Below are 59,244 nucleotides of genomic sequence, written 5' to 3'. Positions count from 1 at the left end.
TCACTTCAATTCTCAATATTCTGCATTGTATTCCAGAAGATTATGCTGACTTTTTGCTTTTTGTTTTATATTAGAGGTACAGCTTTTTTCCCTTTCATCCTCAATCAGGGAGCTCAGATACACAAACAGAATTTTTCTGTGTTTCCATTTTCGGAGAAAGAAACAAGCCAGCTTACCAACAGCAGTGGTAATTCAAAAGATCAACTTTTCAGAACCGTTAAATAGAACTGGAAGGAGCTTTAGAACTTTGAAGATTCAAATACCATCAAACTCTAGAACTAGGTGGAACCTTTAAGATTCTATATGCCAACCCATCTAATTTTACAAGTGGATGGATTTCTATCTCTAGATGATCTGGGTATATTGACACTACAATTTCTTTTTAGAACCCATAGCCCTGGGGCTGATACGAAGAGTCCTAATCAACAATGAGGGTAGGGTAGGATGGTAATATTTCTAGCCCAAGAAATGGTAAAGTCAGAGAAATAAAGACGTGGCATATCACTCAGAAAGTTTGCCAACCTCTGTAACTGAATGAACAGACTCTGGGGGGGATGGGAGGGAGTAAGAGAAGGGGACCCTACTTTGTGGAAGTTATGCCTATGGGGGGACCACATAATATGGAACAAACTAAATTGCAGCTGCTTCTTGGCATGAGTTGCCCCTGATTTTCGGTTGATGCTCCCCAGCCCCGCCCCACCCCCAATTCCATCATAAACACATAGTTATACCGGCAACTGCCAAGAAAGCATGATTTAAAAAAAAAAAAAAAAACAACAAAACTCAGCCTATATTCACGTGGCAAGGAGTCAGCTTTCCATAACATTCTGAAGGGGGATGAATGTTGCAATCGCCTGAGCTGGGATGTTTTCTTCTTTCTCTAGGGCGATTTCTCTGACTTTCTAGGGGGTTTGTTGAGTCTTGGGTTGGGTCAACTTTCTCCTGCTGAAATGCATCTCTTTTCTCCCCCCCCCCATCCGTGCCCCCAAGAACTTACAGAGGGGGTGACCCGAGTCGGGGCAGGCTCTTTCTCCCCGTTCTGGTCACCCAGGATCATGATTTGATTTAAGTGACTGATTGCTCTAGATATTCTAGTTGTAGAACAAAATGAGGCCAGGTGACAGGGTCCTAGCTTTCATCTCTAGTCTCAGCCCTTTTCAGAGACCAGACAGATTAGGACTGAAGTAGGAGTTTATTGAACTGAATGATAACAATCTACTTATTCCCTCTCAAGCCTTCTTAGCACACACCAGAAAGCATTCACTAGGTGACCCCCCCCCCCCCAAAACAGGTGATTATAGGGTTAAAAAAGGCTGGCAGAGCCCAATCTTATATGATACAGTGCTAAATTAGGCATTAGGAGGCCTATGTTGCTAGTCATGTTCTGTTCAACATCTACTCTATGACCTTGCACAACTCGTTTACTTCTCTGGGCCTTAGTTTCTGTAAAACAATAGGTTGAACTAGATGACCTTAAGATCCCTTCCAACTGGAATAGCCTATGTCCTATGGTCTACTCTAGCTCTAACATTCTATGTTCTAAAAAGCCTTCCAACTCTAACATTTTATGCCCCATGGTCTAATATTCTATGTCCTAAGGTCACTCCCACCTCTCATGTTCAGTGATTCTGTAATTCTGTGACCCATTGCAAACAACTGGTTTTGTCTTTCCCTCCTACCCCACAGAGGGCAGCTCCCTCCATCTGGCAATAAATTACCCCCAGACAGCGTTAATAGGATCCACTTGTGAGACAAGCCACTGGCTCCCAAGTCTAAGGCAATCCTGCAATAAACACTCACTCAGCTGTGGCTGCGGATTTGGGTGTGCACATGTACTACATGGAGAGGCAGCTGCAGCCCCACTGACCAGCTGTGAACCAGAAAAAGGGAAAGGTGATAGTGGGAGGAGGGAAGGGATGTTGAGGATGATGAGGGGGAGGGAATCTCATGGTGATGAGAGAGGTTTTGAGGAGGGACTCCAGCACCCTGGCTAGTAACACTCTGGATTCCTAGGAATCCAGATTATTAGTATAATTTATAGTGATAATAATTATACTAACACTTTACATTGTACAGTATTTTACAGATGACATGTAGCTTTCTCATACATTAATTCACTGAATCCTCAGAATCTGAGGAGGTTTGTTACTAACTCACCGTATGTCAAAAGCAAGTTACCTCCCTCTTTAGGTCTCAGTTTCCTCTTCTGTAAAATGAAGGAAGGTGTCAACCTAGATGATCTCTAATGTCCTTTTGGGTTCTGATGTTCTCTTCCAGTTCTCCCACTCCTGGTTGTAATCTATGTTCTAGACATTTTTCTCATTCTAGAATTCTTCGACAGGCAGAAGGAACCTCAAGATTTAGCAGAAGATTGGATTTAGGGTTGGAGAGAAGGAAGTGTGAAGGATGAATGACTCCAAGGCTATAGACTTGGATAAGTGGAAGGATGGTGGTATCATCAACAGAAATGAGGACATTTGGAAGAGATTGGTTTAGGAGAAAACACAATGAATTTCAATTTGGTAGTGTTGAATTGTAGATGTCCAGGTGGAGATATCCAGGAGAAAGCTATTAATATTGAAGTGGATATCAGGAGAAAGATTAGTGGTGAGAGAAAGGGTCCTACCCTTCCCAGGAAATATTTTGGCAAGGGCCTTTTGGAGACAACATCTTAATCCTCCAAAATGAAGCCCATGTTCCCTCTTCTGACAATGCTGTTTTGAATGCTATTCTCAGCTAAGACCATTTGCATCATGGCAGTATCCTACACATTAAAAAAAAATTGGGCTGAATGTGGTGGCACACACCTGTAGTCCCTGACAACAATAATACCAACTAACATTTATATTGCACTTTAAAGCATGCAAGGCACTTTATATATATTCTCTCATTTGGCCTTCATACCAACCCTGGGAAGTAGGTACTATTATTTCCCCTATTCTACAGGTGAGAAAATTGACTTGCCCAAGATCAGACACTTAACAAATGTGTGATATTTGATTTGAACTTGGGTCTTCTTACTCTAAGTTCAGTGCTGTATATACTGTACTGCTACCAGGGAGGCTGAGAGAACTGGATCATTTGAGTATGGGAGTTTTGATCTGCAAGTAATTTAAAATCAATCAGATGTCCATATGATCTGGCACTAATATGGTGAGCCTGTGAGATCTGGCGACCACCGGATGACAGTGCAAGTCCAAGCTTTCTTGCTGATCAGCAGCAGGTCTACCATGAGAAACCACCACACAAAAGATGACTCAAATAAGGAAGGGGCTAGGGAGGACCTGACCAGGAATGAGCAGATTTAGAGGGTACACTAAGAGGCTGAGTTTGCTCTGGGCTCTAAATGAGGGGTGTAACAGGTATAGTTGAGATAAACAGCAGTATAATGGAAAAAAACTCTTCTTTGTCTATATTCTGCGTTCTAACATCTGATATTTTAATGTTATAAGGTCTCTTTCAGAGCTAACATTTCATAAAATCTTAAGATAGGAGGAGATAACAGGAGTCATTTAGTCTGACCCATTCTATGTTATTTGTTTTAACATTCTATATTCTAAGCTGTAACAATCAATGTTCTCTGTTCTAATAATCTATATTCTAAAATCCCTCCTTGTTCCTACATTTTATATATTAAGAAAATTCTTTCTAGCTCTAACATCCTATGGTTTAACATTCAGTGTTCTAGGGGAAGCTAGGTGGCACAGTGGATAGAGCACCAGCCTTGGAGTCAGGGGGACCTAAATTCAAATCTGGTCTCAGACACTTACTAGCTGTGTTACCCAGGGCAAGTCACTTAGCCCAAATTGCCTCAAAAAGAAAAGAAAAAAAACATTCAGTGTTCTAAGATGATGGGTGCTAACATTCTTCATTTCTATGGTTACAGTATTTCACACATGCATTGCATGCTTACAAACAGATCTCTTAGGACTGACTCGATAGAATGTCCTGTTGAACCATTCCTTCCTGGGACAGATAATATTTTCTGGAAAGAATGGGGAAGATTTTAGAGAATGAGGAGGAGGGTAGCTATCTTTTCTCAAATACCTAATGCCCTCATTCCCCAAACATATACTGATCCCTTTCTGTCAACCCTTTGGTCCTGTATCCAGTCTGAATCCCACTTCATGTCAGATCCAGGTAAGGATATTGATGGACAAGTGAGTATATAACATAGTATAGTAGTATGTATAGTAACAGAAAATTCCATAATTTTCCTGCTCCCATTTTCCCCTTCAGTCAGCCAGGCTCAGCTGAAGGCAGGTGAAAGAATAAACCAATCACATCTATTTGCAAAGACCTTTGGAGTTTTTTTGGGTATATCCTCTGAATCCTAGAGTATCACAGCTGGAAATTGGAATTTATGTGGCAAGAAGATTCACGTTAGGCCTTAGAACAAAGAATGTTAAAACTAGAAGGGGCCTTCCATATCTTGGTAGCTTTTTGACACTGTTTGACCCTTTTCCTGAATTTTTCCTCCTATCTTGGCTTCCCTGAAGCTCCTAGTTCTCCTGCCTATCTGATAATTCTTTTTTAGCCATCTCTGTTGGTTTTTCAATGCATTCCTCCCACTACCACCCTAACATCCCATAAGTGTAGGCATCTACCAAGGCTGTATCTGAGGCCACTTTTTCTTTCCTATATTATTGGTGACCTCATCAGCAGCCATGAGTACAATCATTTCTATGCAGATGACTTACAAGTCTAAATGTCCAGGTCTCATTTATTCCCTGAATTCTGGTCCCTTGTTACCAGCTTTGCCTGATGAACTATCTTAAGTTAAAGTTATATCTTAAGTTAAACATCCAAAGTTATGTATCTTAACATGTATTATATATTTATATATATTAAGTTATGTATCTATATCTACATATATCTTAAGTTAAACATTCAAAATGGAACTCATCGTCTTTCTCTCAAACTCAACCCCTTTCCCAAACCTCCCTTCTTATGGCCAAGGTAGCACCATTCTCCAGGTATACAGCTTAGAAACCATATCCTTCTGTGTTCTTCCTCGCCCCCCCCCCCCCCACTCAATCAGTTCACATCTCTTGATTTCGTCCTCTTCTAACCATTCACAAAGCCACCATCCTAGTTCAGGTCTTTATCATCTCTCTCCTAAAGAATCGCAATAGCCTACTCAATGACCTCCCCGAGATCAGTCTTTCCCCCTGTCCAATCTAACCCCTCAAATAGCAGTGAAAATACTTTTTTTTGAAAACCCAGACCTGATCACATCATCCCTCTGTTCAAAATCCTTTAGCAAATCTCTATTGTCTCTAGGACAAATTCCTCAACATAATATATCTCCATAATATATCTCCAAACTACCTTTCTAGACTTACTGTATATTACTCCCCCACATTCCAGCCAAACAGAACTAAGAACTGTTCTCTTAAGAAAGCCACACTGGATCATTGCATCCTCCAGCTCCATCATCCGCACGAGTACTCTCCATGCCTGGAATACATTCCCTCCTCTTCTTGGCTTCTGAGAATCCTCATCTTCTTTAATTCTCAACTCAGGTGCCAGCACTTCTGTGAAGCACTCCCTGAGATTTTCCCTTGGCCCCACTTCTGCCAGATGTTAGTTCTCTCTCCAACCTGTAATTATTTTGTACTTAATCTGTGTATGTGTTAGTCCCCCACCCTTACCACCAGGAGAGCTGTTCCATCTTTGCTAAAATATGCCAGTGCCTTATACATAGTAGGTGCTTCCTAAATGAATTATTAGAGCATAAGATGTTAGAACTGGAAAAGATTTTAGAACAGGCAATGTTAGAAAGACTTCTAGAAATCACCTAATCCAACCTCCTCATTTTTGCCAAGGAGGAAATTGAAGCCCTAAGGAGGGAAGTGACTTGTCCAAGGTCTCAAATTGAGTTTGTGGAAGAGTTGGGGCTAGAATCCAGTTCTTCCTCTGCCCAGTAAAGTGCCCTTTTCTCTACAGCAGAGCTCTGAGAAACAGCCTTCAGAAGTGCCTGTAAAAATCATAGGGGAAGGGGGCGGGTGGAGCAGAGAAAGGGTTAATCGTTTAGCTGCCAGTTTCTAGGAAACTGCTGAAAGTCCAACTTATAAAAAGAAGAACCTGCCTTTGGCTGCTTTTCAGGCTTTTCTCCACTCTGGAGTGGGGGAAGGAAAAAAGAGAAAAAGCGGGAACAGAGATTCTTGGGAAATTCACCATCTGCCTGCCGGGCCCCAGCTCCTGGTCAGGATCCAGAGTGGGGCCTCGGGCCAAGGCTTGAGAAGCAAAGTGGAGGGACTGGGCTGTGTCATCTGTCCCATCTCAGCAGGAACACAGAGAGCCTGAGTTACTCAAGTCTAACCAGCAGCAGAATTGCTGCCTCAGTGGCACATCTGTCTGGGACTTTCCAATTGTCAAAGTCTTTCCATATCTCATTTGCTGCTGAGGCAGATGTGGAGCAAGAAAAAAGGCCCAGGATATAAAATCCGAAGACCTCATTTTGAGACCCTTCTCCAACACTTACTGGCTTTAGGACCCTCCTTTCTGAGTCTCAGTTTCCTTCTCTAAATAAAATAGGAGGGAAATAATCCTACTCCCTTCACAGAGTTGTGGTGAGAAGGTTACTTATAAATCTTGTGGTACTATATGAATGCAAGGATAATAAAACTTGTGCTCCTTAGTTCACATAGTTGGAAGGAAAGGTAAACTTGAAGGTGCTATATATCTTTCTATCTGTGTATCTATCCCTATATATCTAATGTCCATATATAATATATGTATGTATAGACTCCTAGTATCCAATAGTAAAGTGGAGCTAATAGTATCAGCAATGGTATTCACATATATTTCTATTAAATGTTCACCTAAGTTTATATCATATGTTTATATATTCACATATGTATATGAATATATATAAATATGAATTAGTATTGTTCATGTTATTAGCCCTATTTTAGAGATAAGGAAATTGAGGTTCCGTGAGCAGCAGGACCAGGAGCCAGTGTCATTTCTTCCAACACCCTGTTTGGTGCTCTTACCACCATATCATACTACAAAATAGAAAGAATTTCATTCTAAAGAGTTTTTGCCCCCAGACAGAAATTCTCCGATAAGTCAACTCCTAGCCTGCTCTTCATGTCTGTGACCCTGCCCACAGAGCCTTACCCTCCTTGCTTGTCTCCCAGCCCTTTGAGCTTCAGGTGGGGTGCAGCAAAGGGACATGCAGCCTAAACTCCAGTCCTGTGTACATCTGGGAACACAGAGAGTAGGGGTGGCTTCGGTGCATAGCACATCTGCTTGGACCCACACCCACAGTTGGGCCAAGACATGCCTCTGTGAGACGTAGTGTTTATTTTTAGCAGCTCTCCTGACTGCTTCCCAATAACTGGCTCAGGGACTCCCTAGGCTTGGGCTGTGCCCTCGGGGCCCCTGGCTTCTCTGTCTGCCAAAACTCCAAGTGTGTCCGGTGCTGGAGCTGTGAGTGGCTGTGTAACTGATCAATATGGCGATTATGTCATGGTCACATGCTGCAATTTATGTCATCTCCACACAGCTGGAAGAGCACTTAGTCTCCCACACAGATCTGACCAAGAAAAGAAATTTAAACAAAAAAAAAGTGAAATAAAGGGAGTTTGTCAAGGGGGTAAAGGGTGAGGGAGAATTGGAACCAGGAATACAAGGCCATGTTTCTAATAATAATATTAAAAATAACAACTCAAAATTATTTTAGGGCACTATAGTTCACAAAACACCTTCCCTACAAAAGCCACTAAGCATATCATTGCCTGCATTTTGCAGATAAGGAAACTGAAGGTAAAAGAGATGCACTGACTGTCTCAAGGTCACACAAATAATAAGCAGTAACAGAGACAACATTTAAACCCAGCTCTTCTGATTCCCAGACCAGTGTCCTTTCCCTTTGAACTTTTTTCCTCAGTATCATTCTAGTAATAAAGAAGATGTGTTAAAGCAGCATACTTCACTATTAGAAACCTGTTTGTCAGAAGTATAGATGTAGGGGGAGAGGGATGTGGAGGAAGAGAGCAGGATTTTATCTTTTCAAGATGATTCTCCACCTAGTAACCCGGAGAAGGAATTAATCCTAATTCTGATGTGCACCTATGCAGCTAAGTATTGCAGTGAATGAAATGTTAATCCTTGGAATGTGGGGGATCTGAATTCAAATCTGGTCTCAGACACTTATTACCTGTGTAACCCTGGGCAAGTCATTTTAACTGTCTGCCTCAGTTTCTTCATCTGTAAAATTAGGATAATAGCACCTACCTCCTAGGGTTCTTGTGAAGATGAATGAAATATTTGTGATTTAATAAATACTTGTCCCTTCCTTCTTTTCTCAACTTACCAACTCTCTGTTTATCCTTAGACAAATTCATTTCATCTATGAAGCTGTCAACTCATCTGTAAAATGAAGGTACTAGAAGATCTCCCAAATCCTTTCCAGAGCTAACATTCCATGTTCTAAGGTTGCTTCTAGGACTAACATTCTACATCCTAAGTTCTGTTCAATTGCTAATATTTTAATATTCTGTGGGGCTGCTTTCAAATTCTCACAGGATCTGTGATTTCATTTATTTGAATATTCCCTCCAGTGATACAGCTCACAACCTATCTGCCCCTCCCATGAGACTCCTGACCATACTTCCCAGAGATTCATCACAGATGATCCACCCAGTGTGCTGGAGGCCTTCCTCTGTATTCCAGACATAGCAAGGATATCAGTGGAACCCTCAGGCTGTCTACCTGTTATCTTCTGCCCTTGACTGTAACTAGTCCATCTTCTCTATCATGCATCTCCCTGACAACATAATTCACTTGTGTTCTTTGAAGTTCCTCATGGGTCATGTATTGCAGCTTGCTCACATCCACTATGCACCTAGGCCTTATCTGCAAATGGGGACATCTGGAGGACCTCATCATCTGCCAGATTTCCTCTTCAACTTGATTTCTGCACTGTATCTTCTCCATCACGTTAATAATCACCTTTAGTCAGCATGCTTTCCCCCCATTTTATGCCTTATCTGATGTTTATGATCAAGGAGTTTTCTGTTGTTACACCTTTCAGTAAACCTTGAATGGTTCTGCAGTATATACACACAATGCATGGAGACACACAAGGTATAGAGTCTTCTTCTAATAATGTATAGAGGCTTCTTTCCCTCCCAGGTGATTGAGCCTTGAAAAGCCCTAGTAGTTACTCCTTCACCCAGCTTTGGGTTCTTACTTCAAGTCATTCTTCTGAGTCTCTGCAGGTTTATCTTTTGGGGAGAGAAGTGAAAGGAGAGAGAAAGGAAGGAATTGTTGATAAAGATATAGAAACCAGTTTTGGAATAGTACAGGGCAAGAGAGAGTAGAGAAGGGCCTAGAGAGAAAAAATAAGGTTTTTGCTACTAACTTGATGTTCAAGCTTGAGCAAGTCACTTTTACCTTTGGGGCCTCAGTATCCCTCTCTCTCTCTCTCTCTCTCTCTCTCTCTCTCTATCTATCTATATATATATATGGAGAAGAATAAAATTATTTCTAAGATCTCTTCTAGCTTTAGAGTTCTGTGATCTATTTTATGACATAACAGAAGATAGATAGATGGCTTATTACAGGAAGAAACATTTGTTTAGTGCAGGAAAGGTAGAAATGTGGTATAAGAGGTAGATTCCTGCCCATATTGTCTCAGCCAAGTACTATGTTCTTGCCTCCCCTTCAGGACAGGAGGATTTTGCCTTCCTGACTGGAACAGGGGCTGGGCATGCTCCCCTTCTCTAGATCGTCTTCAATTCCTCACCTTTACTTACCCAAATTCTCTCCTGCCCATTCTTCAAGATTCAGCACAAGTCCCAATTCCCAGTTAATCAGGAAAGGCACTACACAGGTCATGGCTTCATAGATTAATAGAATATTAGAGCTGAAAAGTACCTTAGAACATAGAATTTAAGAGCTAGAATAGGTATTAAGTATATAATTGTTTAAAAATAGAATATTAAAACTAAAAGGAATCTTATAGCATACAATTCTTAGAATATGAGAAACTAGAATGTGAAAGCAAGAAGAAACCATAGGGCATACCATGTTAATATATAGAACACAGTCTATTAGAGTTGGAAGGAATTTAGAGAGCAGAACACACAGACCGTGAGACACTTGGGACAAACACAGCTTCCCCCAGCCTGGCTCCAGAATACGGGGAACACTGCATAGCATGCTGGTGCTCATATGGAATGCATTGAGTGAGTAGTGGTTGCATTCCAAACATAAAGATGTTTCCTGGGCTGGGGTTCCTGGAAGAAGTGGGTGATGTGCAACCATAAGTCTTCAATCGGCGGACCTCACTGTGTTGGGTTTGATAAGAGAGCTGCTTCTGTTACAGAGGAGAGGAGCCAATGCAAACAAGGCCAGGGTAATGCCAAGAAAGAAAGCACTTAACATTGAAAAGGTGAAGAAACTGGATTTAACCATGTCACATTAACATAGACCAAAGATTAGAAAAGCTGGAAAAGAAGTCACAGTGGAGGAAGAGGGCTTTATTTATTCACATTTCAGTTACCCTAATACCCAAGTGGGCAGACAAGGTGACCAAAGTGACAGTGGCTTTGCTAACTGGCTGAATAAAAAGTTGCATATCAAACCACCAATGAGTTCCCATTGCCAATCAGATGAAGCATAAGCTCATTACCTTGGCATTCAAGGCCCTCTCTACAAAGTTGCCCCACATTACTTCTTCAACCTTTTTTCCATTGCTCTTCTCCAGCAATAGGCTACTGCCTACCCTTCAAACATGCACATTCCTGCTTCTACAACTTTGCTCATAGCAGTCCCTTTTCATGCTTTTCCATCTCTCCACATTCTATCCATCTTTCAAAGTCTAGATTGGATTTTTCCAGTCTCCTTCAGGAAGTCTTCCCAGTGGCTGTGCACAATAAATCTCTCTGGTCTCTGAAGTTTTATAACACACACCATTTTATAACACATACCATTCATTTACTGATTTGTGAAATCTCTTATATGGCTATTTAAGTTTGTATATGTGTGTCTTATCTCTTTAACTAGACTATAAATTCTTTCAGGGCAAAGACAGGGTTAATTTCACTGTAGTCGGCCATCAATAGGGAATTGTTGTCATCAAAATCATCATCATCATCATCGCTATTATTACTAGACAGCCATTGAGTCAATCCATACACACACACACACACACACACACACACGCACACACACACACACATACATCCCTTTTTTTTTTTAAACCTAGGCCTACGATTTCACTGGCACAGCAAACTTCCAGAAACTCCTTCCATTTGTGTAGACTAGCAATTCATCTATAATTTCTAATCCTAGTGAATTTTTGGTTGGTTGTTGTCTGTCTTTGACGAGGACCAAAATGACATCACCATCGTAAAGTAAAATTTCAGTGTGTCTGACTGTGGCTGATCAGACCAGTATGAACTCAGTATGCTCTGCCACAGGCTGGACACAGTTTGAATATTTGGGATGAATATCCCAAATTTGTGCATCCTGTGTTTACTTTGTACTGTCTCAATTCTGCTTTGTTGAAACAGCACAGCACCTTTTCTTACATGGGCATGCCATGCTGAGCGGTCCCGTGCCAATATCTCCCATGTTGCACAGTCAAATCCAAAATTCTTGAGAGAGACCTTGAGAGTATCCTTGTATCGTTTCTCTGCCACCATGTGATCACCTACCCCATGCAAGTTCTCCATAAAATAGTCTTTTTGGCAAGTGTACATTTTGCATTCAAACAACGTGGCCAGCCCATCGGAGTTGTGTTCTTTGAAGCATAGTTTGAATATTTGGCAGTTCAGTTCAAGCAAGGACTTCAGTGTCTGGTACCTTATCATGCCAGGTGATCCTCAGAATCTTCCTAAGACAGTTCAAATGGAAACGATTCAGTTTCCTGACATGGCGCTGGTAGGCTGTCCATGTTTCACAAGCATATAACAATGCCAAGAAGGCAGCATTTAATTCCATCAAAAGCAAAGTACAAGCAAAGCTTAGAGAGATGCAGGATTCCTGGCTCAGTAAGAAGGCAGATGAAATTCAGTTTTATGCTGATAGTAACAATCCAAAGCGCTTTTATGATTCCCTGAAAGCTATTTATGGACCAAAAACCTATGGTGCATCACAACTACTCAGTGCTGATGGAGCCACATTGATTAGTGATAAGGACATGATCTTAGAGAGATGGGCTGAACACTTCCATAGTGCTCTCAACAGACCATCATCAATCAATGCTGAGGCCATTGACCGTTTACCTCAGGTTGAAGTCAGTCCCTCCTTAGCTGAACTTCCAACTGAAGAAGAGGTTTTGAGGGCCAGTAGGTTCCTTTCATGTGGCAAAGCACCTGGTGCTGATTCTATTCCAGCTGAGATTTACAAGGTAGGGGGACCATTGCTCATATAAAAGCTGTCTGAAATATTCCAGGTTATATGGCAAGAGGAGGTTATCCCCCAGGATTTCAAGGATGCCTCCATTGTCCATCTCTATAAGGGGTAAAGGGAATAGCGAATTGTATGCAGTACTGAAACATCAAGTGACTTACCCTAGACATACAGGTAGTATATGTCAGGCATACAATTTGAACCTGGGTTTTCCTGAATCCAAGGTTGGTCCTCTATCCACTATGCCTCACATGGCCTTTCATCTATATATTTGTATGTGTAATATAGGGACTGGCCAATGAAGATTCAGTCTTCAAACATGTATTATCTGTTCTGTACACATAGATACCTGGGGATCCTGCTTCCAAGCATGTATCCCGGAGAGCCCTGCCCTCCACCTCAGAATATATGTCTGACTGTTTCCTACCCACTTACTTCGTGGTATAGAGAGGCATGAGGAAAACAAGCTACTGTAGCTGCCTCTCTCCCCACCTGGAATCTGAGAGCAGGCCTTGCCTCAATCACTGCCAGGAAAGAGGGTTAGATTTAACTTGCCTTTTTGCATGCACACTTAGTTCTGGCTCAACAGTAAATACTGGGACCTAAGTCACTCTATGGCAGTGGTGTGAAACTCAAACAAATAGAGGCCTCTAATCATACATAAGGAACCTTGTGGGTCACATATTGACTTAATTTGAACATATAATATTGTCTATGTTTTATTGTATTTTTATTTATTTTGTGAAGTATGTCCCAATTACATTTTAATCTGATCTGGGCAGTACTGTTGTAGGCTCCTGTGTGTTTGACACCTCTGGTCTAAGCAATACTTTAAATTTATGCCCAGAGCCGTTGCACGTGCAAAGAAAGCAAGCAACTCAGTATGGGGAATAGGACGCAGATGGGAGAGGCTGTTTTTGAAACTATTGTCCTTGCCATACTTTCTCAATAAATCTTTTTTCTAAAAATGAATAGAGTTCTACTTGTTATTTAATAATGTGCCCCAGGATAGGGGCACCAGTGCAGGAGTCAGGAGGACCTGAGTTCAAATCTCACCTCAGATACTTGATACCCACTAGCTGTGTGACCTTGGGCAAGTCATTTAACCCCAATTGCCTCATCCTGGGTCATCTCCAGTCATCCTGATGAATACCTGGTCACTGAATTCAGATGACTGGAGGAGAAGTGAGGCTGGTGACCTGCACAGCCCTCCCTCACTCAAAACAAAGTCAAGAGCAAGTCACATTTCTCTGATGCATGGTCTTCTTTGGCAACAAAGGACGAACACACACATTCTAGGCAGGAAAAAATATGAAAAGGTGAGAGAAACAGCAGAAGTAATCAGAGAGGCAGAAGAGAAGAAAGGAAAAAAACCTCACTGACTTTGGAGACCAAAGACCTGTGTTCAAAATCTGCCTCTGTTAATTATTTATTTGTGTGACCTTGTGCAAATCATTTCAACTCTTGAAGCCTCATTTTCCTTATCTGTAAGAAATAAGGAGTTTAGACCAAATGGCTTCTAAATCCCCTTTCAGCCCTTAATCTCTGAGTCTGTCAGTAACTTAGAAGGGTATTCAGATGTTCTGCTGCTTCAGTTATTTGTCACCCAGACAAATAAAAGGAGGATAAGAACAGTTTACAAAATGCTTTACATATGTTATCTCATGTGAACTGCACAACAACCTGCAAAGGTAGGTTCTTCAGACATCATCATCCCTATTTTACAGATGAATAAACAGATTCAGAAAAATTCATTGGTTTGCCAAACATCCCCTGTTCTAAGGCCCCTTCCATTTTATGTATTGACTCAGTGCCTTGAGGGGAGCCCTGGATGGAGTGGGGGAGGGAGCAGAGAACAGAGAAAGAAGAGGTGAAGGTCCATCTTTAATATCTCCTAATATCTCCTAGGTTCAGTCCCTCTTCTCATTTCTTTGAACTATCCATGGCAGGAGGTAGAAAACACACTTATTTCCAGTGTGAGAACGGAACCAGGGGAAGTAAAAAAGAGAGGCTTGGCCAGCACATTACTGGGCAAAAGTGGCCCTGTGCCCAGATGTGAATGGTTCTGACTAAATTCATAGATAACAACTTCCCAACTCCTGCCAAAGATCTGAGAATATGAACTGTGAAAGAAAAGGTTATGGTTATAGATTTAGAACTGAAAGAAACCTCTGAGGTCATGTAGTCCCATACCTTCATTTTATAGAAGAGGAAACTGAGGTTAAATGACTTGCCCAATGCCAGAGTAGGAAGTGAGGGTAGCTAGGTAGTGTGGTGGAAAGGAGGCTTGTTGTCAAGCAGACCTTAGTTCAAAACTGATCTCCCACACTTACTGTCTATGTGACCTTGGACAAGTCACTTAACACCTGTTTGCCTCAGTTTCCTTATCTGTAAAATGGAGATAATTGCAGCAACTATGTGTCTGGGTTGTTACGAAGATCAAATAAGATAATAATTGCAAAGTGTTTAGCATAACGCCTGGCTCATAGTAAGCTCTATATAAATATTCGCTATTATTATTATTACGTAGCAGAGCTGAGATGTGAACCTAGGTTCTCTACCTCCCAATTTAATGTTCTTTCTACCATACCATCAACAGCCAGGTAGCACATTGGATAGAGCACCAGGTCTGGGTCAGGAAGACCTGAGTTCAAATTCAGCCTCAGATATTTTCTAGCTATGTGACTCTGGGCAAGCTGTGTTCACTGTTTGCCTCAGTTTCCTCATCTGTAAAATGAGCTGGAGAAGGAAATGGCAAACCCTTCCAGTATCTCTGCAAATAAAACCCCAAACGGGGTTATGAAGAGTCAGATACAACTGAAGCAGCAATAACAAAAACCATAGCACACTGCCTTGGTTTTATCTGGGTGAAGAAATGTGGAATACAAATTGTCTTTGTGTAGCTGTGACTCACAAATCATTGAGTCTCAGAGCTGGAACTCCTACCAATGAAGGCATTTCCTTCAGTTCATGATGAAATCATGAGTCACTGAAAATTTGGTTAGAGAAATTTTTCAAAGATCTTTCTGGGAATAGAAAAAACTCAGAGGCATGATGTCTGTGGTTTGAGGAAGCCTCATTATTTCATGGTCCTATTGGGTTGGACCATTTGGTTGGAGCACCTGTTTGTGGTCCACTGTTTGCCTTTTAAAATTTCCCAAGAAACTAAAACAAAACCCCATAACGACCACAAGGCCAAGCTATGCAGAGATGAAAAGGTCAGTAGACCTGAGTTCAAATTTAGACTTTGTCATTAACTCCACCTTTGTAAGGTTTGGCAAATCTCATGGATTCTCTGGGTATCAGTTTCCTCGTTCAATAAAATGTAAGTTCTTTGGTGCCCTGGTGGCACACACCATTCCATTTTGTCTTTGTATCCCCTGGGCCTTCTACAGTGCTTAGCAGATAGTAGGTACTGAATAAACTCTGGATGACTGACTAGAATTAGAGGTGGAAAAGACCCCTGAGATCATAGTCCAACAACTTCATTTTACAAATAAGGAAACTGGAAAGCTAAAGTGATAGGGTTCTGTGGACAGTTCAGGGATCTGTACAAAGGGCTAAATCTGAATGATTCCCGTTCAGGTATTAGGGAGGAACCTTTACTCCTTATTTTTCTGCCTTCCCCTTCTCCCTCGCTAGCCCCATTCCCCATTACCAGAGCTCTAAAATAAAGGGGTTGAACTAGACTAGGGGTGGGAAACTTGCAACCTCAAGACCACATGTGGCCCTCTAGGTCCACAAGTGCAACTCTTTGACTGAATCCAAACATCATATTAATAAAAGGAATTGTTCTATAAAACTTGAACTCAGTCAAATGACTGCAGCCAAAAACCTAGAAGACCACACATGGCCTCGAGGCCTCAGGTTCCCTACCCCTGACCTAGACATATCTAGAGTCCGTTCCAACCCTGGAACCTGTCTCTGATCCTGCTTACTAGCTACATGACACTGTTAGATCACTTTCTCTCTCTAAATCTCAGTTTTGGGGAAAGCAAAGTGGCACTGTGGATAGAGCATCTGCCCTGGAGTCAGGAGGACCTGAGTTCAAATCTTGACCTCGAATGTTTAGTAGCTGCACGACCCTGGGCAAGTCGCTTAACCCACATTGCCTCCCAATAAACAATTAAATCTCAGATTTCTTAACTATGAAGTATGACAATAATACTTTATTGTCTAACAGGATGCTGTGAGATAATAACTTCCATTTATACACTGCTTCAAAGTTTACAAAGCCCTTGATTCCATTTGGTCCTTACAATCACCCCCTTAAACAAGTATCGCACATATTATTCACATTTTCCAAGTAAGAAAACCGAGGCTCAGACAGGTTATTTGACTTCCCCACAGCAACCTAACTAGATAGTGTCTGATTCCAGCCTCCAATTCAGACATGTCTTGGTTCTAAGACCATTTCTCCTCCTTTATACAGCTGAGATAAAGCTGTATAAAGCTGAGATAATGCATATGAAACATGTTGTAAATCTGAAAGCATCATACAAATGTAAGCTATTATTACATAATAATAGCTATACAAATTCAAGTTAATATTTTTACAGAGCTTTTTTTCAATGAATACTTATGTTAAGAGAGAATAAAAATTCATTAACCAGAAAGGCAAGAAAGACTGCCTACTTGTGCCTCCACATTTGATAATTAGCTTCAAAGAGACTTTTTTAAATAAATAAAATGAACATCCTTTCTTACTTTTCAGAGAGTTTTCACACACAATACCATTTCATTCTTACTACAAGATAGGCAGAGGGCAGGACTATGATTCTTAATTGGCAGATAAGGCAGCTGGGGCCCAGAAAGGTAAACTGACTTGTTGAGGAAGTAAGTCTGCACTGGTTTCATGGCAGGAAGTCCTCTAGTCAGGGCAAGAGCCCAGCCAGAATTCTTAGTCCAATGTCCTTTCCACCACACTAGGCTGTCTCTTAACATGTCTGTATTTTAACAAGGGGCCTTCTATGCCTTAAATTATAGAAATGAATGGTGGGAATTTCAGGCATATGAAAGAAGTGATCAAGAAGATATTATTGGAGGGAGTTCCTTGCAGGGCCCCTCACAAACCACAAAATGTATCTAAAATCTCAGAATGTTATGTCATGAAGATTGCTGGATAGATGCAGGTTAAAATAGAATGTTAGAGCTGGAAAAGACTTTAGAACCTAGGATGTTAGGAAATAAAACACAGGATGGTAGAATTAGAAGGATAAAGATAAAGGGGCAGAGCCTGTGGTCTCAAGGGCACATGTGGCCCACTAGGTCCTCAAGTATGGCCCTCTAACTGAATCCAAACTTCACAGAACAAATAAAAGGATTTGTTCTGTAAAACTTGGACTCAGTCAAAAAGCCCCACCTGAGGACCTGGAAGGCCACATGTGGCCTCAAGGGCACAGATTCACCACCCATGATGTAGGTTGTCTTATCCTTCAAAGTCAAACTCACAAGCCCCCCTCCTCTATGAAGCTTTCCCCGTCTACAGTGTTTCTCCTTTGTTTTGATCTTACTCTTACATACTACATATTGAACTGGCTCTTCCTCCCTCTTAGATCATAAGCTCCTTAAGACCATGGCCAGTGTCCTATTCTGGTCCACAGCACATAGCACAGGATCTTACAAGGAGTAAGTGCTAAATAAACATTTATTGAATTTCATTGAATTGGGAGGGCCCTCATAGAATATTTAGTCCAACCCTTTTATACTTACAGATGAGGATACTGAAGGTCATGGAAGGGATGTGGTTTGCCCAAGGTCATAGGAAGCTTTTGTTCAGAATACAGCCTCAGCCTGGTAAGAGGCCAACTCATGGATTCATACACCACATCGGCTGAGGGACTTACTTTCCATACTTTCCCACAGAAGCCACAGGTAAAGGTGTTTATATCCTAGTTGTGCTGAGGAAGGCCATATGCTCTTTAACGAGGCAATGCCTGGCCCTTGCAACCAAGGATTTTTTAAATGGTGTTAACAACCAGACTTTGTGGTAGGACTTTTAAACCTATCAACACCTCAGTGGTGACAAGGATAATAAAGTGATCCATAAATTTAGACCTATGAAATCTGAGCCAGTTTAGTGGTCACTTGCTTGCAGGAGAACATGAAATGCTTCAATTATACTATTTCATTTTGTATTTGTGATGCCTTTGTAAATCACTTCATGTTTCATATTTTCCTGCTTGACAACTTAACAGGTATTCTCTAAGCAAAATAATTTTCTGTGTAACAGACTGTATAAAGAGGAAAGAGAATTGATTTATGCAGCAATTGACTTTTTGGTGTCTTGGCCACCCAATTTCCTCTGCCATCCTTTAAATGTATAGCTCTTTATGTGAAAAGTTAAAAGGAAAAAAATGGTATCAAGACAGGGCACTTCATGCACCACATGCAGCCCACAATGGTAGGCTTAGCAATGTAAACTTCAGGCCAGTAACAAGAAGCAAATGTTGGCCAGTAATACTCTCACATCGTCAGCTTTGCTAGGTCTAAGGACACATGTTATTTTGGCAACACTGCTGTAAGTAGCAAAATATTATTACTCCTTTGGGAACCAGTTGTAACAATGTTATTTTTGTGTTACTGACAACGACGTGTTGTTTGATGTGGATGTATTCCTGAACAAGATGAAGAAGATTGGTTAGAGAATCGGTAGAGATGGTGTGGAAGAGTTGACTGGGGATCTTAGAACCCAGGACCTGGAGAATACAAGTTCCGTGAGGAAAAGGGCAATTTCTTTTTGCCTATAACCTCACATCATGCAGTATAACCTCACATATGTAGTAAGTGCTTAATAAACATCTTTTGAATTAAACTTTAATGTTAAAATATAATGGGGAATGCATTTTGTGTATGGGAGAGGTGGTTTGGGCATTTGTTGGTAAGTATCTTTTGCATCGAAACAAAATGAATCTACAAAAAAAAAAAAAAATGAAACATAGGATGTTGGGAACACACAATACTGCTAGAGGTGTAAGGGACCCTGGAACATAGAGGCGGAGGGATATAGTAGAAATAGTGCCAGATTTGGCATCAGAAAACTTGAGTTCATACCATGATGCTTATACTTTTAATTGTGTGATTATGGCTAAGTCACTTATTTCCATTCTTCTGAGACTCAGTTTCTTTCATCTGTCAATGGAAATAATAATAATAATAATTGTATTACCTCCTGGAGAGGAGGGTTGTGGGGAATGAAATTTGCAAACTTTAAAGTGTTATGGAAATGTAAATTATTTTAGAATGTTAGAGATGAAGTAGAATGCAACCTCCTCATTTTACAAATGGGGAAATTAAAACAAAGAGAAGTAATTTGGCCACACTCACCTGGCTAGAAGTACCCGAGCTATGATTTAAATCTAGTCTCTCATCTGTAGGTCAAGCACTCTTCATCACTATTTCAAAGTCCCCAACTTGCTACCTTAGGTTAGATGTGATTTGTGAGTCATGTCAGGTGGTAGAAAAGAAGGGAAAAATAAACTACAGTAGTCTTACTTCCACCAAAGTAGTATACTGGGATAGGGATGGAATCCCCTGAATCCCTTGGTATTCTACTTCCTAGCCTTTGGTTCATTAATTTGTTCAATAAACATTTGAACCCCATTTATGTACAGAATCTTCTCATACCCTTTTATGCTTTCCTCTCCTCAGTCCCCCTACTCTCCCTGTTCCCTTAATCCCCTTAATATCCAAATATTGTGGGGGTGCGTGTCATATTAGAAAGAGCACTAGACTTGGGACTGGACCACCTGGGTTCTAGTCCTAGCTCTTCTGCTTAGTGTATTAGAAGTCATTAGAGACAGAAGGTACCTTAGCAACTATTTAGCCCAACCCACTCATTTGAAAAGCGAGATGTTCAAGGTTTACAAGGTGCATTTCAGTGGCAGAACCAAGAGTAGAACCTGTCTCCCACCCCTACTTCAGTCCTTTTCCCACCCAAAGTATCTCTTATCCAAGTAGTTTCCCTTATCTGGGCCTTAGTTTCCATTTATAAAATGAGTGTATTAGGTTCTATGCTTTATCCCCCAAATCCTTTCAAATTCTGATATCCTATTCCTCTAAATCTCCCTATCCCATAATCCCTCTAGTTACCACCACTTCTCTTTCCTTCACCCATGTCACCCCCTCCCCTCATCTTTCCCACCCCCGCACCTGTAAGGAACAACACATCTTATACTACAGAAGCAGGATTTAGGGGTAGAGATTCTAGAGTGGGTAAGGAGTGTCCCTGCTTTGGAAAGACGCCTTAACTACCACTAGCTGGGAGGTGTGGTGGATCCTACGAATAGCAGGGTGAACTATTAGCCAGAAGGGTTGGATAGAGATGTCGGAGATTCAGTCACTGAGGCATGGTGATGGGAGGGACAGGTGGGGACCACAGAGTAGGGAGCGATGCCAGCCGTTTGCAGCTAAAGGTCCAAGTTTTGGAGTCGTTAGACCTACTTTCATGCCCATGACTAATCGTGTGACTTTGGACCAGTCCCTTGTCCTGTCTGAGAGCCTCTGACTCTTCTTTAACACGGAATAATATTCTTCTGCCGGGCTTTGATCCCCGAGCTCGAGTGAGGCTTATAGAGAAGGTGACCGGGAAGGGCTGTGCCAACCCGAGGAGCGCGTAGCGGTCGTGTCTCCCCCGGGGCTCCTCACGCTCCTAGCCCTGCCAAGAGAGGGCACACGTGGGTGGTTGCGCGCGTGGGAGATGAGTGGTCAGGAAGTCCCCGAGCGGTTCTCCACTCAGCCTGGGCACGTGTGTGTCCGTGTAGGAGGAAGGGTAAGGGGAGGGCAAAGAGCGGGCGCGGGGGAGGGACGCTGCCCCTTTAAGCGCAGCCCGGGGAGCCGGCTGGGGGGGTGGGGGCGCCGCCGGGTGGGCGGCCGGGAGGCGGCGTGGCTTGGACGGCCCCGGGGCCCCGGCCCCACTTCCTGGCCGACCGCCTCCAATGGTGAGCCGGAGGATGCCCGTGTTAATTACATAAGCAGAACGTAAATAATTCGCGGGAAAAAAAAGCGAAAAGATGGCGACCCGCATCCCTCCGTCCCCGGCTTGAGTCGGACTCCAGCTTCTTCCAGTGGGACCTGGCCGGGACTCCCTGCCCCTTGAGAGACCGACGGACAGACGGACGGGGGGCCAGATAGACGGACGGACCCGGAGGTGCTGCACCACTCCTCTCCCCCGCCCTACCCCCAGCCGCTCCCAAGCCGGAGCCTCTCTCCATCAGTCTGCAGCCCTCTTCTCCAATGCGCCTGGTGGCCAGACTCCTAGCGGGACCGCCGGACGGACGCGCAGCCTCGGGGTAAGGACGGCGCCCTGGCCCTGCCCCGCCCTTGCTCTGCCCCGCCTGGGTCCCCGGAGGGCGGTAGGTGTGGGGGGCTTCTTCTTTCCGCCAGGCGCCTCTCTCCTTGACCTCCATCCCCCCGCCTCTCTTTTCAGAAATTTCCAGAGTTGCGGAGTGGGTTTGGTTGGAGGGAGAAGGGTTTTTTGGGGCGCAGTTGCTTTTCGGATCTCCAAGCGCAATCCGGCCAAGGAAAGTAGGGAGCCGGGATTCGAGTCTTGGGGCGAAGTGGAAGCAGGAGAGAAAAGGGCGCAGTGGGAATGGGGACTCTTGTCAAACGCTCTCTGCGAGTCCCGGTCCCCCTCAGCGGCCTCACGGAAGACTAGCGGGCGCGGGTGGGCGAGCAGAGCCGGAGTGGGAATGGAGGGAGCGGAGGGGAAAGCGATTGTTATTTCGAGCACGTTGGCAGGGCTCGGGCAACGACTCGGGGCTTGCGGGGAAAGTTGGAGGGAGTTCGCCGGACGGGGTGGGGCGGGGGCGGTTGCCGACAGAGGTGCCTGGGACGGCAATTTGGTTGCATCTGGGAGAATTGGAGACGTAATTTTTTAAATAATTTTTTTTGTAAAAAAAATGAATAAAAATAAAAATTATGAAATGCATCGGGCTTTGGGGGCCTCTCTCTTTATGAATCATCCCGTCCCTCCCCTCCTTTTTCCTTCCCTCCCTCTTCTCCGGGGGCCCCAGACACCAGTTTGACTCAGATTTGAACTGGACAGAGTGTGTAACCCACAAAAATGCATTTTATTTTGAATGTGTTTGAATCAGCCAATCAGAGCCCTTGGGGGCCCGGCTCCGAAAAGTCGGAGGCTGCGGAGACGGAGGTGTTGGGGGCTGGGGACGCCAGGGTGTGATTTGGGAGGGGGAGCGCTCCTGTGTGCGCAGAATAGGAGGACTCCCCCAGCCCCCTGAGGCTGGAGACCTTGGGGCACGGCCCGCGCCTCCTCCCCTCCCCTCCCCCTTCCCAATAGTGTTCCCTCTGCTGCACTTGCCGGCGCCTAGAGGGAGGAGGGAGGCGGGAGCCGGGATCCTGGGCTAGGAAGTGTCAGTTTGTGAACCTGCAGCAGGAGCCGGGCGAGCGAGAGGCACCGGATCCGGACTGGGACCGAGCGGGAACCTAGCGTGCCCCACCCCTTTGCCTGGCTCGGGTGGACTCACGCTGCCGGATCCATCCGAAAGGTGGAGAGTTAGAAACGGAATTCAGACCCTCTCCCCTTCACCCGGGGGCCCCCATCCCTACCTCGGATTCTGGGCAGCCGGGAGCCAGAGATACACTTTCACCCCTGCTTTCTGTAGGAGGCATGGCTTCTCTGCTTCCATCCCCTCCTCCTTGTGGGGAGGAAGAGTCAGGTTGAGCAGCTGGAGCTCCATCCCCAGCCTCGGTTGTCTCACTCGAGTCTGTGAAAGGCTTGTGAAGGGCTCGCTGCACCTTGGGGGGTGGAAAGTGATGAATATTCCCGCAAAGCGTGTATCGTCCATTAGGAGCCAGGGACTGGAGGGGCAGGGGGCAGGAGCTGACTCCAGCCAACCCCACCCCAGCCGATCGGACTCCCCATGAGATTCCCTGAACTCTCTACAAGGGGGTCCGTCCCTTCAAGGCAATTCTCAGGATCCCCCTGGGGAAAGGGGAAGGGGAGAGAGAGGGAGGGAGTTGGACAGCTGTTCCTGACACCTGGTTTTTGGTCCTGGAGGTGAAAGGATTTCAAGTTCTTCAGTGATGTGTGACCACTTTCTACCTTTCTGGGTGAACTGAGAGAAATAGTGAACTGGAGAGAGTAAGAACTGGGAAATGTTTCCTTTCTCCTCTTGGAGACTTTTCATGACTCCTACTCCAAGTCATTGGCTTGCTCTCTGTCTAGAAGCTATTCCTTTATATATGGGTGCCTGTGGTGTCCCTCGTCTAAAACGTAAACTCCTTGAGGGCAGGGGCTATTTTTTTCTGTCTTTGTCCTCCCAGCACCTAGTATGGTGCTTTGTACGCTTGGAAGTGGTAGCGGGGTGAGGAGAGTCGATCTGGACTTGCTGGAGAAAAAGCACTCCACCTTTGCTGCGCTGCACCTGCTCTGCAATTTATGGTCTGAGAATTTCCAGGGCACCAAGGTCAAGTGATTGGCCTGAGGGGTCCCAGCCAGGTGGTTCGGGGAAATAGCACTTGAACCTAGCTCCCCCTAATTCTAAGGCCCTTGCCTCTGAAGTATTCTTATTGCCTCTCTATCTTGCACTTAATTAATGCTGAATTGAACTAACTTTGGGGGTTCTAAGGCAAGCATGAAAGTTGAAAAATGTCGATCAATCATCCTGGGAGTTGGGTGGGAATTGGGTTGGATGATTAGTCAACTTAAATAAAAATTATATATCTGTACTTGTTGGGATTATAAGGTACTTACCCCATAATAGCCCCAAGATAGAGGCTGTACAAATATTTTATTTACGATTTTTAAATGTGAAGAACTTGAAACAGAGAGATGAAGTGACTTATTTGCCCATCCTGAAGAATTCAGTATCTCCTTCCTCTTCTCCCCTAATCTGAATCCTTCTTTTCTCCCCCACAAGGAGAAGTTAAATTTCCAGGATGCTTCTATAATTCTATGCATACCTCCCATTTGGAAGGTAAATGAAATAAAGGGTCATATTCAATGGAAATTATTTTATGTTCCTGAGTCTTATTCCCTCTACATTCATAATAGCCTTTACCATATAGGTAGCTAGATGGCTCAGTGGATAGATAGACGACTGGGCCTAGAGTCAAGAAAATCTGAGTTCAAATCTAGCCTCATGAACTTAGAAGCCGTGTAAACTTCAATAAGTCATTTAACCTCTTTGCCTCAATTTCCTCAGTTGCAAAATGGGGGTAGTAAAAGCACCTGCCTCATAAGGTTGTTGATCACATGAGTTAATATTATTTGATCGTTGTTATTATGTACCTCATTGTAACTTTTCAGTGCACTTCTGGGTATCATAATTCTGTGTAAGTGTGTTTGAGTGAGTGAGTAGATGTGTGTCTTTCTAGCATGATGGATGTGGTATTGGAGTTACAGTTGGGGTGATCAGGTTTCAAATCTTTTTTTCTGACACCGTTGATTGCGGGCAAGTCATTTCTCTTCATCTGTAAAATGTGAATAATAGATGTAGTACTTCCCTCATGAGTTATAGTGAGGATCAAATAAGATAACATGTGCCAAGTGTCTTGCAGACATTAAAGCACTATTTTAATAACTACCATGAGGCTGGGGAGAAAGGGAAGGAAACACATTTATTAAGCTCCTGCTGTGTACCAGGCAGCTCTTCACAGATATTTATTCATATTTATATCCCTGTAAGGTAGGTGCTGTTATTATCCCCATTTTACAGACTAAGAAACAGAACTGTGCTGAGGGTAAGTGATTTGCCCAGGGCCACATAAGCAGATTTGACCTGAGGTCTTCTTGACTGCAGGTTCTGAACTCTATCGCCTGTGCCATCTACCTGCCCCAAGGGACTTTTTCGTAGCTAAAACCTTATATCTTTGCACAGTGCTCTGTATATAATAAATTTTATACATATGTATATATACACACACACATACATACATATATATGTATATGACATGCCCTCATCAGAGAAGTTGCTGTGCCATATGAGCAAAACAGAATTGAAACAGCTCAAAAGAAATGCAAGATGCACAAATTTAGAGAGTCAACCTTAAATGTTCACATGGAATATTTGTGCCCGACCTGTCATTCTGAACTCATATTGGTTTGACCAGCTGCAGTCAAATGCGTTGTAACTTGACTGTAATGTAAGTGATGTCATTTTGGTTCTCTTTGAGAGTGAAGGACAACAACCAACCAGCTATGAATTTATATGTGTGTGTGTGTGTGTGTGTGTGTGTGTTGTTGTTGTTGTTGAGTTGTATTGGACTCTTCTTGGCAAAGATACTGGAGTGGTTTGCCATTTCCTTCTCCAGCTCATTTTACAGATAGGGAAACAGAGGCAAATAGGTAAAAGTGATTTGCCCAAGGCCATACCTAGTAAGTGACTGAGGTCGGATTTGAATTCAGGAAGATGAGTCTTCTTTATTCCAGGCCAGTACTTTATCCTCTGTACTACCTAGCTGTATACACACACACTTTTTTTAACAAAGTCAAAGTTTGCAGAAAGTAGAACTGTGAGGCAGAATACAGTATCCTGGGATTGAATCCATTTCGATAAACATTTATTTTGTATGTTACACTAGGCATAGCCATGCAAAGATTAAAAATTACATAATTCTTGCTAATGATGATATATGTAGTCGATTAGTGAGTATATGACAAAAACCCCAATCAGCATGATACAAAGGTAGTGTGGAGGACGTAGCATGTGACAGAGGCAAAAGATAATGGTAACTCATGTTCTTATACACATTTAGAGAAACCTTGTAGTGTAGTGGTTAGAGAAACCTTGTGATATAGTGGATGGAGGGCTAGACTTGTGGTCAGAAAGACCTGAGTTCAAATTCTGCTCTCATATTTCTAGCTCTTATGACTATAAGCAAATAACCTTTCTGAACCTCAGGCAGCCCTCTATGAAGTCTCTATCAAGGGGTTTCTAATCTGCGAAGAATTCCTATCCCAGTGAAACTACAGGTCGTTGACACAATATTAGCCTTTAAAGTTGAAAGCACAGAAACCCTGTGAAGTGAGTTGTAAAATCTCCATTTTACAGATGAGGAAAGTGAGACTTGGAATGGTTAAGTGACATGCTCAAAATCATATGGTCTAAGTGTTGTAGGAAAAAGAAGAGAAAGAAATTACTTTCAATTGAGGAGGAAGAGGCAGCTCCTAAACTAAGTCTTAATTGTAGAGGATTTCAGCAGACAGCAGTAAAGAGGGAGTGCAATCCGGGCATGAGAATTAACTTTCACAAATGCCCGAAGCTTAGAGAGGACAGGACAAAATCATGAATTGGGACAGGCCCTATGAATTCATTAGTATAGGGAACACTCTCCTTTAATATAGGTTGGTGCTTTCTCTGCAATTTATAGTCTCAGAGAATTGCCCACTGAGAGGCAAAGTGATTTGCCCAGGGTTACATAGCCAGTATGTGTGAGAGGTAGGACCAAAACATAGGTTTTCCTGGTTTTAAGGCCAACTTTATATGGACTCTGTCATAATGCCTCTCTAAGATCAGAGAACCACTAAGAAATAGTACTGTTTGATTAGGAGGTAGGGTGTATTCCAAGGAGTAGTATGACATAAGGTTAGAAAGACAAGTTGTGTCCAGGTAAGATTTTCTTCCCCTTCCCTCTAACCCAGCATCCCAGATGAACCATGGTCATCTTTCACTTTTGAAAGACAGCTGATTCCCGCTAAAGGCATTTCTGCAGTACTGATTCTGAGAACAATTTAGTTGACTGTAAAACCCTTCCTCAGTATTGCTGGTGACATGGAAAACCCATATCTAATCTCCCTAGTGATGGCAATGAATCAATCTATCCACAAATATTTATTGAGATTCTTTAAAAAGGTGTTTGATGATAGGGGAAGTCAAGTTAACAAACAAATATAAAAGATGCTGTTGCTAGGCACTGTGGGAAATTCAGAGGTGATGACATAGTCCCTGCTACTGAGGAGTTTATAGTCTAGTTCATCAGGGGGTTCTTAAGCTATGAACTATTTTATTTAATATTTTAATAACTATTTTGTATAATTGGTTTCCTTTGTAATCGTATGTATTTTATTTTACTCATTTAAAAATGTTACCCTGCAAAGCAATCCATAAGTTTCATCAGATTGTCAAGAAGTCTGTGACACAAAAAAGTTAAGAAATGCTGGTGTATTAGGAAATAAATAATAGATGGTTCCTGGCACATAGTAGGCACTTATGCTAGTTGACTGACTATGGTGTGGACTAGAAATGCTATAAAAGCTCAGTGAAGAGCGAGATCAGTATAGCCTGGGGTGGGGGTGGGGAAATCAGTTTAGTCCCCTTTTTTCTCCTGACACTACCACCACTGTTTAGGTCTTCATTATCTCACACCTAGATTGTTGCAATTGATCTCTCTGACACAAGCCTCTCCCTACTCCAGCCTGTTGCCCAGTCAGCTATCAAAATGATCTTCCTAAAGCACAGAACTGATTGTGTTAGCCCCCTGTTCAGTAAACTCCAGGGGCTTCCTGGTAACTCCAGGATCAAATATAAAATCCTGTTTGGCTTTTAAAGCCCTTCATAACCTTGTCCCTTCTGCCTTTCAAATTTTCTTACACTTCACTCCACGTAACTATATGATCCCAGTATTCTAGCCTCCTTGCTAGTCATCACAGAAGACACTCCACGTCCAGATTCCAGTACATTTTTACTGGCTATTCTCCAGACCCAGAATTCTCCCCGTCTTGGCTTCCCTGGCTTTATTCAAGTTCCAGCTAAAATCTCACCTCCTATAAGAAAACTTCCCAGTGTTCCTCAATACTAATGCCTTGCCTCTGTGATTATTTTCAATTTATCCTGTATATGTCATGTTCTTTGTACTCCCAAGTGTTCAGTAAAGTGCATGGCACATAGTAGGTACTTAATAAATGCTTGTTGATTTAGCTTGACTAGAACACTGGATTAGAAGTCAGACCTGTATTTTAGATGGGGCTTTATTGATAATTTAGTATATGACTTTGGGAAAGTCACCCTGCCTTCTCTAAATGATAGAGAATTTTAAAGTTGGAAGGAATCTTTGAGATCCTCTAGTCCAAACTCCATATTTAATAGATGGGAAACTGAGGCATACCCAAAATGGAGAGGTGACTGGTCCAAGGTCACATGGAGATTTAGTGGAAGTTGCAACCTAATTTTCTTGACTTCTTAATCCAATTTTCTTTAGAGGCTACCATGTGACTTTCTGATCTTTCTCCAAGTCCCTTTGGCTTCTAACATTTTGGGAAAGTTCCATTGCAGAGATAAGATATGAGCTGAACTTTGAAGTATTGGTAGAATCTGGGCTAGTGAAGACTTCTGAACATTTATTTGTCCTTTGGTAACTTTATGACTAATAGCCAATTTAAATTGGGATAATAGCAGTAAGAGAAGTTTCAGAATCCCAGAGTTGGTTTTCATAAAATACTTTAAAATAAGGAAAAACGGACATTATAAAAATCTTACTTAATCAAGACTCTGATGGGTCATAAGTTACCCAGAAATTTTTTTCTCTTTGGGTGAATCTTGGAGGGAAGTCAAGGCCTCTGGCCAAAATTTCTGCTCTGAGGGTGAATGCAGGGAAAATTCTCCAACTCTTTTTTTCCCTGTAGAAAAGGCTAAGTGTATGTTCAACCCACCAGCCTACCCAGGGAAGTGGCTCTCTAGGGACTAAGAATCTTATGTTAAACATTATAGACTGAAAGTGTATCTTTGTCTTTTTAATCCTAGGGGTGGTCAAAACTGATGGAGAACCTCTCTCTGCAGCCTGAGATCCAAGATGACTGTGGGCCACCCAGGGCGGTGGGTGCTCCCACAAAGCCCAGGAACAACTTCAAAGACTTGATGGTCAAGCTGACTGAAGGCCAGTATGTGCTGTGCAGATGGACGGATGGACTGTATTATCTTGGAAAGATTAAAAGGGTAAAACTTGGCACAATAGGGCCTCCAAATCCCCAGACCAAGAGCCTAGTCCCCCAACATCAGATTCTGAGCTCCAAAATCACAAAGGGGAGAGGATTGCTGGGATATTAATTAATTAAAATTATTGACAGTTGCTTATTATCTTTCAGGGGACCCACATAGCTAGAAGTGGAACATGGTAAAACAAACCTAATAAGCCTGTTTATAAGTTTATAGAACTTAGAACTGGAAGGGACATTAGAAGTCATCTAGTCTAACCTTCTGAGAGGTGTGTGTGTGTGTGTGTGTGTGTGTGTGTGTGTGTGTGTGTGTGTGTGTGTGTAGCGGTGGTGCTGGTGGTAGTGGCTTTGTTTTTTAGTAGCTCAGGGAAGTGAAGTGACTTTTTCAAGGTCACACAGGTAATAAGTAAGTGTAGAGTTTGGGAACTAAGTCTAAGTAAATCTTGGTCTCTATACTGTATCAGGATATCTCCTTACAACTCACTGGAGTAGTCACTTTTTTGGCTGAGAAAGGAAAAGCCCCAGAGAAGGTCAAGGAAGGCTTGGATACCTGGGGGAGGGCTCCAGATCCATTATTCTTCAAAAAATCATTGTGAAAATAATCCTTCTACTCTGACAACTGTTTCCTTTAATAAAGGACAAAAATATGACTCAGTGGAGGGTGAGGATGTGAGAAAAAGATGAAGAGGGAAGTTGTATCATCTGAGGGTCATGTATCTGAGAGGTATTTTGTGTTTGCTTTGGGTTCTTGATGCATCTTTCTAAAGGAAAAGACACATAAGTGTGAAGAAGGTCCCCAGATTGGAATAATCCCAAAATCTACCCAGCAAATGCAGTATTTATGCAGAGCATAAATTGGGAGATCCTGGTTCTATGCCTAGCCTTTCCTGCTGTGTGCCCTCGGACAACCCACTCCCCCTCTACTGGCCTTATTTTCTTTGTCTATAAAATAAGGGGGTTGGGCAATATGATCTCTTTTAGCTCTGAAGTTTGAGAAATCTTTTGAGTCTAGCTTTGGTGAGTTTAGCAGCATAGACTTGGCAGGGTCACCCAGTAATCATCTCGATCATTCTTGCCATTCTTCTAAATCAGTTCAGATTTCTAGATGTCTGTTTCATCTGTAAATATTCCCATGGAAGGCACTTCCCCACACTCACTTATTTAGTAAATTCTCTATTGGGGAATACTTTTTGAGAGCTCACTTAAATCTCACTGACTCCTACAGGTAAGTCCTATTTCTCAGCCAGGCCCTTAAGGTAATCTGTTTAATCTGCACATTTAGCCTTACTAAGGATCAGTAGCAGAGACAGTCTAGCATACTGAAAAGTGCACAAAACGAAATCTGCCACTTACTCCTTATAATACTCTTGGCAAATATTTTCCCTTTCTGCCTTCAATTTCTTCATTGATGAAATAAAGAGGTTAGACGAAATTATTTATGAAGTCCCTTCCAGATCTAATCTATTAAGACTATCGTCTACAATGCCTTCACTACTTATTCTCCATCTGGATTGACACATTCAAAGCCAAGCCCACTAAGGTACAAATGTTCTCTGGTGGGTAATTTACTGAATCATTGTCAGCTAGTTGCCCCTCTGGATTAATGTTTCTCTGCTGAGTCCTAAGAATATAGGCCCGATATAGGCCTTGGCTGGATAAGATCAAAGAGACTGGAAAAATGGAAAAGATGACTGTCTAGGCCTGATCACTGAGGGAGGGCAGACTTGGATGAATCCAGAGCTAGGAGAGGACCTGAATCCTCCTGGGACTCTAGAACATCTCTGCCGCTTTCTAATTCTCTGACATTGGGTTAGCCAATGGGAGATCTTAGGGATCATTATAAGGAATTAAGCGAATGTAAGTTACTATTATTAGAGGGCTCAGAGCATAGTAGAAAGAGAGGTGCCTTTGTAATCAGGAAGATCTGAGTTCAAGAATTGCCACTGATTCATACTGGCTGTGTAGCCATGGGCCTCATTTAACCACTTAGTACACCAGGCAAAAGTCTCTAAGACTATAAATTAAAGAAGAGTTGTCCATCTGTATTAGTAGAGAAAGTTTTCATACATCGAGGTCCCTCTGCCAACGAAGTCACAGATCCGGACATCATCGTCATCATCATCATCATCATCAGACCAAAAGTGAAAATAGAAGATGACCTAAGACCACCTGGGTGTCCTTGGGGCTAAATCTGGTGGACTGAAGCCTTCACTTCTAGTCCCCTTTCTAATCACAGGTCAGCAGTTCCAAGCAAAGCTGCCTCGTGACCTTTGAAGATAACTCCAAGTACTGGGTCTTATGGAAGGATATCCAACATGGTGAGTAACCTGAAAACTTGGGTCACAATCCTTGGACTTTTTTTACGGATAGATCTCTAGGATTTTCACTAGGATTTTCACTAAAATTTCCCTTCTGCATTCCCTCCTCCATATGTTTTTTGCCTACCTTCCTTCCAACTTGATACCTTGTTTAATCCCTGGGCTCCCTGGGGTTTTAAAGTCATAAAACATAGAATAGTATAGCTAGAAAGTCTTAAATGACTCATTCATCACCACCCTTGTCTCATTTTCCAGATGAGGAAACTAAGGCCTAGTATAAGAATAATGAGAGTGAGAATCCTTTTTATTATCCTCAAAAAATTTGGAGCTAGAGGGATGAGAAGAAAAGATGGGTGCCTACATAGGAATTCTAAGACTGAGAGACTTTCTCGTTTAATAGGTATATATACCTGGGAGCTTCACAGGGGCAATAGTGTTGAAAAGGAAGCAGCCATAAGGTTTGCCTATTTTAGGCTAGAAGAACTGACCAACTTCACTGGGACACATACAGCCCATCCCTCATTCACTCATTCATTCATTTACTCATTCATTTATCAGGTACTTACCTCGTGCTGATAATTTAATTCAGTTCCACAAGGAGTATCCGCCCCACCCCATACAGCTTGAAGACTTAGTCTCCCATTGGGAAGCTAGGATGGTAGAAATGGAAAGAAAGAATGTAGCAAAGATCATTTAATTCAGATACCGTCTGCTATTGCCCAAGGTGCCGGGGGTGATGAATGGAATGTTGTTCCAATAAAGACAGTGTTAGGACAGGAAGGGATCTTCCAATCCTCTTAGGGGTGGTGTGGATAGAGTACTAGATAGGAAATTCAGAAGAGCTAGAATCCTAGTTCTACAGTTTACTACGTGTATGATCTTAAACAAGCCACTTCTCTCTTGATTGTCTCTTCTGAAATATAGGAGTTTGAATAAATTCTCGTTGAGATTCTTTCTAGGTCTAGATCCTATAATTCCTTTCATTTTAGACTGGTGGAAATTGAAACTTGAAAAGGGGTAATTTGCTCAAAAACATAGGAAGTTAATTCTAGAGAAGTTGAGTCTTTTTTTTTCAGTTGTGTCCAGCTCTTCATGATTTCATTTGGGTTTTTCTTGGCAAGGATACTGGAGTAGTTTGCCGTTTCCTTCTCCAGCTCATTTTACAGATGGGGAAAGTTAGGCAAACAGGGTTACACCAGCATCACACGGCTTGTAAGTGTCTAAGTCTGGATTTGAACTCAGGAAGAGGAGTCTTCCTCATTCCAGGATCAGTGCTCTATCATCAACCCAAATGCCCTGATCCCTCAGCCACATCTCTTTGTGATAACTCATTATGTTCCTGGCTAGCCACACACTGTCACCCTGGGAATTGTTTGGACTTATAAGATCTATTAATTAGGGTCAAAACAAACTGACCCTGAGGCACAGGCTAGTTTTTAACAGGTCCAGTGAGATATGCTGGGTAAGCAGTTGAGTATCTGAACAGACATACTGTCCCATGAGAACATAGTCTTTTTACTTTCCCTAAGAAACAGATACTACTCAACTCAGAAAAAAATCATCTTCTCTCATCCTCCCCATACCAAAGTTTTTTGCCTTTTTAAAAAAAATTTCAAAACAGTATTATTTTCTTCATATGGTTGTAGCTTTTGGAACTAGAGGGAGTCAAACATAATCTAGTCCAATTCTTTCATTATGCAAACAGAGAAACTGAAGTTAAAAGAAAGACAAAATTGCCGAGCTTGTTCAAAGGTCCAGAGTTACCGAGCTAGTTAATGGCAGGACTGAAACAAGAAGGCAGATCTCAAGTAGTCCCTCAAAGAATTACAGGATTTAGAAATAGAAATGTCCTTAGAGGTGATCTAGTACTTCAACCTCGTAACGAGGAAATCAGTGCATTTTCCCTGAGTTGCTTTTAGATTTAGCATTTATAGAAACCAGCATGTCAGTAAATGTAGTATAATGCCTTCGGAGCCTGAAGGAGTCTTGGAATCTTCCCTAAAAGATTATTAACTCATTGGGCATTCTAAAATTCCCTGGCTCCCCAGCAGAGAGCCAATATCTTCTGGCCTTTCCCATTGTCTCAGGGCTAGGCACACCCTTAGAAGTTCAAATGAGTTTCGTTCTTCCACTGTGAGAACTAGCCTGATACTGAATTGCTTGGAGTCATTTGATCTTGCTTCTTCTCCTGGCTCTGCTATTTATAAATTATATGACCTTGAACCAGTCACTTCCATTCGCTTGCACTTATATTCATTTCATTTTGTAGGTGAAAAACTAAGCTCTTTGAGGTCCCAATCTGTTTCAATTTTGTCTCGTGCATTCCAGCATTTGTATGAGATATAAACTTGGAATAATTTTTTTTAAATGAATCAAGACAACAGATTTAAGAGTTGGAAAGGACCTTAGAGGCCATCTAGTCTAACCTCTCCCCTCATTTTATAGAGGAGAAAACTGAGGTCCAGAGGGGTGAAATGATTTGCTCTAAGTTCACACAGGTAGTAAATGGTAGAAATGGAATATGAACTCAGGTAGGCTGACTCTAAATCTACTATTCTTTCTGCTGTACTGTGCTGGTTGGATTAAATCATCTCTTTTATATTTTACTATATTATTATATATACATATATAATATATAATAATCACATTATTATATATTATTGTTATATCATTATCTTTTATCTCTGAAATCATTCCTTTTATTGACATCATTTTGAATTTGCTCTAACATTTTGTCTTCTAAGGTCCTTTGTAGTTGGAACATTGATGGGAGAGCCTTTGGCCTTCATTTTCTGACTCTTCACTGTTTTTTTCTCTTGTAGCTGGTGTTCCAGGCGAAGAGCCCAAATGCAACATCTGTCTAGGAAAAACATCTGGCCCCCTGAATGAAATTCTCATCTGTGGAAAGTGTGGTCTTGGTGAGTGACATGCTGGAGTCAGAGCTGACAATGGGATCAATCTGAGGTCAAATCTGCCCTCCTTTGGGGTAGAAGCAGCGCTCCCTATGGCTGTGCCATTCTTTTCCAACTTGGTCCCTAGAAGTTCACCCTTGACCTTGCCTTTGCTGGGAGGTTGCCTAGGACAGAATGGGAACACTTAGTAGATGTAGAATTTTGGGCAAGTCAGATAACTTCTTTGAACTTCAGTTTCCTCATATGTAAAATGGGTATAATAGTATTAGCATCATCTATCTCACAACACTATTATGAGAACAGGGCTCTGTAGGCCTTAAGTTGCTACATAAATGTGAGCTATTAAAATTGATGACTACCCTAGAAAGGGAGGGTAGAAAGGGAGTCTGAGGAAGGTGAAAAGGAGTGAAAAAAAGCTGACAAAACTATAAGTCACGTTTCTATAGCGTTTTCATATGTACAGCACACTTTTCTCCAGATAGTCCTGCCAGGTAGGTAGTGCAAATACTTTTCCATTACACAAAGAAGGAACGTGAAGTTCGGAGAAGTTAGATCACAGCAAGTCAGTGCCAGAGTCAAGGATTTAAACCCAAGTTTCCTGATACTAGGTTCAATGCTTCTTTGACTACCTGGCATTGCTTCACATGCGATTGAGGCTGCCATATTTGGCTCTGATCATTTGGTCACATTCCCCCTTTTGGGGTAAAATCAGCTCACCAAACAGGACCCTTGTACTGAGACCCCCCCCCCCTTAGAGAGGTCCACTGCCAGCCTGGCAACATGCTCAGGACTCCCACATCCTCTCCTCCTTTGGAAGGCATTGAAAGCCACTGCCAGTATGCCAGTGTTACTTAAAAAAGGGGACTCTCTCAACCCTAGGTCACCCACTGCTACCAGAACATGAGCTAGGGCATAGGCTCCAGAGCTGAAAGGGACAGTAGAGGTCATTTAGGCCAAGGGTCAACAAGTGATGGTCCATGGGCCAAATCTGGCCCTCCAGCTCTTTATGTGTGGCTTGAAAGATTTTAAAACATAAAAACCATCTTAGCTCTTAAGTAGTACTAAAACAGACAACAGGACAGATTTCCAGTTTTTATAGATAAGAAAATATGCTTTAAGAGAGGGCAGATGACTTGTCCAAAGTCATATAGGTAGTATATAGCAATGCTGAAATTGAAACCTAGGTCCTCTGATTCTAATATGAATTAATTATCTTTTTACTGTACTATCCTGTTTCTGGTTAACCCTAGGAGAAAGAAGATAGCTGAGAAGTTCCTGGTGCTGTATATGTAACATTTGGATAGTGATGGAAAGGATTAGGACTTGAGGCATTGCCTAAAGCCTCCATAATGGCCAACCTGTGATCCTGATGGGGAGGATTGGATGAGGAGGAGGTAGAAGGAAAAGGAAAAAATTAACCCACTTTACCCTATTTAGCCAGCCTTGGCCCTGCCTCCTTTCCTTCTTTCCTTCCTTAGCCCTGGACTTTCATGACATTATCAGTTGGGTTCTCCTGAAGAAAAAACTGAGAGCTTGTCCATCTAGGATCTGAGGTCTTGGCTATCAAGATGCAAACCTTGCCTGGTTCTTCCCTGGCTGGCTGCTTGCTTGTAACCAGAAGGTGTCACTAAGTATTAGCTAGATCCCTCAGATTCCCAGCTTTCGAAGAACTAGACTTCTCTCAACTGGGTCTAGAGAGGACGCTGAGGTCTGAGGAATGAGGAGAAAACACCTAGAACACAGTCTGGTGACTCTTTGTGTAATACACATGTATATGATGTAGTATATATATGAGTATGTGTATGCATGTATGTGCACATGTGCTTGTATATATAAATGTATGTGAATCTGTGCTTGTACCCTGTATATGTATGTGTGTTTTGGAGAGTAGCAAATTGGAGTGTGGGTAAGAAGACAATAACCATCCCCTTAATTTTCCTCAGTTTGGAAGAATACTGCTTACCCACTGCTCAGGAATGAGGGATATGTGAGCTGAGTGGGATGAATAATTTTGACTTGGCCTGGAGGAGAAGCCTCAGAATTGGGACTATAGCTCATCATGGTAGCCAGAGCCTCTCTTCCCAGAATGGTGGTTTCTGTGAGGAGCTGCCCAGCCTCTGCATTTTAGCTCCCTGGGGACACTCTCTGCCTTTGTTCCCTCATAGGTTACCATCAGCAATGCCATATCCCCATTGCAAGCAGCACGGAAGGGCCCCTGCTAACACCATGGTTCTGCCGACGCTGTATCTTCGCTCTGGCTGTACGGGTGAGCCCTCAGGCCCTAGATTGTCTCTTTCTATCAGTCCTTTCCTATTTCTTCTTCTGTAAAATGAGACTAAGTGTTGCACTCAATCTCTAAATTGTGTTCGAGTTCTGACATTGTATGTTCTAAAGCCTTCTCTAGCTTTGACATTTTATAATTCTGTATTTTCTCTTTCCCAGTCTCTTCAACAGTCTCTCTCCATTTCTATCTGTCTCGTCTGTGGTCCCTCTCAAATCTCTCTCTTCTATCCCCTCCCCCTACCTCCATCATGAATCTATGACACTGGTGGTTCCCAGACCCCAAGTCTGATTTTTATCACCTCCTCCCCAGACTCTCTGTCCCTGGAAGCAGAGACAGCTCTTTTGGGTAGGGAATGAGTCACTAATTCCAGCTGCCAGTCATTGAACCACATCTGTTTTATCCATGTACCAGTCTGTTCATATTTATCCAGGAGATCCCTAGCATTGTTAAGTTCCTTATGAATGTGGTATCCATAGATGGCTGGACTGTCCCATCTTCTGCAGGAGGTTTTCCCCTGTTCTCCCCAACTGCTAGTGCCTTCATTATGGGATTACTTTCTAGTACATTGACAGATGTTTATGTGTTTTCTCTTCCTTTAGAACATGAGCTTTTTGAGGACAGAGACCAGGTCTTTGCCTTTCTTTGTATCTCCAGCACTTAGTATCTGGCACACAGTAAGAGCCTAACAAATGCCCGTCACCTGACTGATCAATTGACTGACTCTTCCACACATTTGCTGTTGACATACTTGCTAGGGAAGCTCTGGGTTCTCTTGGAACCCTCTGGAATTCTTGGAATGACTTGTATGCCTTCTCCTCATCTCCTCCCCAGAAAGGTGGCGCGCTGAAGAAAGGAGCCATTGCCAAGACCTTGCAAGCAGTGAAAATGGTACTCTCTTACAAGCCTGAGGAGCTAGACTGGGACTCCCCACATCGGACCAACCAGCAGCAGTGTTACTGCTACTGCGGAGGTCCTGGAGAGTAAGAGCCTGGCCACCCTCCCTAATGATAGTTGGGGTTATTGGGAGGTGGGAATGGAACTTACAGAGATGACCTGGCATAAAGCATCAGGAGTGCAGGTGTTGGCCCCAAAAGCAGGAGCATGGGGTTAATGATGGTTGAGATCCCAGGAAGGGCTAGGCCTAGTTCTTTACCCTGGTCAGACCCCCTCCACAGCATCCTTCCATTCCTTGGCTTTTGATTCCTGATAAGCTCGAGTCAGTCCATAGAAGAGCTACTAGAATGGGTTAGAGACAGAAGGAGGTCTGCAAACCTTCTTTGTAGAATAAGGAACAGGAAGACCCCATCACTAGAAAGCTAACATCTGTAACAGAAAGGTAATAGGGTATGACCAGAGTAAAGGACAGTGGAACTCTCTGTCCAGTTCTGGGTGCTTGGAGAACAAGACCAGGGGCACCTCCAAGCCTTGTTCTCTCTCAACGAGACCGTGTTGGCTCTTTTCCCAAACTGGTTTTTTCTAATGGTTAGAGAGGGATGGGAACTGGATTTATCTCAATAGACCTTAGTTCTCCAAGAATATGGTAACTGGAACTAGTTTTTGGAGAAGAAAATATCACAAATGAATCAAACAAGCATTAATTGATCATCCACAGGTGTACTGAAGAAGTAGTGTGTCTAGGGTACACAGTGCTGGAATCTAGAATAAGGAAGAACTGAGTTTGGATCCTACTTCTGACACTAACCATGTGCCCATTGCAAGTCACATCTGAGCCATCTAGAAAACAAGGATAATGATCCTTAATACCTGGAGCACCACCTCATAGTCTTGTTGTGAGGCTCAAATGATGTAAAATAGATCAAGGGAGTTACAAATCTTAAAACATTATATGAGGTCAATTTGTATTGTCTCAGTTGGTAAGTAGAGGGGAGGGGAGAAGAGGGGAGCTGGCACAGAACATAAATGGTAGACCCAGATTTGATCCGTAGAAAACTTAGCCTATAAGACATGGGAGTTTTAAACCTCAACCTCATATTCTGACCTGTATAGAAGAAAAATGGGAAAAGATTAAAGATGAAGAGATCGGAGTTTTAGTCCTTTCTCTACCACTCGTTTTCTGACTCTTGGCAATTCAGTTCCTTTCTCTGAATGTCAGTTTGCCCATCTATCAAATGGGGTTGACAATACTTGCCCTCCCTCCCTCCTAAGGGTATTATGAAAATCAGATGGAATGACGCGGAAAGCTTTTTAAAAGTATAAAGCCAGGTAAGGTGTTAGCTTGTAATAGTAATTATTATTGCTTATTATCCTATTAAGAAAATTGCTTTGGTTATCTCCTATGAAAATGTATTCTTTGATGTGAATTTTGGTTACCAAAGTTTCCCACTATAGGTTGGCATGAAGGAAGGAATTAAGAAGAGATTTTTCTTTGGGGTTAGGGAAGGGAAGAAGGTAATCCCCACTCTTACTTCCTGGCTTTTCCTTCCTTCCCACCATGCTCCCTCCCCCCAATCCCAGCTTATCCTAGAGAGAAAAAGCGGGAAGCTAAAGTTGACATGGGCATCTTCTCTTCCTAGGTGGTACCTAAGAATGCTTCAGTGTTACAGGTGTAGGCAATGGTTTCATGAGGCCTGTACCCAGTGCTTGAACGAGCCCATGATGTTTGGAGACAGGTACATGCTTTTCTTAGGTGATCTCTGCTTGCCCCACTGAGGCTGTGTGTGGTATATACATCCTCATATAAGATTATGTATACTTCATTCTCTGGGCAGTTGTGTCTATGTAACTATCTCTGCTTTTCTCATACAAGTATGTGTTTATTTCTGTTTGTACTTTGTGTATATTTGTGTATGTCCATGCCATACTGTGTATATGTATCTCTAATTCTGTATGTATGTGTGTGATTATCTGTTTGTGTGTTTATTTGTGTATGTTGTATCACAAAGCATGGACTGTGTCCCGACTCAGCAACCAATTCCTGTTAGCATTCAGCCGCAAAGACTGAGTGGGAATTGATTCTGAAGAGGGCCTTAAGTTAATGCATAGAATTTCTTGACTCCTTGAGTATATATTCATGGTGAAGTTTCCAGAGAAAGGCCCCTCTGCCTCATCTCTTTTCTCTGACCAAGCCCATTTAATTTAACTCCTACCTTCCTGGTCTCAAAAGTCCGTGTGGGGCAAGGATTAACTGGATTTCTGGGCATGCCTGAAGCTGCCTGCCAAATGCTCAGAAATCCAGGGAATTTCAAGAACATGAAGCAGGGGATAAATTGAAGGATCTTGATGAACAATCACTTAACTCATTTATTAAGTGCTTACTGTGCGCCAGGCACATGCTAAGTGCAGGAAATACAAAGAAAGGAAAAAACAAACCCTACCCACAAGGAACTCAAGTCTGACATGGAAGACAACATGCCAGCGACTATGTACCTAACAAATATAAGCTGGATAAATTGTGGCTCATCTCAGAGGGAAGGTCCTAAGATTAAGGAGGTCTAGGGAAGGCTTCTAGCAGAAGTAGGACTTTAGCTGAGATTTGAAGGAATCTAGGCAGCAGAGAGGAAGTACGAGAGCATTCCAGGTCAGAGAGAAGGACTTAGTCATACGGATTCTTAAGATGCCCAGTTCTGTCGCCCAGAGCTTTCTCAGCTGGCCCTGACCCTTCTCTCCCTTTTTCTTGCAGGTTCTATGTGTTCTTCTGCTCGGTGTGTAACCAGGGCCCAGAGTACATTAAGAGGCTACCTCTAAGATGGTGAGAGTAGGGTGTGGTTGGGTAGACCTCCTCTTTTGTCCTCTACCTCAGTTTCCTCATTTGTAAAATGGGGATAATAATAGCACCTATCTCCCAGGGTCGTTATGAGGATAAAATAAGATAATATTTGCAAAGCACTTTGTAAACTTTTAAAAGTGCTACATAAATGCTAGCTATTATTTTTCTTATTATGGGTCAGGAAATGGGGGAAAAAGCCCCCCAAAAAACCAGAGGTCTGGACCCTTTCTGGATCAAATTGATTTTGTCCCTCCTAGAAAAAAGAAAGATAGCACTTGTTTTTTGTCACTCGTCCCCAGATTTGAGCCTCGTCAGCTGTAAGCCCCCTTCCTCCAGCTATGATGTTGCCATCACCAAGCTGGGTTTAGAGCATGAAACACTTCTCCCAGTCGCTCACTTGGGATAAGCCAGTTCTAAACCTTTTCTTTCTATCCCCAGGGTGGATGTGGTTCATCTTGCCCTCTATAACTTGGGAGTACAGAGCAAAAAGAAATACTTTGATTTTGAAGAAATCCTAGCCTTTGTCAATCACCACTGGGATCTTCTTCAGCTTGGCAAGGTACAGGGGTTGGGAGTGGGAAGAAGAAGGCAAGCAGTGCCTGGGATGGGGGCAGAGAACAGAGGAAGAAATAAAACAAATTGGTGAGAATCAGTCAGCTGAAACTGGAAAAGACCCAAGAAGAGAAAATGTCAGAGGTATAAGATCTTAAAGAGCATCTAAAGAAAGTGACTTCTGCAGGGTCACGCAGTTAGCTCGTGGCAAATCCAGGACTCCATCCAAGTTTCTTTCATTGCATATTTGTTGAGTTGAACTAAAAAAGATGTAAAGTCCAAAAGACTGTTTACGCCCCAGAGGTGCCAGTTTCTGAAAATGGGCCTGCTAACCCAGTTCTGCCTAGCTAGAGCCTCGGTGCTCTGGGAGAGAGTTGGGAGTGGGAAGGGAAAGGCAAGTAGGGTTTGAGCAGTTCAGGAAACCGATTGCTTCTTTAACTAGAGACCTATGGGTTCTGCGGGAAAACTGAGGTGATGCTGCTCCCTGCTGGTGAAACTTTGAATACTGTGTTTCAGTGAACAGAGATTGAAACTTGTTTTGTTTGTTTCATAGTTTTGATACGGGTCATGAAATATTAGAGAGCTCTCGATTGGTCCTCACACCGTCCCTGAGACTCAGAGGGGTACAATGACTTACCCAGGCCCACATAGCTAAGCCAGTTCTGCAGCCCAGGTTTCTTGACTTGGAGTCCAACGCTAGATGCCTACCTAATCTTACACCTTCTTAGCATTTTACAGTTATAAAGTACTTGGTAATCCAGTTGGATCCTCCAAGCAGCCGTCTACCATAAATGAGGAAAAGAATATTAGTCCCATTTTACAGATGAGAATATCATGGTTCTGAGATATTAGAGCCTAGACAGCTAGATTTGGAAAGATCTTTCTGTGATCATTTAGTCTAATCCCCTCATTTTTACAGATAAGGACACTGGCCCCAAGAGAGGAAAGTGACTTATCCAAGGTCACGTGGTTCTTGGTGGTCAAGAACTAGAATTCAAATTCTGGTCTCCTGAAATCCAAGCTTTCTCTCACTTTTTTTTTTTTTATACCGCCTCTCTGACAAAAGTCATTGCTCTAATTATCAGAACAGAGGGATAATTAGGTCCATGAAGTCACTGCCTAGTGTAGGGGGTTCAAGAAACTCCATGTTTACCTAAAAGTTGAGATTGGGAATGGTGCTTAGGGAGACAGCTTGAAGCAGTAGAGGGTAATGAACTTCACCCTTACCCGAGACTTTGCAGGTATCCCAGGCCACATTTCTCTTTGAGATCCAGAATGGCTTCATTTTTGCTTTTGTGTCCCCAGCAATTGGAGCAATGCCTGGCGCAGGGTAAGTGCTTAATGTTTAATTGAATTCCTTCCTCAGCTGACCAGCACCCCAGTGACAGAGCGAGGACCCCATCTCCTTAATGCACTGAACAGCTACAAAAGCAGGTGAGCAGAGGACAATACTGGGAGAGACCGAAAGATGGACTAGGTTCAGATCAAATGTTTGATTTCCCCCAACCCCAGTGTTCTTCCTTCTTAACTCAGCACCTTTGATTAGGCTGTGTCTTTCCATCCTCCCACCCCAAGCCTTTCAGACCTACAAGCCTTCCCTGCCTACCAAAAAAAATGCCCTCCTTTCTGCCTATATAAATTCAAAGCATCTTTCCACACTTTCCCCAGTGATCTCAGGGAAATAGAATGTAGAGACTAGAAAAGACCTTACAACATGGGAGATTAGAGCTGGAAGAGATCTCAGATCATCTTGGGTCCAGCCATTCATTTTCTAGATGATAATGATGATAATTTACATTTCCATAGCATATTCTGAACTGACAACCCATCTGTAAGTGCATACATCCTCAGTGGTGAGTGAGGGAGCAGGCTGAATCATCAGGCAGTGCTTTTAGTGACCTGAGCTTTTCCCTAAAATAAAGGGTCCACTTTTTAAGGTCCATTCCAACTATGCTGTAGGGCTGAGAGTCGAGGATGTTACAGGCTCTGGAGAAGAACAGCTGAGGGTTGTCCAAACATGTTGAACCTGAGCAGTTTGAACCTACCACCAGCCAGGAGTTAGGCATGCAGTGTGTAAGATGCCATTAGAAGATAATGTCATCAGGAAAGGTGTGGCAAGAGTGAGGGATAGCAGGTGGTCTGCTTATATGTTCTCTCAAAACCACATTAGGAGAACGAAAAGCCACACTTCCTTCCCTGCCTTCCCTGCAGTCGAGTCCGGTTTGGTGGAATATTTACAAGAAAAGCATGGATAAGAATTACACAAGATGAAAGGAAACAGGTGAATTGTGATTCCTGTTGGCAGCCATGTGTAGTGGATAGAACACTATACCTGGAGTGAGGGAGACTGAATTCAGAATCCAATCTTAGCTGTGTTACCCTGGGGCAAGTCACTTAACTTCTGTCTGCCTCAGTTTCCTTATCTGTAAATTAGGGCTAATAATAGCACTTAACTTTCAGGCTCATAATGAGAATCAAATAAGATATTTGTAAAACTGAAAGCAGTTTTATATAAATGCTAGTTATTATTGTTAATTATTGTTATTGTTGGAGAGAAGTATGTGTATTAATGAAATCAACTATTTCTTAAGCACCTACTGTGTGTCAGGCCCTGTGCAGTAGGTGTTAGAGATCCATCAAAATCATGAAGTGTACTTTTCCAGTTGACAAAGTATGTCCAAAATATCTCTGGGTCTGTTAGCTATAACAGGTACCGTTAACGCCCTCGTTTTATATCTTGGCAAACTGAGGCTTAGGGAGGTTAAGCAACTTGTGTAGTCATACAACTAGTGACAGATAGTGAGTACCCAGTTTTTCTGACTTTTTAGTGTTGTTTTCTCTTCATCATACCATGCTGCCTCTCCTCCCAATTAGACCTTGATTCTTAGAATCATGGAATCTTAGAATTTGTCTGGTCCAATCTCCTGTCTAATGCTGACATGTCTAAGAGTTCAGATGAGCCATTCAGCTTCTGACCAAACACTTTTGGTGAAGAGGAAATCCCTACCCCAGGAGGCAGCCAGGTACCTTCATAGGTGGCTATTACTTCCTTATGCTGAACTCACTTCTGCCCCTGTGGATCTAGCTGTCATTGGTTCTAGTTCTGCCCCTGGGACCAAGCAGACTAGGTCTAATATCTCTTCCACAGGCCAACTCCCATAGATTGTCCTTGGGACCTGCATAACATCTTTTTGGCCTTTGGGAGGCAGCATGGTCCAGTGGAAAGATCACTTGGTTTGGAGTAAGAAAACCTGGGTTAAAATTCTAGTCATGGCGCCTTGCTCCCCCTGACATTAGGCAAGTCACTTAAACTCTCTGGGCCTTTGCTAACTCATCTGTGAAATAGCAGGGTCACACTAGGTGACCTCTAAGGCTCCTTTCAACCCCAAATCTATGACTTTGTTTTTTCACTTAACTTTACCACAATGCTTGGGACCCAGTGGGTGCTGTATAAATGTTCATTCCCAACCCTGCACACCTTCTTCCATTGGGAGTGTTCTAGTCTTCTTGAAGGGCACAGCATCTTCTCCTACCTATCTGCTCTCCAGGATGGAACCCAGATTCTTGATAAATGCATTAAAGTGAGCATGAGGTGAACAGAGAAGGGTGAAGGCAGTGACACCCAGTTTCTTTGAGCACTTTTTTGTGTGGCTGCCTAAGACAATGCTACTTAGCCTCCAGTTCTTCTGGGAAGATTCTGTTCTGTGGAGGCAGGTATTTTAGCAAACTCAGCCACTGTCCAGTACTTTCTACATCTAAGGTGCAGGGGATGCAGAGATGAGAAATTCTGTAATTCCTACCCTCAAGGAGTTTACTTTCTAATAAGGAAAATATAACAAAGACGCAAAGAAGTATGATACGTAAAGAATAAGGACAAGAAAGTATTAGACAGTGAGCTTCATGAGACCAGGGCAGGCCTAAGGCTTAGCTAAGTTCTTTGTCCCAATGTTCTGCATTTGGTAGGCACTTAATCCATGTTGAATAAATGAAAGAATGTGATGGAATAAAGGTGAGGTTCAGTCCAAATGCCAGAAGAAGGAGACTTCTCTGTGCAATAGAATGGCCAAGGAGAATTTCAATGAGGAGATGGGACTTGAGTGGATGTATGAGTAGGATTGGACTGGTTAGAAGGAAGAAGATCTGAGCATTCAGGAGAAGCGTGTGCTCCAGTGGAAAGAGCCTTGAATCTGGAGTCAGGAGGCTTGGACTCATAGTATAGAACTCTTCCATTGCCTACCCTGGTGACCTCAAGGCAACAGTTTCATCTGTAAAATTAACCTAGACTAAGTGACCCTAAAGTTTCCTTCCATTTCTAAATCTATGATTCTAGTTGTGAGATAGCAAGGACAAAGTCTTGGGAGATAGGATTCAGGGAGGGGTGCAATGAGGAGAAATATTCAAAACTCAGAATTCCATCTCTCCTCTTCCAGGAGGCCCTCCATAGTTCCCTGGGCCTATAATGACCCTTCCACCTTACACCTAACTGTAGGACTTTTTTTGTGCCCTTTTAGTACACTCAGCTGTAGTACGAATTACCATACATGATATGTGGTTTTGTGTCACTGACCCTGTTAACTGTAAGCTCCTCGAAGCCAAAGGCCATGTGTTATATAAACCTTAATGTCTTTCAACACAATACTCTAAAGCAGAGATTCCTAACCTTTTTTGTGTCATGGATTATTTTGGAAGACTAGACAAATCCTATAGATTCCTCAGAATAATGTTTTAAAAATGCATATAATAAAATACATAAACTTGCTTTTAAAATACAGTTATCAAGATGTTTTTTAAAAAATAAGTTCATGAACCCCAATTTAAAAACCCCTGTTCTTTATACAGAGTAATATTCTGAATTGAGAGGATAAAGAGGAAAGGACAGTGAAAAGCAGTGGGGTCCCCAAGTACCGGAGAACTCGAGGGTAGCTTACGTTTCTCAAAGCTAATAAGTGTATTGTGTCTGTCTCGGGACCAAGGAGTATGGAGAGAAGGTACTTGGGGCTGGTTTAGAGCCTAACCTCTGACCTCAGAAATAAGCTCTGAAGCATTTCCTAGGCCTTTTACCCACTCACTCCCCCCATCCCCACACTTGCCTTAGAGCATAGTTCTTTGCACACAGTGGGTGCTTAAGAAATTATGGTTATATTGAATGTATCTTCTTAGGTTTCTCTGTGGCAAGGAGATCAAGAAGAAGAAATGTATCTTTCGACTAAGGATCCGAGTCCCTCCCAACCCACCTGGTAAACTGCTGCCTGATAAAGTGGTGGCTCTGAAGGAAAATGGCAGCACTTCCTCTGACCTACAGAAGAGAGGGAAGAGCAAATACCAAACTAAGCATAGGTCAGTGCCCTAGGCTGGCTGCCCACACAGGCCGAGGGGGCTGGAGCTGCAGCAGTGACTTGGCATTTCTGCCCTCCGATCCCAGACTGAGAAGACAGGGAAGTACAGTAGACACTGAACTTCCCCTCCCTACCCCACCCCTGTCCTTCCATTCCAGCCTCTGCCCTTTGCCCCATGACCTCCGCTCTCATCCTAGTTATGTCATGGAATTTTAAGTTTCTTAGCCCCTTCCACCCTGACTATGTTCCCAGCCTTCTCATGAACCTTGTTAGTCTCTATCATCCACCTGCCTTTGATCCTGATGCTAGTCTTTATTTTCTTTCACCCTTATAACCATAGCCTTTCTAGACTCCAGCCCCAGCCTTCCGTGGTACCATGCCCCTATCCTTTCTTACTGCTAAAATCTTGTGATTGTAGCCCTTCCCTCTGCCCACTCCCATCAGCCAAGCCGAGCCCCTGCCCTCCTCCGTGTCCCTAGTCCCTGCCCCTCTCTGGCCAGCACTCACTTCTCTGCACAGAATGTGAACACTGACTCTCTGCCCTGGCGTCGCCTCCCTTGGAAACCCAGCTTCTCCTCTTCCCCAAAGCTGACACACTCTCTCTCTTTCTCCCTTTTCTGTGTCCACAGTTCGGTGCCTCATGAACAGCAGAAAAGGCGAGTTGTTAGAAGAAAAAGATCAAAATTTTTGTTGGAAGATGCTATTCCCAGTGTTAGTTTCTCACTGTCTTACTCTCCACTCTTTTACTTTCCTGGGTCTGTACAAAGCAGCAAAACTTTATTTAAAAAAAAGAATATGCCTTCTTTTCCTCTCACCCCTAGTTGGGGTGACCATACATGACTCACCCTATTTGGGAGAAAATTCAAGTACCTTTGGTGAAAATAATGCCCCCTCCATTTATACAGTACTTTATACTTCTCCAAGCACTTATGCATTGACTTCCCTATTAGATCCTCATAAAAACATGTGGTATAATGATGGGAAAGGACAGGAATGTGCAGTCAGAAAACCTGAGGTCAAATCCTGGCTCTGCCACTCATTGTCTCCATGGACCCAAGCAAACCTCCTCCCCACTCTAGACTTAGATTTCTTCATCCATAAAATGAGGGAGTTGGACTAGAGGGTCCAACTATTTAGGGCCATTTGAACTCTTAACTATTGGAACCTATAAGCCTTGTCTGAGAAGTATGGCAGGGATTATTATCCATATTTTATAGGTGAGGAAATGGAAGCCTGGAGAGGATAGATAATATGTACAAGGTCACCAAGTAGGCTATTGACAGTCTGGCCTAGATCCCAAGCCAGGGCTCTTTCCACTGTACCCTTTTCAGAACATGTCACCTCTAAGGTTACCTTTTCATCCCTGAACCCTGGTATCCATGAGCAGGGGCCAGACTTAAGGAACAGGACATCTTTTTCCTCTGTCAGTTTCAGAGGACAGGGCAGCTGGAGGTCTAGTGGTCCTGGGCATTTCTAGGTCTGTTAGGTCCAAGTGACTGAGAGCTGAGTTAGGTGGGGGGAGATAGCAGTGATGCTAGGAGCAGGTTCTCCCATCCTGGGAGGGGCTCTATGGGTCCAAGAGGATTGTTGGCAATGACTAATGAGCTCCTGGCCCTCTTTTTCAGGTATGTAGTAGAAAGGGCATTGGACTTGGGTCCAACTATTGTCTGTGCTCCTTGTGACATTAGGCAAGTTATTTAAGCTTCCTGAGCATCAGTTTCTTCGTTATTTCTAACGTCCCTTCCGTTCTGAAGCTGGTACTCTACCTTCACTACCCTGATAATTAGAACACTAAGAGCTGCTTATCTATTTAACAAATAGTCTTACCTATTAGGTGCAGAATCCTGTTCCTTAAATCTGGTCTCTGGTTGCAGCAGAGAGATAAAGGTAAAAAAAGAGATGGCCTCTACCCTTACAGTACTACAGCCTAGGAGGAAATATGATGAGCTTATCTGGAAAGGGGCAGACCAGTGTTGTTAGAGAGCAACTAAGAGCCCCATGTTTACATAGCACTTTCACAAAAGATGTGTCCCAGTATCCCAGTATAGTAGCCCCATACAAATGAGGAAACTGATGGGCAAGTGATGCCCAAGGTCACATAGCTACTGAATGGCACAGTCTGGATTTGAACCCAGGTTTCCTGACTCAAAGCCTAATCTTTTCATCATGCGTCAGGAGCTTGAACCAATCAAGTATTAAGTACTGGCCATAATAAGAACTCACGTTTCTCCAGCATTTTAAAACTTATAACATGCTTTTGTCTGCAACAACACTATGAGGTGGGGAGAAATATTCTTCTCATTTTGCAGATGAGGGAACTGAGACTCATGGAAGTTAGTCACTTGAGCAGAGCCCCAGCCCCAAGCTGTTGTGGAGCATCCAAGGGATGCCTTCTTAGGGTTTATGTGTTGTTGAGGGTCAGGGCTCTCACAGGTCTTTTGGAGTAGGGAGCGGGAAAGAGAAGAAGAAGGCTTTCTAAAAGGGTGGGGAAAGGGTCCAGACAATACACTAGATAACTAGTGACTTTCTTCATCTTTCTTCTGTGCCCTTAGAGTGACTTTGCCTCAGCCTGGAGCACCAATCACCACCTGGCCAGCATATTTGATTTCACTCTAGATGAGATTCAGAGTTTGAAAAGGTAAGTGAAGCCAGTCCCCATCTCATAGGCTTGAGCATGCCGGAAGGGGTTGAAAAAACTGGGGAGGAAGGAAGGGTGTTACCAGGGTCCTTGGAAAAGACAGGGAGGGGCAGCTAGGTGGATAGAGCACCAGCCCTGGAGTAAAGAGGACCTGAGTTTAAATCCAGCCCCATACATTACACTGCGTGACCCTGGGCAAGTCACTTAACCCCATTGCCTCACCAAAAAAAAAAAAAAAGAGGAATTAAATATCAGAGGATTTAGAGCCAGACAGGAACTGAAGAGATCATCTAGTCCCGTGCCTTCGTTCTAAAGATGAGAACACTGAGGACAAAAAAGGGATGTGACTTACCCAAGGTCCCACAGTCCACAAGTAGCAAAGCTGGAGCTCACAGTCTTTCTCTTTCCAAATCTAGTATTCTTTCCACTACGTCATGCTTCTACGAGGAGTAGAGGTGAGGGAGTGAGGAGGAGCAGATATTTTAACAGAGAAGAGGGAAATAAGTTGGAGTTATAGAAGGCCCACAAGATTTGGGAATTAGAAGACTTGCTAGCTTGTGATTTTAGTATGCTATTATAGCAGCCTTGGTTTGGCTAAGCTGAGACAGGACAACATAAACTTGGAAGGACAACGTGATTTCTTCTCCTTTCTCTTTCAGTGCCAGCTCAGGCCAAACCTTTTTCTCAGATGTGGACTCGACCGACGCTGCCAGCACATCTGGCTCAGCCTCTACTAGCCTGTCCTATGAGTCCAGGTGAGCAGCAGGAGCCACTCTGACACAACCAAGCCCTGGCTTTACCCTAGCATCGATTCCATGAGTCTGTGCTCTCTATGTTCTAATATCCTATGCTTTAAGGTCCCATCTATCCCTAACACTAAATACCCAGGGTGGGGCTAAGTGTCTTGGGGGTGGGCAGTGGTTAAACAGGCTTGGTGTCTGTGAGGAGTAAGTATGCATAATGTGGCCCTCAATCCCTCCACACCCTAGTTGATTCACCCAACTCCCCATCCCCAGTTAGAAGTCCCATCATCACCTTCTGCCCCTCCTGGACAGGCGGACTGTGGGCAGCAGGAAGAGGAAGCTGGCAGCCAAAGCATACACATCCCTAGGGGCGAAGCGACGGGCAACAGAGCCGGGTGGGCGCTGCACTTCAGACAGCAGTGCCGAAGGGGGCTCAGGCCCTGAGAGACCTGATGATGGCATTGATAGCCACACTTTTGAGAGCATCAGTGAGGACGATTCCTCCCTTTCCCATCTCAAGTCCTCCATCACCAACTATTTTGGGGCAGCTGGGCGGCTGGCATGTGGTGAAAAGTACCAGGTGCTTGCTCGAAGGGTGACCCCTGAAGGGAAAGTCCAGTACCTGGTGGAATGGGAGGGGACTACTCCGTATTGACCCAGTGTTGGAGATGGGAGGAGCTTGAAGACAGTCTTTAAAGAGTCTTGGTAACCAAAGGAGAGAAGAGGGAAGTCTATCCCAGGGGCCTGCTAAGCTCTTGGGCTTCTCTCTATCCCCAGGGGTTTCATGGGAGATGGGAATATAGTGATGTTCAGCTCCAGAATTCTATGCCTTTGTGAAAGGCTAAGATAAAAGCTCTGGGGCAGAAGCCCCCACAGTGTTTGACTGAGCTCCTAGCTTGGACTGACTTCTCTCTTCTCATATTCTCTCCTTTTGTGTCTTTAAACATTTTTTTTCTCTTCCTCTTTCTGTTTTTTTCTCCTTCCCTAGTCCTTCACTGTACTCTTTCTTGATGTCTGTCCATATTTCTCTCTGCATCTTCGTCTCTTTACCTACATGTTTTATCTTTCTAGGTATTTCTTTCTATTCCATGATATGTCTACCTTTGTCTTTGTCTTTTTGTCTGTTTTTCCTTATCTCTTCCTTTCCATCTCATTCCTCCACCTTCCCCCCAGCTATGTTATTTTAGTAGCTGAATATATGCAGAGGGCAGCTGCTACGTGTCCTTCTCTGACCTGACCTTGGGCAGGATGTTCTCATGGCATCAGAGTGCCTTTAGCATCGTGGGGAATTGCAAGGGGGTGTGGTGGAGTTCCTCTCTCTGGAGCCTGAAGAAGACCCTCCCACTAGTTCCCTCCTGCAGCTATACCTCCTATCTCTGCCCCTGCTCCAGCATGAATGTGGATTTCATCGGTGGGGTAAAAGGAAGATTGAGATTGAGAATGAGTAGGACAGAGACATCAATGCAACCTCATATTGCCCAACTTATGGGATGGAACAATTCTTCTATTGGATGAGAGGCCTACACCCCCACCATAGGCACCCAAAGTGAACAGCAGAAAGGGTCATTTCCATTGTATTTATTTCTTACTTTAATGGAATGGCATTTAATTTGGAAGACTCTCCATTTCCCTCTGAACATAACCGAAACCTTCCCTCCTGAAACTTGGCTGTGAAGCTAAGATAGAAATCCCTTGGTCACTAAGGACTTTCTGTGTTGGGAGCCCTGGATCAGGGGAAGGAGGGAAGACAAGAACTTGACCAAAGGCAGTGCTCCAAACCCAGCTTCTTCCCTTCCTGGGGTTGTAGGCACACAGCAGATTTCCCCTTTCCTGGAGGCAGTTAGGTGGGTTCATTAAGCACAGCCTTTCCTGGGAACAACTCCTGCAGCCAGTTCCTGGAAGCAGAAGGCTAAGAGATGGAGGATAGAGATAGGGATGCTGTAACAGGAATCATGGTACTTTAGGTCTCAAACAAACCTCGTAAGGCAATTGGTTCAACCTCACTTTTTGCAGAGAAGGAAATTGAGTGGTGGTATAAGGGGAAGAGCATTAGACTGGGAATTCAAGGATCTAAAAGAAGGTTAACTGGAGTCAGAGGACCTGGATTCAAATCCTGCCTCTGTGACCTCGGATGAGTCACCTAACTTTTCTTGACTTCAGTTTCCTGAGTCGTAGAATGAGACTGAATGGCCTCTTGGGTCCCTTTCAGCTCTTAACTATAAGATAGATCCAGGTTTGAATCCAATTTCTAGCATTTACAATCCATGTTACTTTAGGCAAGTCACTAAATCTCTCTGAGCCTTAATTGTCATCCTCCGTAAAAGGAAGAGGTTGGCCTCAGTGATCTTCCCTTCCATTTCTAAATCTTCTGCTAAGTGACTCGCCCAAAGTCACAAAAATAGCAAGTAGCAGAGCTGGGATTTGAACCCAGGTCCTCTGACTTCAAAGGCAGAATGCTCCCTGCACTCTACAGCCTTCTAGATTGATTGTATGTGTGTACGTAACCCTACCACCGATCAGCCAGTGGATGCCAAGTTACAGCCTGATGGTGGCAATAGGGCTGACTACACTTCATCCAGGGGAGGGAGCTGCCTGCCCTGAAACTCTGACAATCGTTTGTCCAGGACGTTCAGTGCCAGTACTGTCCCCATCATCTCAAGAGGAGAGCTGAGGGGATGGGGGAGAAGGAATGATAGTGAGAAATAAGTAGGCCTCCTCATCTTGATGAGCACAGCAACAACAAAGGGAAAGTTGTGACCAAGCTAGAGGCCTCCTGTAGACCCCTTCCCTACACTTCTCCCTAGAAGAGGAATCACCCATGTTGGAGGAAAGTGGGAACTTCCTAATGTTGCTGCTCTTAGGAATAATCAAAACCAACCCACAGAGAGGAAGGGAAGCCTGATGCACATAGCTCTTCATAGCATAGAATTTTCACCAGCTCTACCAAATTCGGTTTGGGAAAAGTGGGAGTGGAGATGGGTAGCAGGGTCTGAAGCACTTGTGCAGACTTAGGTCTCCCAATGAGTCTGGACCTGGAAAACTTAAAGATCAGGGATGGGATGAAGGATAGTAATTAGAAGTGGTTGAACAAGTGTTTGAGTAGGTCTTAAGATGTTTCTATTATTTTACCTTGCTGGACTCCAAGCCTTAACCTCTGTCATTATGCCTTATATCTCTGGTCCCAATGAGGGACTTCAATCGATACTTACAAACCTCAGAACTGACAGTGCCTTTCAAATTTAATTCTTTACCCCACTCATCCCACCCCACTCCCAAAAAAAGTACCAACACTCCACTGACTTTTTCATTCAGCTGGAAAAATTGTGTTCCGAGTAACTGTGACTCTCAGGCCTTGGTGGGTATACACTAGATACTGCTATGTGGTTTTTGGGCCCTAAGAAACTAGCCATGGAGTATCTAAAGTAGAAGCCTCTACTTTTGCTCATCAACAGCATTCACAGATTAAAGCAAAAGCCCATTCAAGTTGACCCTAGTTCCAGCCTTAGAGCTAATGGTTCTTTTAAGAAACCTGGGAGTTCAGTAGAGCTGTTTGGGAAGTTTTGTTGGGGATCTGAGGTGGGAAATGTGGTGGTAAATGGGCCTCCTTCACTTGGTCCAGGGCTCTCGGTCCTGGGATCTCTAAAAATAACAGCTGTCTGGGGCCCATCCTGTCACTAAGGACACTAGCCAAGCTAGGACTTAGGACAGGTAACCTTTTAAAGGTATTGCCTCCTCACTCTGGCTATGGATGTCTTTGAGTTGTGGAGACAAAGGAGCAGCTAAAAACATGGGAAGTATGGGCATCAATCCCTAGCTGTTCACAGTCCAATTCCCTGGCAATCCCAAGAGCCATGTGATCTAGGGAGAAAATTGAATAGCTGTCCCAGATAGGGTAGACATCTTCCCATGCCTTGGGTACTTTGGGGCCCCACTAAGGGACTCTACTCAAATGATAAGTGCACTTCCCACCCCCTGGGAGTTTCTTGGGTCCCTGCTTGGACACCCTGAAGCCTCCCTCAGCCCTTTGTAGGGGCTCGACCCAACTTTGGAATCCTCATTGGACTCCTGAGGGCATTCAACATTAGTTGTAATAGATCCTGTAATTACTCTGTTGTGCACCTTTAAAAAAGATTTATGGTTCCAAGTTGCTGCTTTTAATAACCAACATTTTATATTAAAGTTGTAATTAATGTTTGATGTACAATTAAAATCTTCCCTTGTAAAATCACATGCTTCCTTCCATATCAGTCATTTATTAGGCAAGGGATCCCCCTTGCTGAAGGAGACACTACCACAAAGTGACTGGCATCTTGGTTGTGCCCCACTGAAGCTGAGAAGCAGTAACCCAAGTTCTCAAAACCATCACCAGTAACACCTCCCATTTTCTAATTGTTTATGGTTTACAGAACACTATCCTAAAAAACCTATGGGACAGGTAGTATAAGTTGTTAATCCCATTTTATAGATGAGAAAACAGGCCCAGAGAATAAAGTGATGATCCTCTAATTCCAGAAGTAGTTCTACCTCTCAATGATAATCTCTTAGCTTCTGACTACCCTCTCCCCAGCTAAGTGCCCTGTGCCCAGGGCAATGAGTGGCAGCAAAACACCAAGAGCAGGAAGCAAAACAGCTGAGCTCTTTGGGCACACAGAATAAAGAATAGTAAATAAATTAAGCAGTTAAAAATTAAATAGTAAATAAAGGTGCTTGATCTAGCAAAGGAGATAAGGCTAATACATATGGATATATATGTAATATATATATGTAATCATGCAGCACAATTTTTAAAATGCAGTACATATTGCACAAAGTAAGCACTTAATAACTATTGAACTAGATATCAAGTGTATGCTAAAATGTGGTCCTGGCTTGGTACACTAGGGGCAAGAGTATTGTGAACTACCACAATCAAGGAAGGTTTCCTTAATGAGGTGGCACTTGAATTGAACTTTGAAGGCTAGGTGACATTTAGATGAGGGCATCCCTGAACAGTAGACCCAGATAAGGCTTAAGAGGATATAGAAGGCAGCAAGGAGATAAAAGGAGGGTAGGCAACCAGGAGTAGCAAATACAGTGTCCAACTAGACCCTTTGCACCAAAAAGGGCTTCCCCAAGAATGTCCAATTCTCTCAATAGGGTCTCCTATTGAGGCCTGGCTTCAGATCTTTGACTTCTGTCTCCTCCCTCTCTCCTTCCCTCCCATTTCCCTTCACCTACCCCCTCCAGATATTCAGGTATTCCTGATACTTCGAATTAAGCTGCTGTTGGCCAGTGTCTTCTGGGCCATGAAGAACAGGGGCAGGATTTCTCAGAAGCTGACCTTGGTTGTGAACTTTTAGCTACTCTGTCTTCTAACATCCTAACCTTAGGGAAGAAGGGGAAAGATTTCTTTTTCTTTTTGTAATTACCTTTATTTCCAAATATTTGCACACATGCACACCCACCCCACCCCCCCCCCACACACACACAATGAGCTATCAGAATAAAAAAAATTGGGTGGGAGAGGGAGAGAAAAGCAGTTTGCCAAAACTAGCCAACAGATCAATAAAGTCTGAAATTATATGCAATATTTCACACCCATGATTCATCCCTCCATAAAAAAGGGAAGTGGGAAGAGAAAGCGCATCTTAAAAAAAATCTCTTGTTCAGGGCCAGCCTTGATCATCATAACTATACAAGTTTAAGTCACAATTTTGTTGTCAGTGTATAGTATTTTCCTGGTTCTACTTATTTTACTGTTTTAGTTCATATCATTCTTCTCTGAATCATTGATTTTTATAGAATAATAACTTTCTATTGCATGCATGGATGAGCTGCAACTTATTTATTCCTCAGCTGATGAGAATCTATTTTGTTTTTTATTTCTTTGCTAGGGAGCCGATTTCTTAAAGAGCTCTGTTTCACATGAAAACACCTACTTTTTTGAAAATACACTCCTATTCCTCAAGATGTAGCTACTTTCTCCTCCAGAAGCCAAGCCTTAAAATCCAGAGGTTCCTGATTGCTCTGTATAGCTAGATATAAATATAGCCATGTCTTTACGTAAACATAAATAAGAAATGTATGTTTTTAGTGTTTTTAAATCTCAGGTTATCTCTCACTGAGGAAAACTTTGCATGAGCCTATTATCTACCCTTTCTTCTTAACCAAAAAAAATCTATAATTTTATTTCATGCCTCAGTTTAAAGAAGTTGGAAGGAACTTAGACACCAGCCCCTATATGAAAGGAATGCCTACTCTAATATACCTAATAAATGGTTATCCAGTCCTGTTCTTGAAGAACTCCTAAGGTAGCCCATTCTACTTTTGGACCACTCCTATTGTTGGAAAGTTTATCCTAACATCAAGCCAAAATTTGGTCTGAACAGAAATAGATTCAGAAGAGGAATGGTTTTGCTCTCCATTGATCTTCACCCAATGTTCTCCATCATACTTCTGTGCTTGGATTCCTGAATTTCTTCAGAGTTGGAGAACTTCTTAATGAACAATGCCACCTCACCCGGCCATTTTTTTCCCTTTTGAATAAGATAGACCCATCCAGAATCATGTTCTAGTCAAAGGTCTCATCCCTCTAACTTATTATCATCACCTGGGAAGGTCCTGTTCTTTCTTTGTTTTTCTTGTTGCCAAAATCTTTTTAAAAACTGAATGTTGTGTCCTTGAAATTTAACATTTTCTCCTTGGGCATCTCTGTTTTTTAAAGACCAGAGAGGTTCTTTAAGAGCTCCAGAACTCCAAAAGAATTCCTATGGAACTGACTTTCTCCTTATACTCTTGAAGGCTAGGTGATGGAACTATGAGAAGGCTCTGGAAACTTCAGATCTTTCTGTTGGCTCACTCTTATACAAATCTCTGTAACTGGAATGGTCTCATTACTAACGTTTCTATTTTCCTCATTCATCTTTTAAAATTTTGCTCATGTAATCACTAGGACACAACCCTAAAATAAAAAAGATTTTGTAGAACAGGGATGAAAAATTCATATTTATATACAAAGTGAGTTGGACTTAATTGACCATTCAATTTTGTCAAATAATTTGTCGATCTATATTTTATAATCAATTTTTTGCGTAAAATTATTCATTAAGAATCAATTTTTTTTTGTAATCCAATATTGAAGCTTTGTGTTTATATGGACCAGGTTTGATATTTAATGCTTCTCACTAATTACATTTTTTGGCTCATGCCTCTCCCAAGGATTTCCTTGGGGGAAATGTGACGTGTTACTACTCCCCAGTGGGTAAATAGTCAAAGGATTGCACAGATAGTTCTCAAAATAAGAACTACAAACTATGAACAATCATATGAAATACTGTTTCAAATTGCAAATGGTGAGAGAAATGCAAATCAGAGCAACTCTGAGGTTTCAACATGTATCCACTAATTAGGCAAAGATGACTAGTTATGGAAACAATATGGGAGGATTTAAAGGTTTGCCGCTGGAACTGTGAATTGATCTAACCATATTTAAAAACATTTGGAATTATATTTTTAAAAAGTGACTAAAATATAACTAAGCTAAAATATAACCCCATGGTATACATACTAAAATATTTGTAGTAGCATTTTTTTTTTTGTTCAAAGAAGTAGGAATAAAGTAAATTCTCATTAATTTGGAAATGGCTAAACAAATTGAATCAAATGAATGCAAAAATGATATTGAAGACTTTTGAGAATCATGAGAAGCCATACAAACTGATTCAGATTGAAGTAAGTAGAACCAGAAAGACAGTATACATGATAAAAATGGAAATGGAAAGAGTAAAACAAGCAAACTTTGTCGTATAATTACAATGTCCAAGTTTGACCCTAGAGAAGAAGTGAGAAAAATATGTTGGATTTTTAATAAAAGGAATGTGGTTTGTGTCTAGATCTGTACAATTAAAGAGGGAAGGCGGGAAGCCCTCAGCTCCTATGCAAGTGTTCAGGCTAACAAACCAACAAATTTAGAATACGCTTTATCTAGCCTAACAGAAAATATAAAGACTTGCACCCAAGCCAGTTAAATAGACCAGATTGCTCTCCGACCTCCAATGAGTCTCCAACTTCTCTGAGGATCTTCAAGTCTTCAAGACTTACTATACTACCTTGTGGTTAAGCTCCTTTCCCCCCTACCAAGGAGACAGTATTTAGAGTTCTTAAACATTCAAGGAACTCAACTTTGCCAGTCAGTCCAACACTTGGATACATTTAGTCCTTCCAACTTATGCCTTAAGATTGAAGTTCCCTTTCCCTTGCCCAAACTCTAAGAGGAAAGCAGTAGGGGTTACTATGGAGTCAAGTAGCACACTCCCCAAAGGATATTTATAATACTGCCTTGGGATAAAGACCTTTGTCAGAATGTGCAGAAAGGTATGTATACATAATGTATACGTATGTGTATGTAATATACATGTGCCTTTATGTGTATATACATAGACACATACACATAGATAGATCAGAAGAATCCATGATCAACTTAATTAGTTCCCTAATCAACTTGGGATTATAGAGAATGGCCCTTTGTATGAGGCATCTGAGGGACATGTCCTCGTGGAAGGCACATCAGTGATGTCTTCCTGAGAGGACACAGAAAAATCCTTTGATGGGTTCCCCAGTGACTAGACCTGCTTCCAGGCTGATTAGCAACTGAAAGTTGAAGGATAAGTTTTTAAATTTTTTTTTATTTTAAGCAAATTATTAATTTATGGTTTCTTGGTATCTTTGGAAGTTTTCACTTGTTATTCGGTCATTTTTCAGTCGTGTCTGATCCTGTGACCCCATTTGGGGTCTTCTTGGCAAAGATACTGGAGTACTTTGCCATTTTCCTCTCCAGTTCATTTTACAGATGAGGAAACTGAGGCAAACGGGGTTAAGTGATTTACCCAGCGTCACACATCTAGTGTCTGAGGCTAGATTTGAACTCGGGAAGTTATAGGGGGCCAAAGTAGCCAGCCTTCCCTTGGTAGTGTAAACAGATCAATCTGGTTGATATCCATATATATATATATGCATAAATGTATGATTGTCTTTTTTTCCCAAATTTATTTATTTGTTTTCAATTTTCAACAATCACTTCCATAAGTTTTAAATTTTCTTCCCCTCCCTCCCCAAGACAGCATGCAATCTTACATGGGCTCCACACATACATTCTTATTAAACACATTTTCACATTAGTCATGTTGCACAGAAGAATTAAAATGAATGGGAGAAAGCATGAGTAAACATAACAAAAGAGAAAATAGTCTGCTTCAGCCTGCGTTCTGACTCCATAGTTCTTTCACTGGATGTGGATAGCATTTTGCATATGGTTATATCATTTGAAAAAACAGACTTTCTCTTTGCCTTTTCCCCTTGTACTGTCTTCCAGAGTGTAACAAGAGTGAGACGAGGGGAAGATTTTTCTCTCCCCCTTTTCCCCAGGTGCGGCAGAAGCACTTGGTAAACTGCACGTATTTGCACATGGCCTAACAGGAATGTTTGAGTTCCTGA

At 42.7% G+C, this 59,244-nt stretch overlaps 1 protein-coding gene across 2 annotated transcripts; it reads left to right on the top strand.

Annotated features, from left to right (window-relative positions):
- The first annotated feature begins 21,213 nt into the window (after nt 1-21,213).
- On the top strand, nt 21,214-55,122 carry PHF19 (PHD finger protein 19). Of its 2 annotated transcripts, none has more exons than XM_072631772.1 (15): nt 21,214-21,662; nt 29,073-29,264; nt 31,500-31,581; nt 34,404-34,499; nt 36,659-36,759; nt 37,609-37,757; nt 39,312-39,407; nt 40,418-40,486; nt 40,943-41,063; nt 42,423-42,490; nt 46,217-46,393; nt 47,022-47,103; nt 48,945-49,030; nt 49,690-49,785; nt 55,000-55,122. In XM_072631772.1, the coding sequence occupies exons 2-15, from the start codon at nt 29,088-29,090 to the stop codon at nt 55,028-55,030; spliced, it is 1,431 nt and encodes a 476-aa protein (XP_072487873.1). In that variant the 5' UTR covers nt 21,214-21,662; nt 29,073-29,087; the 3' UTR covers nt 55,031-55,122. The 2 variants fall into 2 exon arrangements, with proteins under 2 accessions (XP_072487873.1, XP_072487872.1); XM_072631771.1 differs by lacking the exon at nt 55,000-55,122 and adding an exon at nt 50,086-50,656.
- The last annotated feature ends 4,122 nt before the right edge of the window (nt 55,123-59,244 follow it).

The sequence above is a fragment of the Notamacropus eugenii genome, chromosome 1 (assembly GCF_028372415.1).
Source record: "Notamacropus eugenii isolate mMacEug1 chromosome 1, mMacEug1.pri_v2, whole genome shotgun sequence".
NCBI classification, from domain to species: domain Eukaryota; kingdom Metazoa; phylum Chordata; class Mammalia; order Diprotodontia; family Macropodidae; genus Notamacropus; species Notamacropus eugenii.
The sequence above is the reverse complement of the archived record's forward strand: the minus strand, read 5'-3'. Positions and strand labels throughout refer to the sequence as shown.

What these genes read in the sequence shown, in the direction of transcription:
- PHF19 (XM_072631771.1), top strand. Translation starts at nt 29,088, where the DNA reads ATGGAGAACCTCTCTCTGCAGCCTGAGATCCAAGATGACTGTGGGCCA. An exon ending in ATCTTGGAAAGATTAAAAGG is followed by an intron (nt 29,265 to 31,499) that starts GTAAAACTTGGC and finishes TTCTAATCACAG; the next exon opens with GTCAGCAGTTCCAAGCAAAG. An exon ending in TACTGCGGAGGTCCTGGAGA is followed by an intron (nt 37,758 to 39,311) that starts GTAAGAGCCTGG and finishes TTCTCTTCCTAG; the next exon opens with GTGGTACCTAAGAATGCTTC.